At 36.4% G+C, this 72089-nt stretch overlaps 1 protein-coding gene across 1 annotated transcript; it reads left to right on the top strand.

Moving 5' to 3' along the window:
• Nucleotides 1–7739: 7739 nt before the first annotated feature.
• Nucleotides 7740–47964, top strand: LOC131158734 (uncharacterized). The gene is made up of 9 exons (XM_058113592.1): nt 7740–7883; nt 9066–9244; nt 9364–9412; nt 37447–37681; nt 44735–44929; nt 45318–45583; nt 45674–45874; nt 46823–47052; nt 47215–47964. Exons 1-7 carry the CDS (start codon nt 7740–7742, stop codon nt 45836–45838), a joined length of 1233 nt encoding a protein of 410 aa, XP_057969575.1. The 3' UTR covers nt 45839–45874; nt 46823–47052; nt 47215–47964.
• Nucleotides 47965–72089: the final 24125 nt, after the last annotated feature.

The following is a 72089-nucleotide window of genomic DNA, read 5'->3' on the forward strand; positions in this document are numbered from 1 at the left end:
AAAAGATTAAAATCAAAAGAAGGTACACAAAGAACATTGTGAAGAATTATGTGGGAAGAAAGTTGAATGGTGCCAATGTGTGTAACAATAGCTGCTTCTCCATTAGGCATTTTCACCGTAGTATGTGAGATCTCAGTATAAGAAGTTAACAACTGAATGGAACACACTATATGATCACTTGCACCAGTATCAATAACCCATGTATGAAGATCATATGCTTTTCTGTTAACAGCTTTAGCAGAAAAGACAGAATGCTTGTAGTTACCTGCAACAACATTTGATGGACAAGCCACAACATTAGAAGCATGGAGTTCTTGATCTTTAGGCAATTGTGGAGTAGAACAAGAACCAATTAATGTCAAAAGTTGTTGATATTGGTCATGAGTGAAAGCTGGAGCTTGAGAAACAGACTTTGATGAAGCAGAATCAGTAAATCCAGCAGAATTATTCCTTTGAATGAGGTCAATATTAGATGAAACTTGATGAGCAGTGGCATATTTATTGTTCTTGAACTTGAAACCTAGTGGAAAACCATACAGCTTATAGCATTTGTCTATGGTGTGGCCTAATTTTCCACAGTGAGTGCATAAAGGCCTTTCTTTGCCTTTAAAATTGGTTCCGGAATTCTTGGTTGCTAGAGTAGTGGATTCAACTCTAACAACATTATGCACAGACCTCTGCATTTCTTCTTGAATGAACAAAGAATGTACCTTATCGACAGAAGGCAAAGGATCCATCAATAAAATTTGAGTTCTTACTTGAGAGAAAACATCATTCACTCCCATGAGAAATTTCATAGCGGACTCCTTAGCTTGAAGATTCTGTAATTTTTGATTAATCCCACACACGCATTGACCACAAGTACACTGAGGAAATGGATTCAAATTCTGCAATTGATCCCACAAAATCTTGAGCTGAGTGAAATAATTAGTGAGTGACAGCTCTCCCTGATGAATCTCAGCAATTTGCTTCTGAATATTGAAGATCTTGGTCCCATTTCCTTGACTGAAAGTGTCTCGAAGATCAGTCCAGATTTCTAAAGCAGTATCTCTATAGATAATGCTACCTTGAAGCTTTGGTGATACAAAATTAATGATCCATGTACCTACCATATTATCAGCACGAACCCATGCTTGAATAGCATTTGGAGAATACACCAACGGTGAAGATATAGTTAAAGATCCATCAATAAATCCTAACTTGTTTTTGGCAATTAGAGATTTCCTCATTGATCTTGCCCAGGTAGGGTAATTTTCTCCTCCAATCAATGGTTGAGAAGTGAGAATTGCTCCTGGATTTTCGCCAGGATGCAAGAACAGAGGATCACTAAGATTATATGAATCTTGTAAAGAAGATGAAGCCTCTGTGTTGGAAGTATTAGCTGTTGTTTCCACCATTGAAGAAGCTTGTAGAACACAGTAACTGATGAAAAGAAAACTCGAAGAAACAATGGAGAACGAGATGCTCTGATACCATATAAGTAAATAAGTAAATAAGTAAATAAATAGAATTTAGGAACATTTCTCATACGTGCATGTAGGTATTATAATTTTAATATATTAGTGCAGTTGTTGTTAGTATTATTATTAAGCATACTAATACAATATTTAAATTATTATAATTTATATGTTGTAGCTATTAAAACAACGTTTTTTTAAATGTGGAGGGTTCAAATTATCTACCTAATTTATTAGAATGGATTATATTTTATTATCAAACTTATTGAATCTTAGAGATTGATATTGTTATTAATATATATATTAACCATATATGAATAAAAATAGCTATATTTAATAAATATAAATTTCAACACTATGAAATTACTATGGGCATCATTTCCAAAATGTTTTAACCCATTGTGACACGATTTTAACCTAAAAGTTTACTTTATTGCAAAAAATAAATTTTCTACCTAATATAGGTAGTCTTTAATTACAGATACATACATTTGGTCATAATACTCATTATTGATATATTATTTCGTTCATAAATATTTCAATCAAATGTGCAAAATTAATTTTTACGTCAAATTTTACATTTGAAATCCTCATTCGATATTAGTATGGTGTATATCTGTATTTTTTTTTTTTTATCAGTAAAGAAAGTATATATTAACAGGGCATCAAGAGGATGCCAATCCAAAGCACAAGAAATCCACCACCCTGAAGGGTGTTTACAAAAATAAAAAAATTACGTTAAACTCATTTGTTAGAAGTCCACTATGCCAACTTGTAACCACAGTAAACCACTGTTCTTTGCTGAACTGAAGTTTTGAGTTTGAATTTTTGAAAACTCTTCTGTTCCTCTCTTTCCAACACACCAAAAGATAGCAAGAGGAATGGAAGACAAATCCTTCCTCTTTTCCTTTGTTGTCCGAATCCTTCTCCAGGCCTAGAACTCCCCTCCAACAGATCTAGTGGTTACCCACAGTCGTCCAATAAGAGTCAAAGCCGCATTCCAAAGATTTCTAGTCCAGGGGCAATGGAGAAGGATATGATCTACTGATTTTGCATCTACCATGCAAAGGGCGCATCTGTTGGCAATGGAGAACCCCCTTCTTGCAAGTTGTCTAGGGTCAAGATCTTACTATGAGCTACTTCCTAGGTAAAAAAGGCAACCTTATTAGGGGCAGCTGTCTTCCAAAATCTGTATTTTGTTTTCCTAAATTAATTTTAAATTTAAATTACTCTGTCATAAATAAATTTACATCATCTACAATGTATATGTTTGTAACATCTTTCAAATTCTATGTACTACATACAATTTATGTAAATACCACCATTTCCATCTAAATTTATCAATATTTGACAATGATGTTGAACAAATGATGCAAAATAATGTGCTAAGTTTTGATTTTATTGTTGAAACTAATTATCAAATTTCATAAGCATGCCTACCGGGAAGTGCGGGCTGGTTTTTCTAGTTATGAATTTAATTTGGAGTACTAGGGTCTATCCCTTTGTCAAGGACGTGAGGTCTTGCATTAACTTGGCATCAAAGCTACTCCATTGCTGCATTGCTCTACCAGCTGTCATTCCACCAACCCTCCATCATTGTTAGTGTTTGTAGTGCCACTACACGACCATGCCATCACAAGCAATCAGTACACGACACCATAGCCCTCATTCAACAATCCCATTGTCCTACAATCCACCACCACTGACAGGATCCTTGAGTTCTTCCCCGTGCTATCATTGATGAGCCAGTGCCAACCTTGTTGCTATCTTTTGCTGTAGACCCCAACATCGTTGCAGACAACCCAATCCTGTGCTGTGCCACCCAATTGTTCCACCACCATGAAGCCCCTGTTGGGAATAAACGAACAAATTCCCGAAACGTGTGAGAAACAAAATAGAGAAAAAATAACGCCAAAGAAAAATCAATCACACGTACAAGACAATATTTACGTGGTTCGGCAATTTTGCCTATGTCCACGGAGTTGCAGGGATTTCAATATTATCAGGAAGAAAACACAGAGAGTGCGGCGATACAATGCTCTCCCTTTCGCTCTCTCGCAGGTACAACCGCGCGAACACTAATCACCCGAAAGCAATCCTTTTTATATGTTGCGCCTAGGGTTCCGTTCCGAATGGGCTCCAAAATCCATGGACTAAGCCTTAAGATAGAAATCTCTAATTAAATAGAGGTCGGGTCGTCATCCAAATTAAAACACAACTAGGCTCCACAAAAAGCCCAACAACCCCAACACTGTAGTCACCATTCCCAAGCATAACTCTGCCACCACTATGCTGCCAATACCCTCAGCTCCAATGCTGCACCAGTGTAGGATCATCACTCACTTGCCATTGCTAGCCACTAATCTCATCCTAGTCTCGTCATCATTCACCTTCAATTGATGTTGCCACCCTGTGAAGATAGGGTTGAGACACTATTGTTTCAGTGTTCTCCTTTTTGTTCAAAGAAGTAGCCATGCATGCCTTCTCAAGGTTCAGCTTGAGCCATCCCTTCAACCTGATCCAATTCAAAACTGCCCAAACCCACCAAACCCAATCCTGTTGAATTGATTTGATTCAGCCTAGTTCGATTGGATTTTCACTGCTTTTTTCATTCTTGTTTGTCTCTATGTCCTTGATGAGGAGTCTAAGCGGATTAGGCAACAGTTTGATGAGGAAGTCATCAGCCTCAATAATATATTGATAGAGTTAATAACCTCTTTAAATACATTGCTAGGAAAGGAGGGAATTAAGAATGCAAATGGTACCATTAGCTCGATCATAATTCATAACTACTACTGCGCGATTTGTTTTGACAGTTACTGAGCTAATCAATCAATCTGATATTGTCTAGCGAGCCTGCAGTTGAAACTTGGGCTGCAACTAGTTGTAATGTTGTATTTACATCAGGATTTGAGGGCATGAGGGAGTAAGGGAGCCTGAAGAATCCATGAAGGAACTTGAGGAGATGGAAACAATAAGGATTAAGACATCTTCTGGATGGTACATTTGTTTAGTTAAACTAAAGACACAAGTGAGGTTGCATATGTGGAATTTACCATTCCTGATAGACTTGTTTTCAGTGAGTGCCCAGTTGCATTCGTATTTGTTTTTTAAGCTGGCTGATTATAGTATTCATCTCCTAATTTCTTGATTCTTCTGTTCTATTCTGCACAAGTTTTGAATTTAAGGTCAATTTTTTAGCAATTGAGGGAGAGCGATAAAATGTGAGCTTCAAGGATTAAAATTCATTACATTTAGGATTTAGAGATTTTTGGACAATCTTGTAGTTTATTGTTATTTTTCAAGATTTTTCCTATTTTTCTGACATTTTATGTTGGGCTTTTGTGGAGCCTAGTTATGTTTTGATTTGGATGACGACCCGACCTCTATTTAATTAGAGATTTCTATCCTAAGGCTTAGTCCATGGAGCGCACGGCCCAAGCCGCAGCGCTCATGGACTAAGCGGTACAAGCCGTACTCGTGGGGGTTTGGGGGCAACGCCCCCGGGGAAAATTTTTGGAGCCCATTCGGAACGGAACCCTAGGCGCAACATATAAAAGGGTGCTTTCGGGTGATTAGGTTTTCTGTGGTTGTATCCGCGAGAGAGAGCGAGAGCGAGTGAATTGTATCGCCACACTCTCTGTGCTTTCTTCTTGATAATATTGAAATCCCTGCAACTCCGTGGACGTAGGCAAAATTGCCGAACCACGTAAATATTGTCTTGTGCGTGTGATTGAATTTTTCTTTGGCGTTATTCTTTCTCTATTTGTTTCTCACAGGTTTCGGGAATTTGTTCGTATATTCCTAACATTTTATAGTTGGTTTTTATTAGGTAATGATCTAGTAGAATCTAGGGTTTCATTATTAAGAAAGATGTATCCTAGTAATGTCTTAAGTTTCCTAATTTTAGTTGCTTGATTCTCAAGCATGTTAGGCCTATAAGTAGGTGATTGAAAGAGGCTTTATTTAGATTTGATGATTATGGATTGAATTTGGAGCATTAGGATTTTTATCCCCTTGTGCAGGGACATGAAGTCCTGCCTTAAAAGGCTGAACTAATAATTAAAATAAACACACTGGGGTTTAGGATTCAGCAATCTTTTGACCCTATTCTATAAAATTGGCCTCCAAATTGGGTCTAAATGATCCATCCAATAGTCGGCTTATTAACTTTCTGCATCAATTCCCTTCTACTGAAAAGAAATTTAACTTTATTTACTTGGGTTTATAACTGAGTCCATTACTCTGAAATGAATCATCTTGCTTCTTAAGAAAGGAACCAGAAGTGCACCTATTTGATTAGTGGAAGAGCTTGAGATGGCATCAATTTATACCTGTTCTTATTGATGGAAAAAGCATATGAATTTTCTTAAGCATCATGCTTAGCCCTCCTCTCAAATAACCATGGCCCCAAAAGAATAGGTTGAAGTACTAAACAATATCCCACGTTACCATCTTCATCCAGGTCACTTTGGAGTTGTGCCTTAGCTCCAATTTGCTGGCATCACCATCTTCTTTTTATGACTTGCCATTATTTTATTAGGAAATTGTATGGGTCTATGCTGAAAACCCTAGCACTAGAAACATTTAATTGCCATCAGGACCTTAGAAGTCGATCCGTAGTGCCCCATAGTCGCCCACATGCTGTTAGTCTAAAATCCGTTACTCAGCTGCTCAACTGACTTTAGATGCACAATTCTACTAGTAGACTTCTCAAACTAAAGGGCCAATGTAGCTTTAGGAGGATAACATTGTATATCCTTCTCTATTCTATTAGCAACTTGAACTGCATGTCCAACTATAGTGGTGTGAAATACAGCAAGCTTGGATGCAATGACTGGTATCAATATTTTTCCTTACAAAGCAATCTTGACATCTTCTTTCCATTCCATATTTGCCTGGATAGCCAAATGATAGAATTTACTAGTGTAATCGGCTAGTATCTTGTCTTCTTGCTTCAAATCAAAATGGTGCGAATGAACATGCTCTTGGTAGTTGGGAGGTTCAAACTGTTCCCGCTATTGTTTTTGTCCTACATTGGTAGAATACTTCCACATTAGTATAAAATGTTGTTTTTAATTTTTTATATTATTTGTCCCACGTTGGAGAGAAGTGTTTTTTAGACTTGAGGTTGAAGCTATATAAAGAGCTCAACTCTTCATTTGTAGAACACACCTCAAAGTTGTACTTTGTCAAGAAGTAGTGGATTGATCATCGGCGCCCGAGGACGTAGGTAATTCTATACCGAACCTCGTAAATTTCTTGTCTTGTTCTTTTTATTGCTTTATTATTAGTTTCTGCATTGCTTTAAATTCTTATATATATTCAATAGCAATAGTTGTAGTATTAGTGTTTGGCACAAGTGGAGTGCCCGGCACAACACCTGCATGGCTCACTTTGTCTTATCCCATGTTCAGATTTCATTGTATCTGCTTCTTCGAAACATCTGTTGTTTGATAGTCCAAATTTGAGCAATTCCCTTCAATTTGGAGTCATCTGATTATAGTTTTCAGGTTTCATTCATGTAATAAAATTAAGAATTGTTCTCCGAAGAACATGCACAATCATCAAATTCATTTGGAGGACCATCACCTCAAATTCGGAAATTTCCAATTTGATCCCCTATTTTCAAATGATCATTTTGGTCTTTATGTAACTAAAAAATGTGGGAACAACAGCTTTCCTGTGTAGTGGGAGAATGAATTGCCCTCTCACACAAGGCTACAACTTCAATTATTAGCCTATTCAAAGTATTAGTAATGGCTCTGAAGCATTTTTCATGGTTTGTACCTTATTGAACAACAATTCCACCTTTTGTTGACAACTCAATGTTCATTCCCAAGTTGTTGAATTTTTTTAGGAGAGGGAAAGGAGAAAGAAATTTATGGCTCGTTTGGCTTGGCGGAATAGTTATTCCTTGGAATAAGATGAAATATAGTTTAAATTTTGAGAATTGAGGGAATTGTTATTCCTCGTATGTTCCTAGTTATTTCATTCTATTCTCCATGATGAAATTTGAGAACAGTTATTCCTTATCTATTCCTTATTATGGACTCATAAAATGTTTGATATTGTTATTTACTTTATAGTAACAACATAATTTCTTGTATAACTAATTGTAACTAACCTACTAAAATTAGCCTATTCCTAGGAAAAGGCATTCCGCAAACCAAACGTAACCTTGGAGTTAAGGAAAAATGCACTTGGCTAAAGGTGGATTTTCTTTTTGGCAGAATTATAATTAGTATATAAAGTATATGAAGGCTGGATGTTTAGTGTACAATGAAGGGAAGAAACAGAATAAACAAGGAACCTGGGAGGGCTCCAACTTCAATTGCCAAAGTCATGGGTGCTTGCAGTGATTTCCAGCAAACTCGAGCAACAATTTTTGGTGAAATGTTAGACCAAAGGTTAGGCAGTGTGATGGTGGTCTTAGTGTCGTCAGAGTACCACAGTGGGGGAATGAAATATTTGTGATAGTGGATGTTTGACTTTGATTAAGGCGTCAGAGCGTGATGGTGCTTGGGTTGTTTTTTGGGGATAGAACCTTAGTTGGTTGCTTCTGATTGTGGTGGTGGTGGTGTCTGTGTAGTGGGTTACTAGAAGTGATGTAACAAAAATTGGCAGCAGCAGTGAACTGTTGCAGATACATTTTTTTTCCTTGAAATCTGCAAATTGTAATATCTTTGACCATCAGAGAGAGAGAGAGGGAGAGGAGGATCAGAGATGGAGGAGAGAAGTTGGTTTGATGTTTTCTTTTGAAGTATCGTTGCTGTAGGGGTAAGGACTGGGAATTGAATGTGAATAGGGGACACAAAAATGTGTGACGGAGGAAAATGGGTGATTAGAAATGGAAGAATGGAAATCATGATTGGGTTTTGATACCAAATGATGTAGCAATGGGGGTGAGGACAGATAAAAAGGGGGGCGGGCACATGCAACTTTTCAATTTCAAATTCACCATATTGTTTTACATGGGGTTTCAAACACTCACGTCTCTGACTTATTGCAAAGAAAAATACAATAAAATTACAAATGAGCCCTTACAGACACATTTATTTACAAAACAATACAACATGCACAGAAGCTTTGCTAACAATTAAACTAAACACATTTGGGTTTACATCCTTTGACCCCATTCTTTGAAATCAGCCCTAATTGGGTTAAAATGTTCCATCAAATGGATGGTTCCCTGATACTACATTTTAAGAGTGTAAGCAGAAAAAGATGCTGCCTCATCTTAGCTACTGTAAGTCCCTGACTGTGTCAATCCAACAGTGAGCTAGATTTTTCTGATGAAGCAACCGTTGCTTTTATTTATTTATTTATTTTTTGAACAAATGCTACTGTTACTTCGAAACTTGCAATAAAAGGGTCTGTGCTTCCAATATCTGCTATTTTAACTGACGTAAGATGAATAACTAAATATGAAACAACTCATCCACTGTTGCTGCTTGGAAAACATTCAGTCTAAAAGAAGTCTAGGTTTCTGATCCTATGTAATGACTACAATGTTTCTGGACCTAGAATAACTACATTTTAAATAATATTGTAATTTAAAGTTTTGTATGTCAATCATGTGCCTTAAGTTTCTTCTTTGTTTGACAGCCTAGGAAAGACATATCAACTGTTGAGGATCCCTTTGATGCTCCCACTTACAATATACCAGAGAAGCCTGTGACCTTTGCACAGGGGGCTTCATACAGTGTTATCATTCTTGCTGGGCTTGGCATAGCTGCGGCCGCAGGATATGCTGTTTTCAAAGAGCTTATCTTTGAACCAAAAGAGTAAGAATTTCAGTTCTTTGGCTAAACTTGTTAATTATATTTTACAGAGAGCATTGGGATCAAAGGTCTTCCATTGTTTTTCCAAGTTCACAAGTTTTGAAATCTATGGTCTTATACAGGTACAAGATTTTTGGGAAGGCTCTGGAGAGGGTTCAAAATGACAGTCAGGTTTGTCCAAACAATTCTATCTTGGAGCTATTATTTCTTTTCAGATAACTTTGTCACTAATCATTCTGCTAAGTGTGCATATGATTCATGGAGTTGGTTAAGTGTTTCTTTTTCTTTAATTCTTTAAAGTTCTTCCTTCTAAGGCCTCTTTAAGAAAGTTACATTAATGTCTCCCCCCCACACCCCACCTCCCCAGCCCACGAAAAAATGTATTCCAGGATGCACTAGTTTTAGGATACACTGCTGCAGGAACCATTTAATTGAAAAAAAAATGGCATAAAAGCTGCTTTATGCAAATCGGCATGTGCCTCTAAGTGTGAACCTTAAGACACACAATCCCCTGTCTGAATCAAGTCAGAAGCTCAAATCATATAAATGTATATATCTGTTTCTTATAATTCATGTGATTGTTCAACCATCATATAAAAAGTGGGAAAGAAAACAAAAATATAAAAAGGGTGGAAATTCTCCAACTTCCTTCAATCCCTAGAAGTAGTTGCCATGGACTCAAAGTAAGCAGTTAATTTGAAATGAATGCTTGATGCAAAACTCCAAATTTTGCAAATTATAGTGAATCAGTGAATTTAATGCTTGTGAAAAGAAAAAGCGAAAACCAAATTTCCATTTCTTGTTTTATGGGTAGATCTTATTTCTGGTTAATATATATGGTACGTGATTGAACACAACTGCCATTAACAGGGAACACATACATATTTTTGAGAATGAGCTCTGGTTGAAGTGTTGAACTCCAGGCAGTTCTTTGAGGTTGCTTAGCAGCTAGCCTAAGGGTTTAAGCCTCCCATTCTATGCCTTCAAAGCACCACTGTTGCTTTCAATCTCCAACTAATTGGAGTCCATGCAATTTTATTGATCACTTTAATCTTTGTGTTGTTGATGGCTGTCCAATTGTGTATAGTACCTTCCCTGCCAGATAAGTTCATAAATGTTGTGCCAGGCACCCCACTTGTGCCAAACACCAATACTACAACTATTGCTATTGAATATATAAGAAATTAAAGCAATGCGGAAGCTAATAATAAAATAGTAAAAAGAACATGACAAGAAATTTAACGAGGTTCGGTATAGAATTACCTACGTCCTTGCGCGCCAACGATCAATCCACTACTTCTTGACAAAGTACAACTTTGAGGTGTGTTTTACAAATGAAGAGTTGAGCTCTTTATATAGTTTCAACCTCAAGTCCAAAAAACACTTCTCTCCAATGTGGGACAAATAATATAAAAAATTCAAAACAACTTTTTATACTAATATGGAACTATTCTACCAATGTGGGACAAAAAACAACAAATCTCCACCTTGACGATAAATTCAACAAATTTTTCAGTCACCAACATTTTCTAAAGTTCCACATCATCGGCGCCTTCGAAAAATATTCAGACTTGCAGGATATTGATCAAGTCCAAACAATGTTTGAACTTGATTGTTGTCACAACATTGGTCAACATATCTGCGGGATTTTAGCAATATTCTGAAGAAGTATCTTGCCTCCATCAATAATATCCTACATAAAATGAAACCGAACGTCGATGTGCTTCATTCGTGCATGGTAGACTCGGTTCTTTGCCAAATGAATAGCACTCTGGCTATCACAGAACACAACAATGTGCTTCTGAACAACTCCCAAGTTTTCAAGTAAACCCTGCAACCAAATAACTTCCTTAACAGCCTCTGAAGCTGCCATGTACTCTGGTTCTGTTGTAGACAAGACAATGGTAACCTATAAGGTAGACCTCCAATTCACTGGACCATTAGCAAATGTAAAAACATATCGAATAGTTGATCGACGTTTATTCAAATCACCTGCAAAATCAGAATCCACATATCCAACAACACGTTGAACAATAATATTATTTTTCTCAAATACTATACCAACATCAATCGTATTCATAATATATCTCAAAATCCATTTCACAGCTTGACAATGTCCTTTACCCGGATCATGCATATACCTGCTCACCATACTAACAACTTGTGAAATATCAGGTCTAGTACAAACCATTGCATACATCAGACTACCAACTGCACTTCCATAAGGAACCTGTGACATATACTTACGTTCCTCATCTGATTTAGGAGATAAAGCCGTACTAAGTTTGAAATGAGGAGCAAGAGGAGTGCTTACTGGTTTTAACTGTTCAGATATGCCAAAACTCTGTACTACCTTCTTCAAATACTGTTTCTGAGACAAACTAACTCTTCCTCTCATTCTGTCTCTGCGAATTTCCATGCCAAGTATCTTCTTTGCTTCACCAAGATCTTTCATCTCAAACTCTTGATTTAACTGACTTTTCAACTTGTTGATTTCTTCCCTATTCTTTGAAGCAATCAACATATCATCAACATACAAGAGTAAATATATAAAAGATCCATTTTGTAGTCGGCAAAAATAAACACAATGATCATGTTTATTTCTGATGTACTTCTGACCCATCATAAACTTATGAAATCGTTTGTACCATTGTCTTGGAGACTGTTTTAAACCATACAACGATTTACCCAGTTTACATACCCAATTTTCTTTTCGAGCAACCTGAAATCCATCTGGCTGAGTCATATAGATTTCCTCTTCCAAATCACCATGTAAAAATGCAGTTTTTACATCGAGCTGAACTAGTTCAAGATCAAGTTGGGCTACCAAAGCCAACAAAATTCGAATGGAAGAATGTTTAACAACTAGAGAAAATACCTCATTATAATCAATGCCTTCCTTCTGTGCATAGCCCTTAGCTACCAATCTAGCTTTGAAGCGAGCATTATTTGCATCTGGAAATCCTTCTTTCTTTACATAAACCCATTTGCAACAAATTGCTTTCTTACCCTTGGGTAGCTAGGCTAGCTCCCAAGTCTGATTCTGATGAAGAGACTGCATTTCTTCATCCATCGCTCTTTTCCACTTGTCTGATTCAGAGTTCCTCATTACTTCTTTGAAAGTGTAAGGAACATTATCATCCACAACTGGAAGTGCATAGGCTACTATATCAGTATACCGAGCATGTTTTTGTATTTCTCGTCTTGGCCTCTGAGAAACAATTGATTCTTGTTGCTGTGAAGTTTCTCGAATTGAACTCTCCTCTTCTTGTACACTATTCCCCACCGTAACTGGAGAGTTACCTTGTGTAGTCTCATTTCTCATTGGGTTTCCCAAAATTGTCTCAACCTCCACCTGTTGTTAAGTACCACTGGTCTTCTCTTCAACTCGTAACTCATTGCGTATTATTTTCTTCATCATCGCAACTTCATCAAAAGTCACATCCCTAATTAAAATCATTTTTTTCGTCTCTAGACACCAAAGACGGTATCCTTTGACTCTTGCACTTATCCCCAAGAATATTGTTTTCTTGGCTCTTAGATCCAACTTAGATTCTTTAACATGATAATAAGCCATAGTACCAAATACATGTAAAGAATCATAATCACTAGTAGGCTTTCCAGACCATACCTCATAGGGTGTTTTTCCTCCTATTGCAGACGATTGATGAGATGACACCCATATCTAACAGCCTCAGCCCAAAATCTTTTGTCTAACCCAGCATTAGACAACATACATCGAACTTTCTCCAGCAAAGTTCGATTCATGCACTCTGCCACCCCATTTTGCTGTGGTGTATCTTGAACTGTGAAGTGTCGAGTAATACCTTCATCCTGACATACCTTCATAAATGGGTCACTCGTGTATTCACCACCATTATCTGATCTAAGCCGTTTAATCTTTATGCCAGTTTGAGTTTCAACTAATTTTTTCCACTTTAGGTAAATATCACACACTTCATTTTTACGCTTCATAGAATACACCCAAACTCTTTTGGAAAAATCATCAACAAAAGTGACAAAATAATGCATACCACCCAACGAAGCCATTTTTGTGGGCCCCCATACATCTGTATGGATGTAGTCTAAAATACCTTTAGTCTGGTGGATTGCAGTGCCAAATTTCACTCTAGTCTGTTTTACCAAAATGCAATGCTCGCAAAATTCAAGTTTGCACACCTTTGCACCCTTTAACAAGCCTCGCTTAGCTAATTGTTGCAAAGATTTTTCTCTTGCATGTGCTAATCACATATGCCATAACCTGGTTGTATCTGAACTTGTATCTTTCTCAGAAACAACAGCTGTTGAGCCAATAACTGTACTACCTTGTAAATAATATAAGTTGTTTTTCCTTATTCTTTTCATCACCACCAGCGCACGTGATTTAATCTTTAAGGTTCCATCTTTCAAAGTGATGGTGAACCCTTCAAATTCTAAGACACCCAATGAAATCAGATTCTTCTTTAGGCTTGGAACATACCTAACATCAGTCAAGGTCTTAATAGTTCTATCTTGACATTTCAACTGTATTGTTCTTATTCTAGTTGTTTTACAAGTATTATCATTTCCCATAAAAACAACCCCACCATCTAATTCTTCAAAATTAGAAAACCATTCCCTATTGGGACACATGTGATAGGATCAACCAAAATCCAAAATCCACTCACCAAAATAATGTGACGAAGATGTTCCAACAAGAGAAAAATCCGACTCACTTCCATCATCATTTGGCTATATTGGCATTAGAATGTGCTTTGCCCTTATTATTCTGCTGTAATTTAGGGCAATCTTTCTTTCAATGCCCTCTCTCACGAGAAAAGGCGCATTCATCTTTAGTAGGTCTCCCACGAGATTTACTCTTCTCATAAGATTTACTCTTCCTTCTAGGCATACGACTTTGAGAACGTCCCTTTATTGTTAGTGCTTCTGCTGTTTCCTTTTGGACTCCTGATCCTTCTTTTTGCATTCAGTACTAATCAATGCAGTACAAACAGCATCATAAGTAACTTTATCTTTCCCATACAATAAAATGGTGGTCAAATGTTCATACTCATCAGGGAGAGAATTCAGTAACAATATGATTTTATCCTCATCTTTCACCTTTTCATCCAAATTAAACAAATCAACCAAAATTTTATTGAAAGCATTTATGTGGTCATTAATCGAAATACCTGGTTGATATTGGAAGCGAAACAATTTCATTTTCAAATAGAGCCGATTTTCCAGACTCTTGGTCATAAATGTATCTTCCAATGTCTTCCTTAATTTCTTTGCAGATGTCTCCCTCATAACACAATATTTCTGATTTTTTCTTGTTGATACAAGATGTCCATCACCTCACATTGCCACATACCAAAATTATTGGTACCATCAAATTTCTCCACCTCAAACTGAGCATTAGCTATCGTTTTCGATGATGATGTTGAAGCTGAAGGGGCAACGAGTTCGTGTGGACAGAGTCTCTTCTACTACTGCACTAGTTTCTTCCATCTTCTATATATTCAATAGCAACCAACAAAGCAAAAGGCCTAAGATGAATAGTACGTACCAATCGTGTCTACTATGTTTTATCCTATGAAATTCCACTTTGACTAGGCCGACCTCCAGGGAGCGACTGAGCCGCAATGGTCTCTGAGCACTCGCTTAGATAAGGTCTTTCTTTGGCATCAAATGTGGAATCAAGGATCCTAACAGGGGAACACCTCCGTATCAACACTATTCAACCTAGCTCTGATATCCGTATCAACACTATTGAACCTAGCTTTGATACCAATTGTTGTGCCAGACACCCCACTTGTGCCAAACACCAATAGTACAACTATTTCTATTGAATATATAAGAATTTAAAGCAATGCAGAAACTAATAGTAAACTAGTAAAAAGAACAAGACAAGAAATTTAATGAGGTTCGGTATAGAATTACCTACATCCTCGGACGCCGACGATCAGTCCACTACTTCTTGACAAAGTACAACTTTGAGGTGTGTTTTACAAATGAAGAGTTGAGCTCTTTATATAGCTTCAACTTCAAGTCCAAAAAACACTTCTCTTCAATATGGGACAAATAATATAAAAAATTCAAAACAACCTTTTATGCTAATGTGGAACTATTCTACCAATGTGGAACAAAAAACAACAATAAATGCCATGGGCGGAGCCGCATAGCCTTCAGTGTGGGCAAATGCCCCCACTGAATCTCAAAAAAATCCTTGAAGTTTCACGTGGGGTGGGAAATTTGTCCACACTAAAAGATCAAGAGTCCACCCCAAACCCCATGCTCTTGCCATTTTACCAGTCACTCAGGCTGCCCTACTGTGCGGTCCAAATAGGCAGATGGCAATCATCCTGCACGTTGCTGTGCCTCACCACACTCACCAACTTTGCCTGATTGCAAGCCTGGTTTCACTTTTGTTTGTATATGGGCTAGAACACAATACTTCTAAACAGGATAGAACTTTCACAAAAAAAAAAAAATTGAAACTTGAAAAGTAAAATGCATAGGGTCCAAAATATAGTATTTGGGGCCAACACAGGTTGAGCTTGTGGATAGCCAATCATGGGTGGATGGTGGCAGGAATGATACTGAGGAATGGGAAATTTTGAATAATTTTATAAAAAAAACACTCTTCTCTCTGTTCTCATATCATTTTAAAATAATACTTCTCTTACAATATAGTACAATGCTAATGACTAAATTAAGAACTTCTAAAACATTACAACATTTTTCTTATTACATTAATGCGATAGCTTTTCGTGTCATATGATATTATTTTAATGTATATATTAGATAAAAATAATAAAAAAATAAAATATGATGTAGATAAATCCTGTTACAGTGTTTTTTTTTAGCAAAGAAACATGGTGCATCAAAATGCAAGCTTCTCATAGATTGATAATAATAATAATAATAATAATAATAATAATAATAATAATAAAGACATTAGTGATCTTGTGGTTAATTGCTACCTTTAGTCATGTCCATAGGTGTTGAGATTAGAGATAACAAAAGGAGTAGGATTAAGGAACTTGAGGGGAGTAAGGGCAATTTTGAATTGGGGAGGAGCATCAAATCCTTGCGGACATGAGAATCGGTTTGAATCAGTGTTAGTTTTTGTGTGATTTAAAGACCTATGAAGTAAGTTTTGGTTTCACTATATGGGGACTCTCTTTACAAGCTTGGTTTCAAGATATAAGAGTCAACTTATTTGTAGCTTTCCCTTAATTGATCCACTAGAATCAATTCTACTACAAATTTGATGGGCCCATTATATAATTAAATAAACCATAATGGTCCAAGCCCTTTTCTAAGTTCCCAGTATATATATTGATTTATAAAAAGTATTTTTATGTTATTTCATTACTTGTGTATTTAACTTGATGTTATAATAATATGTGATAACAAATGAATGTAAAATATTTAAATTATAATTGAAATTTTAAAGTTCAAATTGTTGCCCCCAGTAAGAGAAGGCCCTGGCTCCTAAATGCTGTTTTAATATGGTAGTTCACATGGTTTACATTTGCTCTGCTTCAGGTTAGGGTGAGAATTGGTTCTTCTGTTACTAGATATGGCTAGGAAAGTCGAAATTGTGCTGCCCGACAACGGATTCCCAATAGGATATGGACAGATGAAGATGGCATTGTGCATGTTGAGGTAGCCATCTATTAGGATTCTTACAAATTTTGCTGCATTTTTTGAGAAGGCTCTAGTCATAAAATGTACCTGGTCTTTCACCATGGGCAACACAATTTTTATTGCAAATAATCAAAATTTTGTGTGTTCTTTAAGAAGGTTCTACTGCTAAAGTAACTATTCCCTGACACTATACAGTTTCACTTCTTTTTTAATTGATGTGTAAAATCTTATGATGCAGAAGTTAGTTCCCAAATTATTATTGCAATTGTTGAATAATGCCCCTCTTCCTTCCCAACAGTAAATAAATGAATGACTGAATACAAAAGGGGGCTTGTTTAGCCATGGAAAATAGTTTTCATTTTCTATTTTCAATGTTTTTAAAAGAATTACAAAAATACCATTCATAGTTTTTAACGTTTATATGGAGAAGTTTATGTTTGCAGAAGCTATTGAATGTTTTCTACATTACTTTGTTCATATGTACATCCCAATATATAATACGATTACCTATTCTAAACGAGGAAACAATTCCCTTTCTGAATAATATCAAATCCCCCATATTTACCCACTTTCCTAATTTGTATATTATTTACAATGATACTTGGGATTGAGATTTTAACACTCCCTCTCAAGTTGGATCATAAATATTAATCATCTCCAACTTGCTAATAAGATCATCAAAGCTCTGTCGTCCCAACCCTTTAGTGAGAATATCTGCAGTTTGTTCCTTGGTTGGTACATAAGTCATACATATAATTCCTTCTTCAATTTTCTCTTTGATGAAATGTCTGTTTACTTCCACATGTTTAGTCCTGTCGTGTTGAACTGGATTGAGAGAGATGCTGATAGTTGCCTTATTGTCACCGTAGAGTTTGATAGGAAAGTTCACTAGGACTTGTAATTCCTCCAAGAGTTTTCGTAACCACAATCCTTCACATATCCCTTGAGCGACTGCCCTGAATTCAGCTTCAGCACTACTACGAGCCACCACATTCTGTTTTTTGCTTCTCCAAGTTACTAGGTTTCCCCAGACGAATGTACAATAACCTGTGGTGGACCTTCTATCTTCCACTAATCCTGCCCAATCTACATCTGTAAAGATCTTTACTTCCTTGCTTTCACATTTCTTAAAGAAGAGTCCTCTTCCTAGGGATCCCTTGAGATATCTAAGGATCTTGTATACAACATCTAAGTGGACTTCTTTTGGTGAATGCATGTGTTGACTTACTGCACTGACTGCAAATGCAATATCTGGTCTAGTATGTGATAGGTAGATTAGCTTGCCAACCAATCTTCGATACCTCTCCTTTTCTACTGGTTTTCCACAGTCTTCAACCCTCTTTACTGTCTCCATTGGGGTTTCGCGGGGTTTGCATCCCAGCATGCCAGTTTCAACTAGGAGGTCAGTAACATACTTTCGCTGAGAAACACTAATTCCCTTTTTCGTTCTCGCCACTTCCATGCCGAAAAAATGCTGCATTTGTCCCTAGTCTTTAACTTCAAATTCAGCAGCCAAAACTTTCTTCAATCTCTCCATTTGTACAGTATCATCCCCAGTAAGGATTATATCATCAACATACACTATTAGAATTGTTCTCTTACCTCCTTCAGACTGTTGGAAGAACTGTGTATGATCTGATTGCCCTTGCCGATAACCTTGGTTCTTTAGTACTTTTTCGAATTTGTCGAACCATGCTCTAGGAGATTGTTTGAGGCCATATAAGGATTTCTTGAGTTTACACACTTTGTTTTCTTCACCTGTTTCACTGAATCCTGGTGGTATAGTCATGTATACTTCCTATTTTAATTCTCCATTTAAGAAAGCATTTTTAATATCAAGTTGTTGTAGTGGCCAATCTAAATTAGCTGCCAGGGACAAGAGAACTCGAACTGTATTTAGGTTTGCCACTGGTGCAAATGTTTCAGTATAGTCAATGCCGTAAGTTTGTGTAAAACCTTTTGCAACTAGTCTGGCTTTATATCTTTCAACTGTTCCATCATATTTATATTTCACTGTGACGACCCATTTACAACCCACTGGCTTCTTCCCTTTCGGTAGATTTGTCAACTTCCAAGCTCCATTTTTTTCTAGGGCTCGCATTTCTTCCATGACTGCCTCTCTTCATTTTGGTATTTCTAGAGCTTCCAGAATGTTCTTTGGCATTTTCATCCTGTCAAGGTTAGAGACAAATGCACGATATCCTTTAGACAAACTTTTATAAGACTTGTATTTAGACCAAGGGTATTGAGTACATGACTTGGTTTGTTTTCTGATTGTAATAGCTAAATTGATATCATCAGGTGCAGGATTATCAGAGGAAGAATCAATTACCAGATCGGGATTGGGAATGGGCTCATGGTTATTCGGAGCCACCACCGGTTCCAACGTTCTTGGTGCCTTAGGTCAGGTATGAGATTCTCCCTATCCTTTGTTTTCAGCTTTCTTAAGTAAACGAGTATGTCTGCGTTGTTTTGCTCTCCTGTATCTCCCCCTGAGGGTAAGTGTTCTGTTGTGTTTGGAAAGTCAGGAAGTAATGCAATGGAAGGCTCCATAGATGGGTTAGGGAATGGAGTAACCGGAGGGAATGACGCAGATTCAATAGTAAAGAGGTCAAAGAACTGATCTTCACTCCATTTCTCCCCTTGAAGAGAGGGCTTTGGGAAATAAGGAGTGGTTTCAAAAAAAGTGATATCAAGACTAACAAACAGTTGTTTTGAGACCGGATCATAGCATTTGTAGCCTCTCTGGGTAGGCGAATAACCAAGGAAGACACATTTAATGGCACGAGGATCTAATTTATCGCGATGGTGTGCATGAACATGAACAAAAGCAGTACAACCAAAGATTTTCAGCAGGAGACTGGAGGGGAGTCGAGAGGTAGGAAAGTGTTCCTGGAATTTCTGAAGAGGGGTGACAAATGAAAGTGCTCGACTCGGCATTCAATTAATGAGATGTGTGGCTGTTAAGATGGCATCGCCCCAAAAATAATGTTTCATATTGGTAGTAAACATTAATGCCCGGGTTACTTCAAGTATATGTCTATTTTTTCGTTCAGCAACCCCATTTTGTTGAGGGGTATCCACACAAGAACTTTGATGAACAATCCCATTTTCTTGAAGATAAGTTCCCAAGATAGTATTAAAATATTCCGTACCATTATCAGTACGTAAAATTTGAATATGAGTCTGGAACTGTGTATGAATCATGGAATGGAAACTGATGAAAATGGAGCAGACTTCAGTTTTGTCTTTCAATAAGTAAACCCAACAAAGACGAGTATGGTCATCAATAAAGGTAACAAACCATTTTATATTGGTGCGATTGAGGGAACGTGAGGGACCCCATAAATCACTGTGAAACATAGTAAATGGGCGAGATGGTTTGTATATGGATGATGGAAAAGAAGTACGACGATGTTTGGCAAGTTCACACACTTCACATTGAAACTCAGAAGCCATTTTATTTGAACAAATAGAAGGAAACAAACGTTTTAAATATTGAAAATTGGGATGACCCATCCTTGAATGCCATAACAAAAGTTCACTATTTCTAGAAGTAGATGCAGAATCACAAATTGCAGTATTACATAGTTCACTCAAACTTGCCTCCTTAAAGTAGTAGAGTCCCTCATACGCTTTAGCAGTGCCAATCGTCTTCCTTGATGATAGGTCCTGAAAAACACAATAAGAGGAGACAAATTTAGAAGAACAATTTGAGTCTTTTGTTAACTGACTGATGGATAACAAGTTGCAAGATAACTTGGTGACATGTAGGACAGATTGTAAAGTTATAGAATTAGATATGCGAATACTTCCTTTTCCAGCAACTAGTGAGAGAGAGCCATCTGCAATTTTTACCCTCAAATTCCCGGCATATGGTGAGTAGGATAAAAAACATTGGTAAGACCCAGTCATATGATCGGATGCACCCGAATCAATTATCCATGGAGATTTGTAACAAGATGTAGTATTTAAAGCTGACAGATAATTACCTCGGTGAGCCAGGGAACCAGAGGAAGACTGACCCGATGTTTGAATTGACGAAATCATCTTATATAGCTGATCCAACTGTTCAGGACTGAATGCACTACTGGGAGAGGTATTGGTGTTTTCTCCTTGAAATCTTTCAGTTGATCTGTCAGTGCTGGCCTGGTACCCACGATTTTTTTGGTATTGTCTCGGCTTCCAATCTGCCGGTTTTCCATGAATCTCCCAGCAGGTATTTTTTCGGCAATGTTCGCACCACAATTTACCTTTTTGTGGTCGTTGACTAGGTCCCCCCGGGCCTTTTGATACAAGAGTCGAAACATCCGGCCTAGCATGCCCATCTAATTTTTTTTCTGATATGGGTACGAGGAGGTCCAGCCCTGCAGGTTCATTTTGAGGCCTCAGCATCACACGCCTCTTGTTCTCCTCCCTCCTAACCTCTGCAAAGACCTCTCGAGTTGAAGGAAGAGGTCGCCGGCCAAGGATCCGTCCCCTCACGTCGTCGAGCTCTCGGTTCAGGCCAGCAAGGAACTCGAAGACCCGTTTTCGAGCCTCCTTCGGTATCGTGTACTGTCGCCGGAGCACTCCCACTCCTCATCGATGCTCAGATCAAGCTCCTGCCAGAGATGAGTCATCTCCAAGAAATACTTGGTAACGCCTCTCTCACCTTGCCTCATCTGTCACAATCGGGTCTTGATTTTGAAGATCTGTGAGCAACTTTCGACGTCGGAGTATGTCTCACGTACGGCTTCCCATACTGTCTTTGCCGTTGGCAAGAACAAGTAGACTTTTTTGATTGATGGCTGCATTGAGTCGACGAGCCAAGCTGTGACCATGGAGTTTTCGGACCTCCATCTTTGCAAGGCTACGACGTCGGTAGGGTCTGGTTTCTTCCGCTCACCGGTAAGATAACCTAGCTTCCCTTTTCCCTCAATCACCAATTTCATGGATTGAGCCCACTCACGAAAATTTTTTCTGTTTAATTTCTCCAATGAGAGTGGAAAGGCTGTGTTATCCAGCCCATTCGAACCCCCAACGGATGTGGCCTCTGAGTCACCGTTGGTATGTGCAGAAGAGGTAGAGCCTCTGCTGTTGACGGTGCTGTTGGCCATCGTTTAGCTAAGGTTGAGAAACCCTAGCTCTGATACCATGTAAGCAGAAGCTATTGAATGTTTTCTACATTACTTTGTTCATATGTACATCCCAATATATAATACGATTACCTATTCTAAACAAGAAAACAATTCCTTTACTGAATAATATCAAATCCCCCATATTTACCCACTTTCCTAATTTGTATATTATTTACAATTATACTTGGGATTGGGATTTTAACAGTTTATAATGCAAATATTAGAAAACTATAAAAGATAACAAAGCCACATTTTTATAATTCTTTGAAAAATTGAAACTGAAAAATGAAATCTGTTTTCCACATCTCTAAACAGGCCCAGCCTGAATTATTTACAGCATCTGATTATTGCAGAATCTTGATGTTGATTTGTTTGCTAGAAGTTGCAAACTTTCTGAGTTAAAAATAAAGACATGCAGATGTTTTGATATTTGCACGAAGATTCCATTTCATTTTGATGCCTGACCAACTGAATATAGGTTAATTTTTATATTCGTGGACCGCACGGAGCTGGCAAAGTTTATGCTGAGATGTTTAAAGACAAGGTGGAGAGACAGTGAAAATTTACATATTTGATTGTTGAGATCAAATCTCCTTCCCCAACACAACTGATGCTAGAATCTTATGTTCCTGCCTGAATTACATGAAGGGTAAGGTCATCAAAGTTCAGGTGCATGCCTTCTTTGCCAAAATATTTGAGTCCCAAGTTTTGACTGTCAAGCAATTGGAATTATGTTATTGGTGAGTCTGTTAGAATTACAGCAATGTTGATTATTCTGCCAATGTACTGAAAAAATTTGGCAATTTTTCTAGCATCCCTGCCCCGATTTAATTGGAAAACTTGAGCTCTAAAACTTTTCCCAATTTGGGAACCAAGGAAACAAAACCCTCAATGAACCAACCCATCAACCCAAACAACTTAGAGAATGAGCTTCAACAGTTTTTCCTCGTGTCAAAAAATTTCACAAAGCTTCCCATTGGGAATTCTTAGAAACAGTCTAAAAATAGTAGCATTTGCTTGCCATTTCGATTGCAACATGTGAACAAAGAAGCATGATGTAAAGCCATGGGCTCCCAGAAATGAAATTCTACGCTCTAAATGTTCAAACTCAACCTCCAAAACTCCAAAGCCTAAAAAATATATGACGACATTCAAACAATATGCAGACAAAACAGAGTTATATATTACTGGAAACAGCACCCCACAAGATTTTGGACACAGATCCACTGGAAGCTTTCAGGATGTGCTATCTATAATCTTGAGCAGGATCGAACATCCTCTGTGGCAGAACCCATCTGTGAAGATGGTATTAGGATCCTCCCAAATATATACTGACAAGAACACTACTGAATCAGAAGAATGATCTCTCAAATATGAGTTTTGCTTATTCATCACCCACCCTTCGAGGAATCCCAAGTCTAGTCCTTATGTTAGCACCCACTACCATAACGTCTTCCACCTACAGGAGGAGTGAATGCAGTTCCAATGGGCAATCATGCTGCCTCACAATATAACATTATGTAAGGTACTGAAAAGATTAAACAACGGGTTGATCCTTGTAACATGCAAATGCACAGACACATATACATGCATGTGTAGCCTTCATTTTGAGTCTTGTTTTTGTTGAAATTTGATCTTTCATAGGTTTCATGTCTGCAATTGGGAATATTTAAAGTCAAAACATCTTTACAAAGGCAAATTAGTATTTTACTATGATATGCGTTACTTTTTATTGTTAACTTTCACATTTTTAATTGCAAGATTAAGCCCTTCAAATGGTGCTACTATACCTGATGCTTACTCCAAAACAATCTAAGAATTCTTGCTCATGTGTAGGCTGCATAAAAATAATAAGAATAATTCTCAACCAAAATCTGGGTCCATACAGAGAAAGAGAAAAATCAACCCAAACCCTCATTATAATGCTGAGAATTTCCAAACATTTGTATCAAGACACAGCAACAACACTCCAGCTTCAAAATTGAAGTTTATCTTTTGTTTTTAGCTGTATAAAAAATTTAAATACGGAAGCATCTACACCTCCCAGAAACAAGCACCTTCAAGTGCTAAATAGAATGTGCAAGTCTTACTCAACAAAGAAATACACACACACACACGGGGGTTGGGCTACATAAATAATTTTCATCATTTAGGCATGGGGTCAACTTTTTTCTAAAAAATAAATTGAAAAAAGCAAAACATGTGGGTTTTAAAGCACTATAATTAGACACATTGCTGTATGGAATAAAACATTACATTACCAAAATACATACACACAAATGTGTAACACCCAATGCACAAAGCTCCCATGCCATCGGGTTCTGAAAAGGGCATGATGTACACATTGAATCTCATGTAAATAAATTTTCTTAAATCAAGGGAAGATAATATTGTCTGAAAATGCAAGAGATACTAAACATAATTGTTTTTTTTTAAACCTTCAACCTCGACCCAAAGGTACAACTACTTTTCTATTTAAATCTATGACTAAAAAATATACATAAAACTTCACCTTTGTAGTTTTGTAACCACACATTACATTCAAATTACAAATGCTTCCACACATATGCCACTTCTCTATTTAAACTTCGCTATGCGTTCTGTTACAAAGCATTTTTATTGAGCAGATAATGAGTCAATGTTTCAATAATCTAACTAGAAAGTTTAAGAGGGTAATATAGCATTACTCACGACTAGATATCCCACTAGCAACATCAAATTTATCATAATATATTAGAATCCATTAGTCCATAAACTCATAAACTCTAATTCAAACTGCAATATAGAAATCAAAAGGGAATTATATATAAAACTTCTAATAAGAACAAATTTTGATATTCAAGAAAGGATACTATTAGATGCTTCCTCATCACCTCATTCCAAGTTATTTAGTACTTTTGCGACCCCCTCTACTACCATTAAAATAGCAAATTCACTCCTTCTATATGGAGCACTACATGGTCTGCATTTCAAATGGCCAATCCATCTAAGTAGCCCTTGTCTTATCTTATCTTCTACTGATGCTATGCTTACCTTATTGAGAATATGTTTGTTCCTTAATTTATCTTTTAAAGTTATAGCACTCGTACACCTTAGAATTTGCATTTCTTAAACTTTTACTTTTTGGATATATTATTTCTTAGTTGCCCAACATTCTAATCCATAAAACATAACTGGTCTTATAACCATCTAATAAGACCCCTTTTTAATTTTAGGAGTACTCTTTGATCATGTAACACGCCTGAAACACTCTTCCATTTTACCCTAACCTGTTTTAACTCTATGCATTACATGCTCTTTTATCTCTCCTTCCAATTGTATGTGTCAAAATCTTCTACTGCTATTTCTTCTTAATTATCAATTTTAATCTTATATCAAATATTCCCCCTTACATGGATGAAGTTACATTTATTATATTCTGTCTTATTTCTACTCATTCTAAGGCATCTAGACTCTGGAGGTTTTTTTCATAGTTCTAACTTATATGCTACTCAACTCCTACTTTCATCAATTAGAACAATATCATCTACAAAAAAACATACACCGTGGGATCTCATTTTGAATATTCCTACTGAATTCATCCATCAATAAATTGAAAAGATTCATACTCAACATAGAACGTTGATTCCTTTTCTGTAAAATATGTGCCAGCGTAGTATTTTCTGTAAGAGTTGATTCCCCACGCCAACTGGGCCGTGCTTGCTAGTGCCCACCACCAGTGGCTTCCACCGCCGGCTCGGTTCTCCATATGATGATTTCTCCTTGATTTTCAGATTTGCCACCCACGCCCCTTCTTCGTTGGTTTCTTTCTGATATGGGCCTACCTTCTTGTTGGGCTTCATGAGTCAATATTTTCCATAGTGAACCACTGGGCCCAACCAAATAAAATTAAATTATTAAACTACTTCTAAAATTTTATATATATATATATATATAATGATAATTCTTAAGTCACAATACTCTCTCTCTCTCTCTCTCTCTCTCTCTCCCTCTCCCGCGCACACACATTTTAAATTTTTATTTTTTGTTTAAGATGGTGAGACTTCGGTGAGCTTGCAGTCTCAGCAGAAAGATACAGAAACACAAAATTCTTTCGACAATTGAGAAGCATGATTTTCTCTCTCCTTCTTTTCTCTGGTAACTATATTCAATTTCTATCTGTTTTCAACTGAATGTAACTTTTAATTTTGACCATTTACCTGCTACATGACCACTTATTTGGCGGCCTTCATGCATAGGAGTGTTCGATAGGAGGTAACGATTTTTTTAGTTTGGCACTGTTGGAATATTTAAACCCCATTTGGAACTCGAAAAGAAAAATACAAGGAAGAAAATAAAAATATTGAGGAATTCATATTTTCATGTTTGGTTAGTGAGAAAGAAAATAAAAAAATATGTCAAATCTATGAACAAAATTTTGATTTTATACATTATTAATATTTAATTTCTCCTAATTTTTTAGTCATGTTAAAATAAATTTTAATTTTTTATAGTATTTAATTTGAAAAAGAAATATAAGGGAAAATGAATTTCTTCCTTTCCTTTCTCTATGCAAAATCCTATATTTGGAGAGACCTAAGATTTGGAGTTGTATTGGATATGGATAAAATGTAATATAAAATTGTATTGAAATTTATTCAAATCCAAGATTCAAAAAGACAAATCTATAGTAGCAAAACTACAAATTTGATCTCTATCTACTTGGTTTATCCGATAGAGATTTTCACCCTTGCCCCCACCAGGATTGCAATTTTGAAGGAAGTACATCTAGTGGGATTAGAATAGAGAAATTATTAAGTGCACTGGGTGTACCAGAACCAACACAAATTTACCATGTATACAAAAATAATAATTATAAATGCCTAATTCAATAAAAACATGTGCACATGGTGAAATCATGTTGACTCTAATATATATATCTAGTATACCTACTATTTTCTCGGGTTGAGTCCAAGCAATGGTGGTTTCCAAGTTTCAAGTGCATTGTTGTTCCCCATCAAGACCAAATATATAAACTCTCTCTTAGAGGCTCTCAAACCCAACAGCCACAACCTACATTCTGAAAATAGAATGAAATTTCTGTATTTCTTGAATAATTTCGTACAAACCAATATATAGCATTTATAATACAATCGAAAAAAACTAAATATGGAAACAATCTCCTAAAAGAATCTCTCTCAACAATATACAATCCTCTACATATATACTTCCCTAAAATACTTCAAGATACTCAGGATTTCTACACTCTCCCTCAAGTTGGATCATAGATATTGATCATATCCAACTTGCAGATGAAATCATCAAAGCTCTGTCGGGCTAACCCTTTGGTAAAAATGTCTGCAATTTGTTCCTTGGTAGGTATATAAGTCATACAGATGGTTCCTTCTTCAACCTTCTGTTTGATAAAATGTTGGTCCACTTCTACATGCTTAGTCTTGTCATGTTAAATTGGATTGAGAGAGATACTGATAGCTGCTTTGTTGTCAAAATAGAGTTTGATAGGGAATTTTACGGGATCTGTAATTCTTCCAAGAGTTTGTGTAACCACAATCCTTCACACATCCCTTGTGCAATTGCCCTGAATTCAGCTTCAACACTAATTCGAGCCACTACATTCAGTTTTTTGCTCTTCCAAGTTACCAAATTTCCCCATACAAAGGTGCAATATCTGGTGGTAAACCTTCTATCTTCCGCTGATCCTGCCCAATCCACATTTGTGAAAATTTCTACTTCTTTGCTTTCACATTTCTGGAAGAAGAGTCCTTTGCCCGGAGAGCCCTTGAGGTACCTGAGGATCTTGTACACAGCATCTAGGTGAGTCTTTTTCGGTGAATGCATGTGTTGGCTTGCCACACTTATCGAAAATGCAATGTCGGGTCTAGTATGTGATGGGTAGGTTAGTTTACCAACCAATCTTTGATACCTCTCCTTTTCAATTGGTGTTCCGTAGTCTTCGACCCTCTTTACTGCTTCAATCGGGGTTTCACTATATTTGCATCCAAGCATGCCAATTTTGGTTAGGAGATCAAGGATATACTTTCACTGAGAGACATTGATCCCCTTTTTTGATCTAACAACTTCCATTCCCAAGAAGTATTGCATTTGTGCCAAGTCTTTAACTTCAAACTTAGCAGTTAGGACTTTCGTCAATCTTTCCATCTCCACTATATCATCTCCAGTTAGGATTATATCATCAACATACACTATCAGAATTGTTTTCTTACCACTTTCAGATTGTTGGAAGAACATAGTGTGATCTGATTGCCCTTGTCGGTATCTTTGGTTTTTTATTACCTTCGCAAAGCTGTTGAACCATGCTTTGGGAGATTGCTTAAGTCCATACAAGGACTTCTTGAGTTTACATACTCTATTTTCTTCACCTTTCTTACTGAAACCTGGTGGTATCGTCATATAGACTTCTTCTTCTAACTCATCATTTAGAAATGCATTCTTAATGTCAAGTTGCTGTAGTGGCCAATCTAAGTTAGCTACCAAGGACAGAGGACCCGAATTGTATTCAATTTTGCCACTAGATCAAGAATATGCATATTTTTACGTTCAGCAGCCCCATTTTGTTCAGGGGTATCCACACAGGAACTTTGATGAACAATTCCATTTTCTTGAAGATAATGTCCCAAGATATTATTGAAATATTTCGTACTATTATCAATACGTAAAATTTGAATGTGAGTTTGGAATTGTGTTTGAATCATGGAGTGGAAACTGACAAAAATAGAGCAAACTTCAATTTTATCTTTCAACAAGTAAACCCAACAAATACGAGCATGATCATCAATAAAAGTAATAAATTATTTCATATGAGTGCGATTAAAAGAGTGTGAGGGCCCCCATAAATTAATGTGAATCATACTAAACAGGCTGGATGGTTTGTATGTGGACTTTGGAAAGGAATTACATTGGTTTTTTGCAAGTTCACAAACCTCACACCGAAAATTAGAAGACTTTTTATTTGAACAAATGGAAGGAAATAAACGTCTTAAATATTGATAATTTGAATGACATCCTAGAATGCCATAACAAAATTTCACTATCCCTTGAAACAGATGCAGAATCACAAATAGCAATTTTACATTGTTCACTTGTATTTGCCTTCTCAAAGTAGTAGAGTCCCTCACACGCCTTAGCATTGCCAATCGTCTTCCCCAATGATAAGTCCTAGGAAACACAATGAGTGGAAACGAATTTAGCAGAGCAATTGGAATCTTTTGTCAACTGGTTAATGGATAACAAATTGCAAGATAGTTTAGGGACATATAGGACAGATTTTAGAATTATAGAATTAGAGATTCAATTACTTCCTTTGCTGGCAAAAAATGAGGTGATCCATCTACAATTTTAACTTTCAAATTTCCAGCACATGGTGAATAGGATGAGAACGGATGATAAGCATTAGTCATGTTATTAGAGGCACCAGAATCAATTATCCATGGTAATTTGTAATGTGATATAGTATTTAAGGTCGTCAAAAAATTACCTCGGTGGGCTAAAGAACTAGAGGGAATACTTGTAGACGACTGACTTGATGCTAAAATGGTAGAGAACATTTTATAGAGTTGCTCCAACTGCTCTGGACTGAATGCGCCACTTGGAGTGGCATTGTTATTTTTCTCGCCTTGTGATTTCTCAGCTGGAAAATCAATAGCAGCTTGATAGCCATGATTTTTTTTTGTCTCGGCTTCCAATCTGCAGGTTTCCCATGTATTTCCCAGCAAGTATCTTTTGAATGGTCCGGCTTGCGGCAGTGCTCACACTAGTGTCTCTCTTTATGTGTCTTTGGGCTTGTATCCGCAGGGGTTCTTGAGATTAGGGTAGATATCTCAGGCCCCTTATTTCTAGTTAGTACCTTCACCATAGCATTGCGACGACCTGAATATTTATAACCTGCTATAATCATAAATACTTTCTGATACCACAAACATATATATAAATGCAACTCGGCCTAACCAGGGAATCCCAGATGCACCTGCCAGTACTGCAAAGAAACCGAGCCTCCCTTCATTTCCGAGTTCCTTGGAATCCCTCTCTCCAAACACATCCAAGAAGCAGGGGTCCTCCAGCCTTGCCATCAGCTCTTGGCTCTCCTGTGAAAACGCAAGGTCTTGCTGCGGTTGTTCCGGGAATTGATCCGGAAAAAGGATTTGAGATTGGGCTTGGGACTGATCCATGCTTGGATTGAACTCCAGTTGAGCAACGGTGGTGGTGTCATAATTAAGCAAGTTGGGGTTCATATTCACCAATTTTGGCAGTGGCACCATCTTCATCATTTCATAGGATGATGAATAGGGCGGAAGTTTTGTGCAGGATGGTTCTTCCTCAGCCGAAGAACTAAACTTTGGCGCCTAATGCCCAAGTAAAAAAAAAAAATCATTTCACTTCCCACTAATTTCTGCGTAGTAGTGGCATCAAAAAAATGTTAAATTTACCTCAATTGGAACAACATGGAAGACAGGAACTTCCCTAGTGATGATGGGCATGGGTTGGGGTCTGGGAGGAGCAGTCTGCAGAATCCTGGCCAGCCTCTTTTGCCGGCTGCTCTAGAAATTCTTGACATCATTGTCGGTTCTTCCTAGCAAGTAAGTCACGATTCTCACCCATTTGTTCCCGAATTGCGCCTGCAGTTCTATCACCACCCTCTCCTCCTCCATAGAAAACTTCACCCCACTTCAGAAAACAAAGATAGAAACAGAGACACCCACATCAAGTTCATGTAGTACGAAATCGACCAAACAGGGTGAACCCAAAATGATTTTTCTTTTTTTCACTGGTGGAGATGGAAATGGAGGAATTCAATTATAAATTGCTTACTGTTTCAAGTTTGGTTGGAGCTTGTTGACCCATCGGAGGTGGCAGGACTTGCCGGAGCGGTACAAGAGGCCTTTGGATCAAATGGAGCTCCAATCTCGGGGGCCATACTTCTTCATGTGGTTTACGAGGATTTCATCTTCCTCCGCCTTCCACGGTCCTTTCCTTATCTCTCCCGCTGCCATTCCTCCGTCTCTGTCTCTGTCTTCGGCCATTGCCCCCACATTCCACGAGAAAGAATTCCGATCACCGAAATCAGTGGACTATCCTAGGTTTCGATTTGCAACTTCGTTTTGTATTTTTTTTGGGCTATGAAATTTGTTCGTTCGTCGGGTGTAGTGACAGTTAAGGCGGTTACTCCACTCTCCACTACACACCCCCACATTTCCCATTTTTTCTCATTTTTGAAATGGGTAATGAAGTTACGTCCATACCCCTCGTTTGGCGGTTGAATTCCTCGGACATAGATGTCCTGATTGGGTAATTCACAATCCACAATCCGCACATGTCCGATTAGTGCGACCAAAACAAGTAACAAAGAAAATTATGGTGCGTTTAGTATTAAGAATTCGAATTTAAAGTTTGAACAAATTTTAATACAATTTTATATCATATTTTATCTAAATTTAATCAAAATTCAAATCGAAAATCTCTATCAATTTAAGTAATATATATACTCATACAAAATTTTTTTAAAAAATTGAGGCTAATGTAAATTTGTTTATTGGTTCCAAACTCGACTTAAAAAAGATATAAAATTTGACCAAATAAATAAAAAAAAATTCATAATTGTTCCAAATATACTCGTAAATCCACCTGTCCTAAATTTGTTTAACTAAAAAAATCAAGCTTCTATATCAAAATGTCAAACATGGCAAACTACTGTAGAAAGTACAAAACAACAAACTATCTAATATAACCAAACTTGAGAAATTCAAAACCTTTATAATCTTAAGAAGCCAACATTATCTTCTGAAATGAGGAATAGCTTCCCAAGAGGGGGGGGGGGGTGAATTGGATTCTTTTTATAATTTAGTGATTTTTAAACTTTCTGATTTTAATAACCCTGAAATCAAGATATATATGAACAATAACCACACTTAAGAAATCTTAAATTTAAAATTACAATTTAATCAATGAGATCAATCAATAAAAAATATTTAAGCTTTTGTTCATTTCCCTGTAGTCTCTTAGTATTCACTTTACTTGATTAAGATTTCCGCAGATTAATCAACGTACTCCCTTTTTGGGTTTCCGCAAACAATTAATCAAAACGTACTTTTTATTAATCAAGTACCTCTGTTTCTTTCTCAATTTAGAACCTGCAACCTGCACTTATAAATCTTATAACAATAGCAAGTAAAGAATGTAAAATAAAGTAGAGAGAAAGAGACAAGAATTTTTACAAGGTTCGGCTTCAATACAGCCTACGTCCTTGCCTTTGGCAAAACACCAAAGGATTCCACTATATCAGTTCCTTTACCTGGTGGAACAATACCTATTTACAACCACTCCTTCTGTTAAGCTAGAGCCCGCCTCTCCAAACAATAACCTCTTGTTTGGTCCAACGATTCAACAACTTTGAATCGTTTAAGAATGATGATAAAGAAATTTGTGTACAAAAGAGAACTCTCACAATAGAGTAAATTAGTACAATGATTAGCTCACTTATACTTCAAGGTAATTCAAATATAAGAAATTTGAAGCTCAGAATTTAGTATGAATTACCAAATAATTTTTCAAAAAAAGATGAAAGATTTTGATTTTTGAAAGCTTTGCTTCAAAATATAAATCAATATCAGATCAGAATTTTTAAGCACAAGAGAGTTTTAGATCCTTTGAGAAATTTGAATACTTGAAGATCACTTGATCTAAAAACCTTTAAAAAGCTGCTTGATCTAAAAACTTTGAAGATTGCTGGATCTGAGAACTTTGAAGATTGCTGGATCTGAAAGCTTTTGAGAATTGCTTAATTTCAAAAACCTTTCAATATTGCCTCTTTAATCATCATTTTAAACCTTTGAAGCTTTTGACTATTTATAGATGTTTTTAGAAGCCAACCATTACTCCCAAAGATTCCTAAAATTTATTTCCAAATATTTTGAAATAAATATGTTCAAAAACGTGATTTAAAAAATCTTCCCGTTGAGAGAATTAATGCCAATGTTTGAGTGGCAGTCGCCTGCCACGACTTGGTAGTTGCCTGTCACAAGGCAACTCTCAACACAGAATGCAGGCAGTCACCTGCCAGAACTAAGGCAGTCGCCTAGCTTGTTCACACAGGCGCCTGGCTGGTTAGGCAGTCGTCTGTCTAGCTACTGACTTTTTGAAAAAATCATTTTCTTAATGTGGCAGTCGCCTGCCTCATCATGGCAGTCATTTGGCCCTTCATAAAAAATATTCTCTTCTTAAGCCCTTTTTATTTAAAAATATTCTTTAGAAAAAAATATTTTTGATTTTCTATGAGCTTCAAAACACTTTATATTTGAGTTTAACGTTGAAGTACTTACAATTAGAATATCCTTAATATAACTCTTTTAGTCTTCAAACTTGTTCTTCCATCAGCTTTGTGGTTGCAATCTTTCCTTTGAGCTTTTCACAGTATAACTTTGTTCTTCATGCTCTTTCTAGTCCATATGCTTTATTTTGTATTCTTCAAGAATTCTTTGTAATTCATAATCTTCCTTTTGTACTTGAGCTTTACTGTTTTCCTGGAAAACTTTTGCTTGAAGCATATTAAACATATCATTTGATTTGTTATCATCAAAATAAGAATTGTAAGCCTTATTAGGCCAACAATCTCCCCCTTTTTGATGATGACAAATCGAGAGCAAAAATAATAAGCTTTTAATTTTTATGGCTCCCCCTATCAATATGCATGATATATTTAAAGGTATAATTTATGCATATAAGTACAAAGAAACATCCATCCATAAAAAAAAACTTCCTCTTAAACATTTCTATTAAAAGTCACAAATCATAATAAAGGTTTACAAACCACCATCATATTTTTGCACTCACAACTTTCTCTTAAATATTTTCTCCCCCTTTGGACATCAATCAAAAAGGAGAAAGAGAGACAAAAACAGAGAAATGCTGCAAGTCAAAGTACTAGTTTTAGAATACCAAAGATAGCCTAGCCGATAAAACTTGAATACATAAAAAACACATAAAAGTGATAGGTAAAAGCACATCAGTCAGAGGCTTCCATATTTTCACTTTCATCATCTTCTTCTTCTTGTTCTTCTGATTCATTATTTCCTTCCTCTTTGTCACTGTCATTTTCTCCTTCTTCTTGTTCTTCTGATTCATTATTTCCTTCCTCTTGCTCACTGTCATTTTCTCCTTCTTCTTATTCTCCAGATTCATCCTCACTAGATGTAGCAGAGCTGATACTCATAGGAGATTTCCTTTAGAGGAGCTAGCTAACTGTTGCTCAATCTTTTCAACCCGTTTATCAATTTGTGAACAGTGAGTTTCTATGGATGTAACCTTTTCTTGCAAAGTACCAAGACCAAATCTCATACCATCACTAAATGTCATATAATGGTTAAAAAATGGAACAAAACCATGATGGAGCATCTGGATCAGGCTGAACTGAAGGTGTGGAAATAAATGATGAAGAAGGTGGTGGTGCAGATGGGACATTCCTTTGTCCTTTATGGAACCACCCTTGAGGAGAATTTTTATAGCCCATCCGTTTTAGAACAGTGTCAGAAAAGATATCATAGTATGTCTTGCTAGTAAAGTTGAATGATGAAGTTAAAACATTAAAATGAGCGAAAACCATATTCAACATTCCCGCATATGGTAGGACAACACGGGGAGCATCAACTTTCATGATAATCCACTGTATGATCAAACTTGGAAGATTCATCTTCTTCCCTTTTAGAATGCACCACATTACAAAATATTCCAGAAATAAAATGTGATCGTGAGAACCAGATCGTGGTAAAATGTTGTTTGTAATGAGTTTTTGCAGTCGTCTGGCCCTTCATAAAAAAATCTTCTCTTCTTAAGCCCTTTTTATTTAAAAATATTCTTTAGAAAAAAATATTTTTGATTTTCTATGAGCTTCAAAACACTTTATATTTGAGTTTAACGTTGAAGTACTTACAATTAGAATATCCTTAATATAACTCTTTTAGTCTTCAAACTTGTTCTTCCATCAGCTTTGTGGTTGCAATCTTTCCTTTGAGCTTTTCACAGTATAACTTTGTTCTTCATGCTCTTTATAGTCCATAGACTTTACTTTGTATTCTTCAAGAATTATGTAATTCATAATCTTCCTTTTGCACTTGAGCTTTACTATTTTCCTGGAAAACTTTTGTTTGAAACATATTAAACATATCATTTGATTTGTTATCATCAAAATAAGAATTGTAAGCCTTATTAGGCCAACATCTTCTCCACAAATTTATTAGTTAACAGAATAAGAAGAATTTCAACACCTTCAAAGAAGAAAGAATTCCTAAAGTAATAAATTGTAGTCAACCAAGCCATCTTACATACAATTTTTCTTTGAACAGTCCATAGAATTCTTGTTGGTGGCTGTCCTTCCTTCACGTGTACCACCACGCCGCCGTGGTGGTCATGTGCTACATCTGGCTCCAGACATCACAGTCGCTGTTCCTGGTGGCGCTCGTTACCAACGCCTCTGTGCACACGCTAATGTACGCCTACTACTTATTGTGCTCTTTTGGGAGGCGGCCGCGGTGGAAAAGGGTGGTGACGGACCTTCAGATCACGCAGTTCGTGTTCAGCTTTGCGGTGTCGGGGGTGATGCTGTACTACCATGTTGCCGGAGGAGGTGGCTTCGGCTTCAGGGGTTGATGCTTCAATGCCCTCTTCAACGCTTCTCTTCTGGTTCTATTTCTTGATTTCCATACCAAGAATTACGGGAGGGTGGCGATGGACGGTCAGGATAAGAAACGGATGTGATGTGATTCAACCGATTCAGTTTGATGGGTTAATCTCTTCGTCTTCTGGATGTGATTTGTGCTTTGTTTGTGTTTTGGGAGGAAATTTAGAATCATTACTGTTTACGCTTAGAACCCAAATTTATTTTCTTTTCTTAGTCATGGTTGAGATTTGGGTGCATCACTTTCCATTAAGGAAATGATTTATTGAATGTGCATTCTACTTGCAACTTTTAATTCCGATCACCGAAATCAGTCGAGTATCCTAGGTTTCGATTTGCAACTTCGTTTTGTCTTTTTTTTCGGCTATGAAATTTGTTCGTTCGTGGGGTGTAGTGACAGTTAAGGTAGTTACTCCACTCTCCACTACACACCCCCGCATTTCCCACTTTTTCTCATTTTCGAAATGGGTAATGAAGTTACGTCCATGTCCCTCGTTCGGCGGTGGAATTCCGCGACATAGATGTCCTGACTGGGTAATTCACAATCCACAATCCGCACGTGTCCAATAGTGTGACCAAAACAAGTAACAGAGACAATTATGGTGCGTTTAGTATTAAGAATTCGAATTTAAAATTTGAGCAAATTTTAATACAATTTATATTATATTTTATCTAAATTTAATCAAAATTCAAACCGAAAATCTCTATCAATTTAAGTAATATATATACTCATACAAATTTTTTTAAAAAAATTGAGGCTAATGTAAATTTGTTTATTGGTTCCAAACTCGACTTAAAAAATATATAAAATTTGACCAAATAAATAAAAAAAAAAATTCATTATTGATCCAAATATACCTGTAAATCCACCTGTCCTAAATTTGTTTAACTAAAAAAATCAAGCTTCTATATCAAAATGTCAAACATGGCAAAGTACTGTAGAAAGTACAAAACATTCCGTGCGTGTGCACTCACAATTATGGCTATAGTTACTATGTTCAGAGGTGAAGAACTGAAGATGGGGTTAGAGGTCTACCACCTCAGGCTCTGAGTGTATTAGAGAGCTAGGCAATGCTGCTTTTGTTCATATATTCATGGACTATGAGGTTATATAAGGAGAAGGGTGTGGCTTGTGTAACATTGTCAATATATTTTCTGCTTAGAAGCCAAACTCGGGCATGGCATTAGCATTTGGCAACCCTTGCTCTCTCTCTCTTCTTTTTTTTTTTGGGCATTTTTGACCTAAGGTGTTGCAAGAATAAAAAAAAACCTTAATTTGTTAAAACCAGCATTTCTGGATGTGTTTCATTTTTGTACTGAAAATTGAATGGCTCTATTGCATCTTCTATGGTGTATGAAATTAGAAATCTATCCTATGCAATAATTAAGGCCAATGTAGAAATTTGCAGACATGATCTGACAGGATGTTTCCATATAGGAGTTCATGAAAAGCCATTATTCTGAACATAGGTATAGGTTTTGTTCATGGCTACCAAAAATAATCATGCAACTTGCGACGGTGAGTATGCCCATAAAATTAAGTAAGGAGGAATCAAAATGGAAGTTTGTTTCATGGGGCATCTGAGAGCTTCCTTGTGATTTTTTTGATCGATTGAACATCTTGCTATCAGGCATAACACCTCTTCTGTATTTTTTTTTAACCTTAGACTTGTTAGCTTGCCATGAATCTCAGGTCATTGGCTTTAATAGGGATTTTGTGAGTTTTATTATTTCCCTAATATCTGTTACTGGTCTCTGGTTGGCAGGTTCGTTTGGAAAAAAAAGCTGTGATACATAGTGGCATAGTGTGTTTAAATGCTAAAGTGGCAACTGTATTAGGAGGTGCAGTGCAAGCACTTTATGAAGAATGGCTGATGAACAAAAAATATTCAGGTTTGTCTCGCTCATCCTTGAAGCCATCAGGGGATGATGAGATTGTTGGTCCTCCACAATTTGAGAAGTTGCAAATTGGGGCATCCATGCATCAATCTGCCCAGCAAGGTAGATTTTCTTGTCAGTTTCTGAATCCTTTACTCTTCTAGATTCTTTATGTGGAACTTGTCAATATCACTTCAGTTCTTTCCATGGGCCTATGTAATTGTGCTTTCCAAATTTCATATTGATGCAAGTTCTCTTGATTTGGTGCAAAACCTGAAGTTGATGCTTTTCATGGAATGAGAAGCCTTTTAGTGAGTTGCACATCCCTGGGCAGCGTTTTCATATTATTCCAATCTTTCTTTTTTCTTTTTTTTTTTTTTTTGAAAAAGAGGGCAGCACCTCCTAAACTTTATTAGAAAACCCCTCACTTATGGCGGAGGAAAACCATGGTTACAATTTTGAGACTTTAGGACAATAAAAACAAAATTCCAAGACCCTAAAACTAACTTAACCAACCTAACCAAACACCAGCAACCAAAAAAATTAAGAAACTAAACCACTAAAAGTGACAAAACATTAGGAGCGCAAAGAAGGAAAACCCAACAAGTCCAAAATCATTCCCCTGACTTGTTGAGGAAGATCATTTTGGGAACTATATGATCGAGAAATACCAGATTCACCCTGTTTGGCAAAGAAATCTGCACTTTTATTCGCCTTCCTGTAAACATGTTCCACTTTGAACTGTATGCCTCTTAATGCTAGCAAAAGTTCTTCCCACAAATCCCATAAGTTCCAAACCGAGCACTTCCCAGAATTTATCCATTGAACCAACAAAGCAGAGTCACATGCAATCTCCACTTGATCAAGTCCGAGATCTTTGCACAGATTAATCCCTAAAATAATCGCCTTCAATTCAGCCATGTTATTTGTTCCATAACCCAATAATGAGAAAAAAGCTGTTTTAAACAAACCCTTTTCATCTCTTATCACACCTCCACCACCACAATTACCTGGGTTACCTCTACAGCTCCCATCCACATTCAGCTTAACCCAACCTATCCCAGGTTTACACCATCTGACTACACGAGGAAGACGAACCCCAACATTTTTTACTTGAATATCTAAAGCATGAAGGACTGCAATATCCGTGCAAGAAGCAAGTGCACATTTATTTAACTTGTCTGAAATGGATCTCAGCCAATATTTAATATCAAGCCACACAGTTCTCACCGAATCATGAATTGATTCCATCCTGGCTCTACATCAACGAGTCCAGAGTCTCCAAATGATGAGATTAGGTATAAGACCTACCAAAATGCCTAACTGTGAGGCCCGTCTTGCACAACTAAACCAGACATTAACTTTGCCTTTTCAAGTACTTGTTGTCATACAACTAACACCCAACGCCACTGCTGCTTTTTTCCATACCTCATGAGCAAAAGATCCGGTGCAAAACACATGGTCTAGAGATTCAATCTTGGCATTTGAACAACAATCACATCGAGAGGCCATCTGGACACCTACTTCTTTAATACGAGTATCAACCGGAAGACAAGCGAACCAAGACTTCCACATACAAATTGACACCCTTTTTGGCAACATAGGATGCCAAATCCATTTGGCAACTGAGAATTCCTCTTTATGCTCCCTTATAATTTCCCAAGCACTTGCCGTGGTGAATTTTCCATCTATTGAAGGTTCCCATATTACTGTATCAGGACTCTCCTTGCAAGAAATAGCAGAGTTCATTACTTCCTCAGCCTGATCTTCACCCAATAGATCCACTAATAAATCAACATTCCACCCATCTCTATCCCAACAATCTCGAGTTCGAAGCTTATGGTTACTGATTTCTTGAACCTTAGCACAAAGGAGTCTGGAGGCTAACCAACGATCAAACCAGAAAGAAGCCGACCCTTCTTCAATTCGAACACAGACATGCTCTAAAACTTCAGGAATCACACGAACAATTGATCTCCAAAATCTGGTTCCTTTCTCTAGTTTCATTTCTCTCAAGTGGTGTTTCTTATACAAATACTTGGCTTTAAAGAATTAAGTCCACAGATTATCCATAGTTAACAATCTCCACACAAACTTCATATGCAATGATTTTTTTACCTCCTCCAAATCCCTAACAGCCAAACCACCCTCACAAACAGGCTTACAAATATTAGACCAGGAACCCAATTCCTTTTCCTTTTATCATTTACTCCACTCCAAAAAAATTTTGATAACATAGAATTTATCTTTTTGAAGACATTAGTAGGAATGTCCAATACTGCCAATTGATTAACCGCCATTGATGATAATACATGCTTAATTAAAATTAGGCGGCTCCCTTGAGATAAAAGCTTAAATTTCCAACCCGCTATTTTTTTCCTCAATTTATCAATTAGGGGCTCTAAAATACGTGCCGTAAGCCGACCTGATACCAAAGGAACACCCAAATATGTAGCAAGAAAACCTCCTTCCGCAAAGCCAGTCGTCCTTAACAGAGATCTCTTTCGAGGAAAAGTAATTCTCTTTGACAAAAAAATACTTGACTTTTCTTCATTTATCAATTGACCAGACCAATCCTCATACTTCTTCAAAGTCTTAATAAGCATTCGAATGGAACTTCTCTTGCCATTAGCAAAAATAAGAATGTCATCCGCATAGAGAAGGTGAGATACCAAAGGCGCCCCATGAGGATGATAGTAAGCCCCTATCTTATTCTCCATAAAATTTTTCTTTAGAAGTCGAGAGAGAACTTCCTGTAAAATAATAAAAAGATAAGGAGATAAAGGATCTCCTTGGCGAAGCCCTCGAGAAGGTTTAAAGAAACCTTTCTAAGTGCCATTCATCATAATGGAGAACCAAGGAGAGGAAACACATTCCGCCATTAAACCACAGAATCTTCGAGAGAAACCAAAACTTTCCAGAACCAAGTTTAAAAAATCCCAATCGACTCTATCATATGCCTTAGCCATGTCCACTTTGATCATTACATTTCCACCATTAGACTTCTTATGCAGAGAATGAACCATTTCTTAAGCCAAAGAAGTATTTTCAAATATACTTCTACCAGGAAGGAAAGCTCCCTGTTCCGGAGAAATCAAAGTAGACAATAAACCTGTCATGCTTGCAACAATAATTTTTGAAAAAATTTTGTAGATAACACTACAAAGACTAATAGGCCTAAACTTGTCAAAACTCTGAGGATTCTGAACTTTTGGGATTAGAACAATGTAAGATGTAGAATAAAATCTAGGAAGAGGGGACCCAGCAAAAAAATCTCTAGCTGCATCGATCACGTCTTCTTTTACAATATCCCAGCAATCTTGGAAAAAAGCAGAGCCAAAACCATCCGGACCTGGGCTACTATTTCTCGGGATAGAAAGAATAGCATCCCTTATCTCCACCTCAGACGGTTCACAACACAGATCAATATTCTCCTCTTCAGAAACCATAGGAGAAATTATATCAACAAGGTTAGCTGTTCGATTGTGTCCTACACCTGTTAAGAATGTTCGAAAATACCTTACTGCACCCTCATGAACAGCTTCCATAGAATCCAACACTTCTCCATTTGGAAGTTTCAATGAATGAATCATAGTGTTCTTCCTCCTTTGGTTCACAAAAGCATGAAAGAACTTTGTATTGTTATCCCCCGCCTCCAACCATTTCTTTTTTGCTAGCTGAGAAATACGAATCTCCTCCCTCTTTTCCCATGCTTCCAGCTCGAGTTTAGTAAGGAAAAAATCTTCCTCCAATTCAAGCGAATACCCTTCCTGAAGTTGAGCCTCAAGAGCCTCCATACTTTCCTCCAATTTTTTAATGTTCTGTTGTACATGTCCAAAAACCTGTTTGTTCCAGTTTCGAATTGCAACTTTCGTATGTTTCAATTTACCAGCAAGTCTAACTAAACCCGAACCATGAGACTCCTCCCTCCAGGCTTCCTCCACGCAAGACTTAAAAGACTGGTGCGTGCTCCACATATTCTGATACCTGAAGGGAGAAGGACCATACCGATGCAGATTTCTATGAAATCGAATAATCAATGGGTTATGATCCGAAGTCCTCCTCTTTCCATACTCAAAATAAATATTTGGAAAAACTTGGAGAAGATTCGAATTATAGAGCACCCTATCCAGTTTTGCCCAACTCCGAGAATTACCACTGTGACCATTACACCAAGACATGTTGTTGCCAGTACCAACCAAATCCATAAGACCACAGTTGTCCAAGCAATTGTTAAATTCCTCCATAGCCGATAACGGTCTCATATGACCACCAATACGTTCCGAATCTGAACGGATAATATTAAAATCTCCCGCCACTAACCAAGGGAAATCATCCCTCTTTACAAACTCCAAATCATTCCAAAGTTCTCGGCGATTTGTTTGACGACATTTAGCATAAACAAAAGAAGCCAAGAAAATATGGTCCACAGAACTAAAAATACCCGAAATGGCTTGATCAGACATATGTTGTAACTCAAAGTGCACTTCCTTTTCCCAAAATATCCAAATTTTACCCCCCACTGAAGCATTCGCACAAAAATTCGGAAAATTTAAAAAATCAGCCCATTGCGACATTAGACTTTCATCAAAAAATGGCTCTGAAAGAACCAAAATAGAAGGCGAAAAATTCCTCATTAACTTATGTAAATGATTTTTCGACGTGCCTAAACCCTGCACATTCCACTCTATAATTGTATTAATCATAAATCAAGTTTCTTTGGACGGGTAATAACCCGTTGAGACTTCTTCTCACTTTGCCCATTAATATCCTTCAACTTAACAATCGGAACATGTAAATCATCATCCGAACAAAAGCCCTTTTCCAAAGGGAGTTTTTCTAAGTTATTTGTCTCCACCTCCCTATCCGATTCACAATTATGTGGGACACACCTGGCCATGAAGGTACACTCTTGTTCCAAAATTTCTGTAACCATATTATTAGACATCATCAACTGATCACGCAATACTATGCCATCTTCCACTATCAAAATATCAGCGTCAGGAGCACCCAAGACTGGTTCAACACTCTCCTCCCTCTGCACAATCTCATACTGATTTATATTTCGCTGCAAAGTCTCCACTTCAGGCCTCGGATCTTCAGGAACAAACTCCCCCTCTTCCATCTCACGTTGCATTACTGTCTCAACCACTAGCAAAATTTGTGATGTCGTTGCACCCTCTTGAGCCTGAGCCCCCTCTACAGTTTCTTCGATAATGCATGGACCTATCAATTCTCTCTGAACTTCCTTCCCTTTATCCAATTTCTTCACACGCCAAACTTCTTGTCGATTTACTTGTCTACCATATTCCGTATCCTTACCTCCATCCCCATTTTTTTGTTTCCTTTCACCCCCTCGACATACCACCTTTGAATGCCCCTGTCTATGACATTTCTCACAATAAAATCCTTGCTTTTCGTATCTCACTTCCTGCCAAATTTTCTGACTTGCAGAAACAACAATCGGGAAAACATCCACTTGATCTGCCAATAAATCCACCTCCACGCACATTCTCGCACCTGTAGCCCTAGTTCGATTAAGTGTAGCATTGTCAGTTCCCAAGTATCGACCAAACCTCGTGGCTAGAATTTGTAAGCAATCAGGTCTGTACATGTGTATTGGAAGACCAGGGAGAAATAACCATTGAGGGGCCAAGGATGGTTCCTGCTTTAGGTTGAAGTCCTTTGTCCATCGAAAAATACGAAACGGAAATCCAGCCAAAATCTTTCCTTCACGAGACCATCCATGAAGAAAATCTCGTTGATTCTTCATCTGAACCAGTACGTGAAAATCATCCATGAAACTAACAGAAGGGATCTTCGAAAGGCCCCACGACTTTATGATATTCAAACGGATAACATCAATGGATGGTCTAGATCGCAAAAATTTCAAAACCAGCGCAAACCTAAAATCTTCCGCCACTTTGTTCATCTCAGCCTCCGAGAATATAAAACCAATATCTCCATCAACATCAACTGGATATCTCATGGCAAGTTTGAAAGAGGAAGACAACGGTTTAACAGTATGAGAACTTGAAACTACATGGGCATACGACAAAGTTCCTGAACCACCTTTTGAAAGAGACCCCACTGGTGGAGGATCCCCCAAAGGGCCGGCAGGCGCCGCCATCGAATCCTAGATTGTAGACGTCTTCCTTCAACGAAAATTGAAGAGAGACATACCTGATTAAGGATGTTTCAGAGTACCGGTAGAAGAATGGCTTGCCGAATTCAAAGTCCAGGAAACCCGGCAGGTGACGAAGTGGGCGACCGTGGTTGCAGCTGGTGACTCTTCTCTCTGGCGAAATGCTCACAAACAGGAGGAGGCTGAGGATGTGGAGCGAGAGAGAGGCAGTCTACAAATCCCGGAAACGGCACATATCGCCCTCTGAATCTCCTCTGCGAAAACCCCGAACAGCTCAATCTCTCCAGAGAAAATTCAGCAAAATGACTGAAACTATCTGCATGAGATAAAAATAGAGTATTTGCAACATAAGTAAATTATCAATCTACTTGCAGCACATTATAGTAATTTGAGTCATTTGACCTCTAATAGTTGAATGTTTGGGGTAATGGTTTTGCTAATGTTGTTGTACTGCCCACACGGGAAAAGCAATTCCCCTCTGTTTTGTTCACAGTATTAATGTATCATGGAAATTTCTGATGGGCCAGCATTTGATGCAAAGATTTAGCCGAAATCAACTCAGCAAGGCTATAATTCCAACATTATTGAGTTGGTAACATTTGGACTGATCCCCCTTGCTTCACCATCTGCCATGATGTTTTGTTGCATAATATGCCTCAAGCCTTTGTGGTCATGTTAGTCATAGTTGTGCACATGTGATTTTATAATACATATATACTATTACAAAACAATTAAATGTCTTCACTAAAAAAGCATACATATCTGTGAAAATTTGAGGTGAGATTCTTGCCTTTCATGAATTGATTTTGACTTTTTCAGAGCTTGTTTTGTTTGCAATGTCTCCGAGGCCATGCTATGATGTTTTATAAAATTCATTACTATGTATTTCTATAGATGTACTATGATGAAATAGGTTAATTATTTTCAATATTTTTTGGTAGAAGATAAGCAACTTTATTTTCATTATTGTGCTCACGTTTCAACAACTATTGTATATGCACGATTCAAGAACATGGGGTGATGATTTGCAGATCAGTCAGAGTCAACCCACAAGAACACCAGCCTTAGAATTGAGGACACTGGTGGAAAATCAGAAATTAGGCAAAAGGGAAGACAAGGGAATCTTGATTTTAAAGCGGAAATTTTGAATAATGATATGAAAGTAACTACCCTTACTGGAAAAACTGAAGATATGCCAAGTAGCTCTGGAGCAAGACCAAAAGAAGGTGCAGTTTTATTCTTTTCCTGTCTAAACTTTATTTCTGTGCATATATATTTTGGTAAGCTCATGGTGCATTGAAATGCATAACAAAATGATAAAAGTCAATTTTGATTCTGTAGAACTCACCTTTTAAGCAGCATGGTAGATGGAGTGATGAATGAGGTGGCAAAATTATAGCCAAAATAAAAAAATAAGTCATTTCTTAAATTCTCTTCTGTGAAGTTATTTCTAGTGTTGAGAAAAGCATATAGACATATGTTTAAAGAAAAAAGAAACGAAAACAAATGGGTGCTTTATGGTTGCTATTGTATATTTAGTTCTTTATTTACATTTAGGAGTTTCTTTTTTATAGTTGTATTGTTATACTGATTTGAAAATGTTTGCTTTAACAGTGGTCGAATCTGTTCCTGTTCAAAATCAAGCAGCTTCTCAGAAACTACTCCAGAAGATGAGTATTTCAAACCGGGATGGTCAGAATTTTAAAAATAAAAAACATAGAGGGAAGGGGAAACAAGAAGAGTCACCAGTTTTCACTTTAGATGGATGGGAGAAGAGTAGAGCTGGGATAAGAACTCTTAAAGATGAGCCTCCAGATGTAAGCCGTGATGAGGATCTTGCATGGCAGCTTCAAAATCAATTTGATTTGGAAGACCTTGATGTTAGCATTCTCACATCCTCTACTACCATTACTTCTACATATATTAATGATTATGAAGTGCTTGATGTCATTGACTTCCTGCTTGTTCAGGTACATAGGGTTCCTTATGAGACTGAAGCAGAACGTTTAAAAAGGAGCATGTTTAAGTTTGAGAGGGATGATGATAGCATCCATGAAACAGGATATCGAGGGAGAGGAAGGGGTAGAGGAAGAGCAAGAGGGAGAGGAAGGAGGGGAAGAGGGAGATTTGATTAACCATGATTTATTCACTCATGTTTCTCATTATATTTGGTAATTACTTATTTCTCAATCACCTTCCTTTTTTTATTTTTATTTTAAAGAACATGTAGTTGCTTGGTGCATTTTGAAGCTCCCAATTTGCAATTTGTGAAATAAATTTTTTTTTTTCTGATTGCTTCCTTAAAGCTTGATTATACAATCTAGAAGTGAAAGTAGTTTGTGAGCGTGGGCATGATTTGGCCTTTGATATCATTTTTGCTGAAGGTGTAGAACCACCTTGATTGTATATTACCACATGTTGATGCTCTCTTTTGTAATTCTTATTTTTGTGTTTTAATTCAATTTCCTACTCTGTTGTTCCTTACTCCTGCCCAAACTACTTTGCTTTTTCTTTTTATTGTTACAGTTGAGTTGATAAATATTATCTTTTAGGTGGCACTCTGATGATAATTTATTAACTAATGCTATTTCGAATGAACTTTGTGAATGGTTTCTAACGAATACAATGTTTGCATATTAAAATAGCTTGCCTTGATGGTATTTTGTCATAAATTGATATATATATATATATATATATATATATATATTTATATATATATCCTATGCTTAACATTTTGAATTTAATACATCAAATAAGTTGTATATTGGTAGGCGTTAAAAGTTTAGGATTTAATCTCTCATGGCTCAAGCATGAAAAAAACAGTATTTTAAGGCTTTGCCCTTTGCAATGTAAATCATTTGAGGGAGAGCCTCGGCTCCTAGTTACCTGGAACATGGCACGTTTTGAGTTGTGGTATGGTATGACTTTAAAGTTTAGGGTTTAATCTCTCATGGCTCAAGCTTGACAACCAACAGTATATTAGAATTTTAAGGCTTTGTCCATTGCAACGTAAATCATTTTGAGGGAGAGCCTTGGCCCCTAGTTACCTGGAACATGGTGCGTTTTGAGTTGTGGTATGGGAATGGGTTAAGTTATGTTGAATCCATCCACCCTTGCAGTAGCTGGAAGCTGGAGCCTCACCTAGCAGCAGCAGAAGGAATCTGAATTTTCACCATCTCTCACTGTTGCAGGCTTCACAGCCTCCCTTTTCTCATCATCACAGGCTTCGCAGCAGCAGGAATTCCTCCTCACTTGCATGGTTCACAGCAACAGGAACCCCTCTTCTCTCACTGTCACAGGCTTTGCAGCAGCAGTTTTGTGGCAGTGATCATATGCCATCTCTCTGAAGGTACTACCATTCAATGATCAAGCACAGCTCGAGTTCAAACTTCAAAAAAAGTTTGTTGTTTCGAAATTTCAAAATATTTCCCTACGATTTTTTATTTGAAAATGGCCTACTAATCTGGTTCACTACTTTTGCTGATATATATCCCCACTCCCATTGATCCAGGACGCCATTGACCCTTGAATTGACACATGCTATTCGGATTATGATAATAATGCTGGACACTGGCTAGGTGTTGTGTGTTGCACCTGAACCTAGAGGCACAATTTCAAATTATGGAAATAACCTCCCTGGGGTAAGTATGGGTGACACATTTGTGACGACATTCATGTTCTGCTTGGGGTATGTTAGTGGTAATCATCTCCTTGGTGCTGACATAGATTAGTTGCTAAACTTGTAGAGCTACTTCATCTCAAGCCTACATGAATGGGAACCTAAACAGCCTCATGTGATTTCTTTTGCTTCACATTATATCTGTAGTCTGTATCTATGAGGGGTATTTTGAAATTAAGAACAAAAATTGGTCCCTCACTTTTATTTGAATTCCAACGTTTCTACCGGTAAGCTCATGTCACCGGAGCTATGGTCTTTTTCTAAATAAATTTTTTCATGAAATGATTTTAAGCGAAACTTTGACATTATAATGTATTGTTGGTTGTAAATCTAGGGCTTTTGGAGATAAAAGGCTAAACTCAATAAATGTGGGTGAGATGCTGTACAAGAAGTAGGAGGCTGTACAACAAGTAGGAGGAAAAAAAGAAAAAGCACGGCTTTCTCGTGCCAAATAAGGGGTGTCGAAGGGTTTGGTGTACAGAGCCTCACTTTACATTTAGAGTGTCTTATAGATGTCTTCTTGAATTGAATCTGACTCTTCTATTGCACATTTGGAACATATGAATGAAATTGAATTTTTCACTTGATTCATCATGCTGGTCGTTTAAATTTTTATTATGTTCTTACGAAACTTGTAGCTAGGCTAGGGTGCATCATCCTTGTCATTGAGATCATTTGTTGCAGACAAGCTGGTCAAAGGTGAATATGATGGTCCGTGTAAGAGAAGGTCAAGGAGCTGATTCGAAGGTACAGAGCATCCCAAATAATGCTCGATAAGCAACCACTGAATCCCCTACCGAGCACCTTCCTCGCCACTTTCAGAATGCTGAATTAGCAACCTCTGAATCTGCTACCAATCAACCCTCCTCACCATTCATCAATGACCTCAACATTGAGATAAAATTTTATAGATGAAAAATACTTAAACGGAAGAGTTCCTCCACTTATAATTTGTAGCTCACCAATCACAAACTGTTCATTAATGTTTGGCTTTACGAAAATATTGTGGAATCCACATAAATGAGACTCACACTTAATAACACTTTCCACTTATTTAAGTATTTGTCGTGACATTTAACAATTGGTGGATTTCAAATTGTGAGTGATTGAGCTACTTTATTAAGTTTTTAACTCAGTTTATTTACTTTGCTTTGTTTTTAATTTGTTTTTTTTTTTTTTTTGCCTTTACCGGTTTCACACCTAAGGATAATAATACTTAGCTCTAGACAAATATAAATGAATTAAACATGGCTTAATTTTTTTTTTTTGATTTAATTATTCTCATCTCTTTGTTTTTTAATATATGAATGATAATAATAGTTAATTGTTTACACGCAACGATTTTAATTTTTCGATCAATAAAATAAATATCACAAAGAACATTCATAGAAAAACTGTAGATGACAGATTTTACGTGGTTCGGCAAGATTGCCTACGTCCACAGACTGTGCACCTGGAGAAAAATTCACTATGAAACGATGACAGTACAAGATTTGATCAGACTCTCCCCGATCCCATATCCCTTGTACATCCCTTCATCTCCTCAAACCAGTGAAGAAAAAAATCTTCCTAAAGAGAAAGTCCCCTCTAGCTCTCCTTGCACAAAATGACAAGCAATACACTCTTTTTTTCATGACTTACAAACATATATATGACACTACACAACCGTTGGATTTAGAGACGATCCAACGGCTATGATAAAAGTCACAACAAATAAATAAATAAATAAATAAATAATATATATAACAATTTCCATTTTGGCTTTTAATCACAACCAAGCACAACATTCCATCCCTTCGCTTTGGGATGCTCTGTCAACAATCAACAAGAGACTACATTAACTAAGTCTAAACAACGCTTGAACTTAGCTAATATAACAAACTTCATGAGCATATCTGCAGCGTTTCCATCTGTGTGGATCTTCAATAATTGAAACTTACCACTTTCAACCCAACCTTTAACTGCATGGTACCGCACGTTAATATGCTTCATGCGAGAGTGGTAAACCTGATTCCTTGCCAAGTGGATCGCACTATGACTATCACAGAATATGTGTAACCTATCATGCATAACACCAAGTTCCTGAATCAGTCCAGTTAACCACAAAGCCTCCTTTCTTACCTCTGCCAAAACTATGTATTCAGCTTTTGGAGTAGACAAAGTTGTAGTAGGTTGCAACATAGCCTTCCAACTAATGGAACCACCAGCCATGGTAAAAATGAAACCAGAAGTAGAACTCCTCTTATCCAAATCACCTGCATAATCTGAGTCCACGTAACCCTGAACATTACAATCATCAGTACTTTCAAACAAGATACCATAATCAGAAGTGCCACGCAAATATCTGAAAATCCATTTCACCACATTCCAATGCATTCTACCTGGATTAGCCATATATTTGCTTACTAAACCAACTGCATATGACAAGTCTGGTCTACTACATACCATATAGAATACATCAGACTCCCTACTGCACTGGCATAAGACACACTAGCCATATCCAACTTATCCTCATCAGTAGAAGGACATAGTTTAGCAAACAATTGAAAATAAGTAGCTAGAGGTGTACTTACCGGTTTAGCCTTATCCATATTAAACCTTTCCAACATCTTCTCGATATACTTACCCTGTGACAACCACAACTTTTTCTGTTGTCTGTCCCTCTTGATTTCCATGCCATAGATCTTTTTAGCTGCACCAAGATCCTTCATCTCAAACTCATCTTGTAACCTAACTTTCAACACATTCAACTCATCAGTACTGTTAGAGGCAATCAACATGTCATCCAAATATAGCATAAGGATCACATATACACCACTATTAAGCAATCTGACATACCCAATCCTCAACATATAAGAATCAAACCTCTTATACCATTGCCTAGGGGATTGCTTTAAATCATAAAGAGACCTATTCAACTTACATACTAGGTGTTCTTTACCTTGTTCCACAAACTCCTCCGGTTACTCCATAAAGATATCTTCCTCCAACTCACCATGAAGGAAAGCTGTCTTTACATCCATCTGTTCCAGATCTAAATCATGTATGACAACCAATACTAACAAGGGTCTAATAGAAGCATGCTTAACAACAAGAGAAAAGATTTCATTATAATTTATACCTTCTTCATGTTTGTATCCTTTTGCTACTAACCTGGCCTTATATTTTATTCCTTCTGATTTTGAAGTAGGTTCTTTCCTTCTGAAAACCTACTTACAACCAATCAGCTTCCTGTCCTTCTGCTTCTGAACCAACACCCAAATGTTATTCTTATGAAGAGACTCCATCTCCTCAACCTTGGCTCCAAGCCAACTATCTTGTTTAGAACTCTGAACTGCTTCTTGAAAATCAGAAGAGCTCCACTACTAGTAATCAAAGAAAATGCAACAAAGTCCTCAAACCCATACCTGACTAGAGGTTTAACATTCCTCCTTTCTCTGCCGGTGGTTATCCCTGTAGGCTCATGTCTATCACCTGTCTGAGAAATTTCCTGAGGAACTATAGCCTATCTCACTGTATCCTATGCAACAAAATCAACAATAGTAGTTTGAGTATTACCCATACTTGAATTTTGAATACTGTCCAGCTCCACCTGAATAGGTATTCCCGCTGAATCAGGCTCCACCTTCTTATTAGCATTCTCCTTCAACATGGCTTCCTCATCGAAGACCACATCCTTGCTAATGACCACCTTCCATGCCATAGGGTCCCACAACCGTTATCCCTTCACTCCTTCTTGGAAACCAAGAAATACGCACGGTTTGGACTTAGAGTCCAACTTTGATATTTCCTGTTCCTGCATATGAACATATGATGGACAGCCAAATATTCTCAACATAGAGTAATTTATTGGCCTTCCTGTCCATACCTCCTCAAGAATCTTTGCGTCAATAGCTACAGAAGGAGACTTGTTTACCAGGTAGCATGTCATACTCACTGCTTCTGGCCAGAATAACTTAGGCATATTAACCTGAATCCTCATACGTCTTGCCCTCTCTAGTAATGTTCTATTTATCCTTTTAGCCACCCCATTCTGCTGTGGCCCATGTGGAACTGTATAGTGCCTAGTGATCCTCTCTTCCTTATAGAAGTCAATTAACTGGCTATTTTTGTACTCCAGTCCATTGTCAGATCTCAGAAACTTCACTTGTTTCCCTATTTGTTTCTCTACCTAAGGTTTCCATTCCCTGAACTTACTGAATACCTCACTATTGTGCTTCAGAAAATACACCCAGACTTTCCTGAAAAAGTCATCAATAAATGAGACAAAATAAATAGTACCACTGTGAGACTGTACCTGTACTGGACCCCATACATCTGAATGAATGTACTCCAACACCTCCTTGCTCGTATGCTTTTTTGTTCTAAAACTCACCTTGTGCTGTTTACCAAACAAATAATATTTACAGAACTTAAGCTTACAACAAGAATTACCTCCCAGTAAGTTTCGCCTGTGCAGCTCTTGCAAACCACACTCACTCATGTGACCCAGCCTCATATGTCATAGAGTAGTATCATCTGTATTTGTATCTGAAGAGGTACTAGCTGCAGCTCCACCTATCACTATGCTACTCACTAGAGTGTACAAATTGTTCCTTAGATGACCCTTCATTACTACCAGTGAACCTCTAGCCACTTTCAGCACACCATCCCTAGCTGAAAAAAAGAAACCATTACTATCCAAAGAGCCCAAGGAAATAGATTCTTTTACAGATTTGGAACATGCCTCACATCTCTAATGGTTCTAACCACACCATCAAACATCCTGATTCTGACCATTCCAATACCAAGAATACCACAGGAAGCATCATTACCCATCAACACCGTCCCTTTAAAGATTGGTTCATAGGAGTCAAACTAGTCCCTGTATGGACATATATGATATGAGCAAGCCGAATCCAAAGTCTAGGTATCAACTAAGTAACTGGAACCTGTAGTAACAGCCAGAAGATCCCCATAAAAAACTGATGAACTGCTCTCCACTACAGTAGTTTGCTCAGTCTTCTTCATTTTTTTTTTCCTTTAAATCTCTTTTCCTCCTTAGACAGTCCTTCTTCATATGCCCTTCTTTCCCACAATAAAAACAACCACTCCTCCAGTTCCCATTCTTACCCCTGGACTTGGATCAAGATTTCCTTCGATTCCAATTACCCTTGCTAGAACTCTTGTCCTGCTATTGGCTAGACTCACCCTTAGCCACCAACCTTTCTCCATGTCCTGGATAATCTGGTTTGTGAAAATTCTCACTCTTCAGAATGGCAGTAGTCACCTCATCAACTGTAAAAGTCTCTTTACCTAGCAGTAGTGTGGTTTTCAAAGTATCAAGTGAACTAGGAAGCGAATACAACATAATCAGTGCTTTATCTTCCTCCTCAATTTTTACCTCAATACTCAGCAATTGCGTGATTATTTTATTGAAATAATTGAGGTGGTCTCTGACATCTGTGCCCTTAGTCATCCTCAACTGATACAACTGTTTCTTCAAATACAGTCTATTAACTAATGACTTGAACATATAAATATTCTCCAATTTTTTCCAAAGCTCAGCTAGTGATGTTTCATTCAACACATTGTATTTAATTTCTGGAGCTAAACTCAAGTGAATGGTACTTACTGCTTTCATTTCCAACTCCTCCCATTGATCATCTCACATGGAATCTGGCTTCTTTTCTTTCCCATACAATGCTTTAATCAGTTTCTATTGGACCAACACATCCTTCATAGTGCTCTGCCACAAATTGAAATTATTTTTTCCATTAAAAGGCTTCACCTCGAACTTGGCCGTCAAAGTACTCGCCATTTAAAATTTTTTGTTTATCCCTTTTTTTTTTCTCTCTCCTCTGACGTCAGCACCTATTAGGATGACGTCAGCATGACGTCAGCGCTCCACAGGTGGATCCGCGCCTTGACCTGGCTATTGGGTCCGACCCGTTCCGCTGGGCCTAGATCCCTGATCCACTGCACGTGCGACCCGCACGTGTGCTAGCCGACCTAAATTCTGACCCGCGTTCTTGACCCAGCGGATTTCGTTTGGATCCGACCCACAACCCAATCTCTTGACCCGCGTGTCAACCCGTTGCGTTTCGTACCCGACTCGATTTTGAATCCGAGTCTATCACCCAGTTTTGGCACTGTTCATCATGTTCTTCATATGCGATAAATTTTGTTCCTTCTGATTTTTTTTTTCACACCTTCAATTGAAAAAATTTTGGAATAATTTTCCAGTACCTGATTTGAATCTGTGCACCTCAATCCAATTTTTCAATTGAAAAATTCTGGAATAATTTCCGGCACCTGATCTGAATCCGCGTACCTTAATCCGATCTGAATGAACTGCTCTGATTTTGAGCACTCCTGTGAAAAAACTATCCAAACAATTTATTTCGATATGATATGATCTATCAGATCTGCACCCAATCGAAACCGTGCTCTGATACCACTTTTTGACGCGCAACAATTTTAATCTTCTGATCAACAAAATAAATAGCACAAAGAACATTCATAGAAAAACTGTAGACGAGAGATTTTATGTGGTTTGGAAAGATTGCCTATATCCACAGAGCGTGCACTTAGAGAAAAATCCACTATGAAACAATGGCAGTACAAGATCTGATCAGATTCTCCCTGATCCCAGATCCCCTGTACACCCCTTCACCTCCTCAAACTAGTGAAGAAAAAATCTTCCTAGAGAGAAAGCCCCCTCTAGCTCTCCTTGCATAAAATGACAAGCAATACACTCTTTTTCCCATGGCTTACAAACATATATATGACACCACACAACCGTTGGATTAAGAGACGATCCAACGGCTATTATAAAAGCCACAATAAATAAATAAAAAAGCATATTTTTTAACATTAATAATAATAAGTATTTAAATACTTTTAGAAATATAAAATGTAAAAAAATTATTTAAATTGTTACTAGTACGTATTTATTTATTTTAATTAACTAAAAGGTGCCTAATTATGAGGGTGGGCCTTCCTTTGTGATTGGTTGGTCATGGGTTCAAGTTTAAGGAAACAACCTCTTTACATAAAAGCCTGGTAAGGTTGCATACACTATAACGACCCTCCCCTTACCCTTACGAAACAGGGGGCCTTATTGTCGGAGGACGCCCTTTAAAAAGTATCTAATTAAGGTGATTATGGCTACGATATAAAAAAACCGACCACATCAAACTGAATCGAACCAAAATTAGTCAGCTTTGTTATTTTGTAGGTGAATTGGGGTTCGGTTTAAGGATTGGGAGACCAAGACTTTTGGTTCGATCTCCTGTTTGAATGTTTAAAAGACTTGCATAACCAAGCCGAACTATATATATACTAAAATATTAATACTTAGTTATTTATTTAACTTATTTAGGCTTAACAAATAAAAAAAAATTTTGGATATTGATTTGTTATGAAATAGATTCATTAATTCAAGTATGAAGTATTCATTAATTCATTATTTCTAATGAATTATAAATGCAAATTGCAAATGACAAAATCATGTATATAGATCATTTAAGAATTTATTATTTTTTTAAAATATTTTTGTAGAGACCCGGAAAATAATAATAATAATAGTAAAAAAAAAAAGGAAAAATTTGGTTTGGTACAAGACCAAACCGTCGGTGGTTTTGTATGCTAAGGGAAAACCGTTGACAGTTTCCTCCGGGCCAGCATGCTTATAAATTGGTTTGTCCGTCCGTATGCAGGTGAAATGTGGTACTAAAGGTGAGTTGAGATCCTAAGGCATCCTACAAACTCTTCCAGAAATGAGAGGTGATCTCAATATGAAACTATAGAAACTGGGACGCCATGAAGTCGTACTATCTCGTGCACATAAAGTTCTGTCAGCTTATCCATGGAATAACTAACCCTGATCAAAAAGAAGTGCGCAATCTTCATCAGCCGATCCACTACAACCCAGATAGCGTTCTGCCCATGCACTGCCGAAGGCAATCCCAACACAAAGTCCATCGATATATGCTCTCATTTCCACTTTGGGATGTCAAGTTGCTGTAGTGGTTCTGCTAGCCTCTGATGCTTCGCCTTCACCTGCTGACACGTCAGACACTGCTCTACAAAATTGACGATCTCTCTTTTCATGTTAGACCACTAGAAAGAACTTCGCAGATCCCTGTACATCTTTGTGCTTCCTAGATGTACTGTATATAATGAGTGATGTGCCTCTTCCAAGACGGTTCGTTTAATCTCGTCATCATTCGGCACGCAGATCTTGGTGTGAAATTTCAAGACCCCGTCATCTGAGACATGGAAATCTGCATTTAACCCATCCTGTATCCCACTCACAATCTCTGCTAGCTCTACATATTTCATCTGAGCTGATCTAATCCTCTCCTATAAGGTTGGTTACACTACTAGACCAGCAATGAATGCCTGATGATTTTCTTCTACTAACTATACCCCCAACCTTTCTAGGTCCATCTTGATCTCATGCTCAATCCTAATTATCGAGATTGATGCAGACACTGACTTCCAACTCAACGCATCAGCTACCACATTGGCTTTCCCGAGATGGTAACTAATAGTACAGTCATAGTCTTTAATCAATTCCAACCACCTGCGTTGTCTCATATTCAACTCCTTCTGAGTGAAGAAGTATTTGAGACTCTTATGATCAGTAAAGATTTCGCACTTTTCACCATATAGGTAATGCAGCCAGATATTTAGTGCAAATACCACCACTGCCAGCTCTAAGTCGTGCGTAGGGTAGTTTTTCTCGTACTCCTTAAGTTGGCGAGAAGCATACACAATAATTTTCCCCTGTTGCATCAAAACACACCCGAGCCCTTTTTGGGATGCGTCACTATAGATTACATAACTACCATCCCCTGATGGAATGGTCAACACTAGGGTCGTGACTAAATGTTGCTTCAACTCTTGGAAGCTTTGTTCACACTCACTAGTCCAGTCAAACCTACTATTTTTTTTCGTAAGCTGTGTCAAAGGACCTAACAGCCTAGAAAAACTCTCGATAAATAGACGATAGTACCCTGCCAGACCCAAGAAACTTCTAATCTCATGTATGTTCTTCGATCTTGCCCAGTTTACTATTGCCTCTACTTTGCTTGGGTCTACTGATGTTCCTTCCGTAGACACTATATGTCCCAAAAATGCAACATATTCTAGTTAGAACTTGCATTTCTTGAATTTAGCAAACAATCTCTTCTCTCTGAGTACTTGAAGTACCAGCCTCAAATGAGTTTCATGCTCTGCAAAACTCCTCGAATAAATTAGGATGTCATCTGTCGACACTCCAATTTTAACGAGGCCATTTTTCAGAAAACCCAGTGTAATAAAAGTTGACATCGAATTTCAGAAATTGGAGGACCCTATTTAAAAAACATGGTATTTTGAAATCAAGTCCCGATAGATTTAATTGAGTCCTGGTTAGTTTCAATCGAGCATCGACTTTTTAATTGAGTCCCGATGAGTTTCAATCGAGTCTCGACATTTTAATTGAACCACGGTGAATTTAAATCGAGCCTCGGTATTTTGATTGAGTCCCACTAAATTTTAAGTGACTCCTAGTATTTTAGTTACACCAAGTCCAAGTCCTCCCAATTTTTGAGAATCAAGTGTTATTCAATTGAATTTCTCATTTTTAGAAAACAAATGGAGCAAAAAAAAAAACAATAAGAAATTTAAAAATGAAAAAGGAAAAATGCATGCGAGTATTAATTCCCTCCCAAACCCCACTGACCGAACCACACATGGGAGGGAATACTTTTTCTGTTGAGGGGAGAGAATATTTTCCCTTCCCGTGTGCTTTTGCGCGCCAACATATCATCCATCTGCAGAGCCTATAAAGGCTATTCACTGCTCACGCATGGCAGGAGGGGAGAGCCATCTCACAGCTCCCATCTCCTTCGCTCTCACACTCTCAATAAAAAGGGTTAAGTAAAAAAAAAATTGGTCATTTAAAACAAACTTAGTGAAAGAGAACTCTTCTTTTTGTCATTTAGTATTTTGGGCATTAAAACTATTTTAAAGATATAGCATTTAGGCACATAAGTAAGAAAAAAAATGTCACATAAAATCATATCTTGCCAAATAATAAGATATATGTAAATAAATATATATGTGTGTGTGTGTGTGTGTGTGTGTGTCTATATATATATATATATATATATATATATATATATATCATTTCTTGCCAAATAATAAGATATATGTAAATAAATGTATGTATGTATGTATGTATATATATATATATATATATATATATATTATTGGCCTAACATGGCTTTTCAATTTTGTTTTGATGATAACAATAAAAGGATGATTTAATATGTGTTGGTTAAGTGGTGCTGTTTTAGGAAAAATACAGTTCAAAAGAAAAGCAATGGAAAGCTCAATGACTCAAAAAGCCACATTCACTACAAAAAAACTAGTTTTTAGTGACGAAACTGTTAGTAACGAATTCAATCTCGTCACTAAAAGTTTGTATTAATGACGGTTTTAGCAACCATCACTAATACGATACTATTAGTGACGAATTTGAATCTGTCACTAATATCACTACAAAAAACTAGTTTTTAGTGATAAATTTTTAGTGACAGATTCAATTTCATTACTAAAAGAAAGTGGGTATTAGTGATGGATTTAGTAACCGTTATTAATACGACACTATTAGTAACGATTTTAGTAACCGTTATTAATATGACACTATTAGTGACAGATTTAGTAACCGTTACTAATACGACACTATTAGTGACGATTTTAGTAACCGTTACTAATATGACACTATTAGTGACGAAAAGAATTCGTCACTAATAATTTCGTCACTAAAAACTGAAAAAAAAATCGTGAAAAAACATTTTTCACGCATAAATTATCTCGGGAAAATATTAGTGACGATTTCTGCGGTATTAGAAACGAATTAAATCCGTCACTAAAAGATATTCATTAATGACAATTAAATAACCGTCACTACTATCATTTAAAAAAAAAAATTTGTTTTAGACTATTAGTGATGAATTTGTATATTCGTCACTATTGGCCTATTATTAGTGATGGATTTTGGAACCGTCACTAATATTTCCCTTATTTAAAAAAAAATAAATTTTGTTTCAGAGTATTAGTGACGAATATACAAATTGGTCACTATTGACCCATTATTAGTGGCAGATTTGAGAACCGTCACTAATATTTCCCTTTTTTTAAAAAAATAAAAAAAAACTTAGTTCAGAATATTAGTAATGAATATACAAATTTGTCACTATTGACCGATTATTAGTGATGGATTTGAGAACCATCGCTAATACTTCCCTTATTTTTTAAAAAAAAGTAAAATTTTTGTTTCAAAGTTTTAGTGACGAATATACAAATTCGACACTATTAACCCCTTACTAGTGACGGATTTGAGAATCATCACTAATACTTCCCTTATTTACAAAAAAATAAAAAAAAAATTTGTTTCAGACTATTAGTGACAAATTTGTATATTCGTCACTATTGCCCCCTTATGAATGACGGATTTGAGAATCGTCACTAATACTTCCCTTATATTGAAAAAAATAAAAAATTTGTTACAGAGTATTAGTGACGAATATACAAATTCGTCAATATTGGCCCCTTATTAGTGACGGATTTGAGAACTGTTACTAATACTTCCCTTATTTAAAAAAAATAAAAAATTATTAAACACTATTAGTGACGAATTTAAGATTCGTTATTAATAGTTTGACACTGAAAAACCGCACGCAGATTCCCCAATCTGATTGCTTTCCCTCCAAGCCTGAACATTTCCCTCCATCTCTCAATCTCCCCCTATCTCTTCGTCTCTCCAGTCTCTCTCTCTGTCTCTCCATCTCTCAATCTCTCTTCGTCTCTTCGGTCTCTCTCTCTCTCTCCATCTCTCAATCTCTCCCTCTCTCTTCTTCTCTCTGGTCTCTCTCTCTCTTTGTCTCTCCATCCCTTAATCTCTCTAGTCTCTCTCTATCAGTCTCTCCATCTCTTCGTCGCCGCCACCGACGCTCTAGGTCCATCGCCTTCACCGAGGAGATCAACCGCCTGATCCAGCCTTCAAGGTATGTTTCTGGGATTGCTCAAAATTTGTTTTTGTCTTTTTTTTTTATTAGTTTTTAAGTGCCCGCACTAACTATATTGATTTTATTGCTTAAATCAATATTAGCCCAATGTTTGGTACTAGAATGAAATAAAAAAAAAATTATATGATAAATATATACAATTATAAAGACAAATTTTATTTTATTTTATTCCATTCATGCATACCATAAGATATGATTAATTTAAGATCAGAGAGACTAAAAAATTTGCCAAAATGAGATGTAAGAAAGTTTGTTTTCTATTTTAAAAAATAAATAATATATTTATATATATATATATATATATATATATATATATTGCTTTTATTTCTAATGATACGGTAATTCTATTTAAATTTTAATTTTTCTAATATATTAGTCATTTATATTTTAATCCTATAACAGAAATAAAAGGTTTTTGTAATTGTTTTGAAAAAGAAAAAAAAATTCTCTTTTCAAGCTGAACACGTAATAAATGGCTAGAAAAGAAATATCTAATATAGAGGTATGATTTAGCTTAGAAGTAATGGTGAATAATTTTCATCAATATTGAAACTTTTATATTATTGGTCTTAAATTCGAAACGTGAGAGATGTGAAATGTAGTTGTATGGCCTGAATTCGATATGGTTAATTTCTATGGTTATAACTTAGAACTTACAATATATATTTATTGTGTTTCTGGGATGATTTTGCTATTTTTTCTTTTCATAGAAGTCAGTGTATCAAGAATTTTATTGAAGGAAAGGGAAAAAAAATAGAAGGAAATTATTATTTTTATTGTATTTGCTCACCATAATTAAGAATTTTATGTCAAATGAACATTCTATATGCCCACCATAATTAGGAAAAAAATGCTATTTAAATATAATTAAAAATTGTGAAATATCATTCAAATATAACTTAAAATTTAAGAAAAATCTAGCTTAATTATGAGTAAAACAAAATTTTTCTGTCCATTAATTTACTAAAAATTTTATTTTATTTCATACTTTTCTGAACAACCAAAAACAAAAATATTTCTTCATATTTTCCCTCTTGTCCTACAAATTTGCTATATAAGTTTTCATTTCATTTCACTCTTAGACTTCTTGTCATTGTTGTTGTTTTATGCTTAGGGAAACTAGGAGCATATGGTAGATCATCAACACTTCACTTGATAAATTAAGTTTTTGATGTTTATTGATTGTAAAGTGGATCCAAAAGCTTGGTACTTTATGGTTTGTTTGGGGAAGTCGCCTAGGGAGACTTGATTTGCTAATTTTGTCAATGATGAACTTTTCTGTATTTTTTTAAAAAATACGGGATATTTTCAACCCCTTGTGAGCAGCAAGATTTAAACGGCTAGAAGTATTTTACTTAGTGGAAGGGGCTATTTTATCATCTTGGTCGCATTACAGGTTATTGAGAGTCTCTAGACAGTCATATTCTTGAAGGCTACTTTATGGATGAATTGTTATGGTTAAACTCGCTGCATAAAACATAGAGATCACATGTTTTTAGTTTCCTATCAGAGGATGCAGAACATAAATTGAATGTCACTTGTCTCTAGTGTAAAAAACAAAAACAAAAAACATATTTTTACCTGCTGCATGTTGTCAAATTAAGAATGCTGCTACAATTTTTAAAGGATGAGGCAAAAATAACATGGGGAAGAGAAATTACTAGGTCATGCACCTACCATGTCTTGTTTTAGAGTATGAATCAAATCCTATTTGCAAAAGAGTTTGACGTGGCTGCAATGCTGCATATGAGTAGCTGGAGAGGTAAGGTCACTTCACTCAAGTCTCTACAAATTATAATACACATTTACCTTGTGTTTGGGAGCTTTTATTTCAGTCGATTTGTGTTTGTGGATTTGGACAAACTAATTTTGTCCAACTAGATACAAATACAAAATGAAAGTTCAAAATTTATGCTTTGAAACACAGTCTTAAAAAAGTTGTCAAATAATTGTAAAATTAAAATGACCCAATTATAGACATTGTAGCCTCCAACTTGAGAAGTTGTCCATGTGCGTGGGATAGGAAACCGTTGGAAAATTGAACTGTGTGCATCCATGAGTGTTAAATGTAGTCCTCCATTAATTTCACTAGCAATGCATTGTCTATAGTTCTTCTATCAAGTCTAAGCAATTATTACATGATCATTTCTTTAAAAAAAAAAATACTAACTATGCCTCTTAAATCACATGATCAATTATGCATTTTCAAAACTTTGGCATTATCCTCTTCTTTTTGGACATTTCATATATGATTCAAACTTACAAAAATTTAAATGCAGCTACTATTATTAAGTTCTTGTGTTAATAATTACGAGATTATTTATTTTTAAAATATTAATTATGTGTGTCTTAAATCTCGTGATCAATTTTTAGGTACCAGCTTATCAAAGTTTTGGCTCTATATAAGCTTAAAAATTTAAAATCCTACAAATTTGCTTCATTAGAAGCAAATTAAGGACAAAAATAGAAAAAATAATTTGTTTGTGAAAAAAATTAGCTTTTAGCTTTTCAATTTTTAATTTTGAAACTTCTAAAAAGCTAAAAGTTGATTTTTAGAAACTAAAAAAACTATACCAAAAGTTATACCTACCATTATCTTTTAAAAAGAACAAGACAAAAGAGAGGCATCAAACTCACCCTAAACAGCTTAAATGTTTACCTTATTATTTATGAATTAATATATTATACTCATATATATATATATATATATATATATATATATATATATATATAAATGAAGCGCTCACTTGAGCCATTCCTAATGATTTTATTTGGTTTAGTAAATGAGTTTTGAAATTAAATTTATGTTGAACTTTTTTAATAAGTAATGTTATTGTTAAGTATGCCCCTCTGAAAAAAAAATTGTTTTGAACTTAAATCGTAGGGTTTCCTCTTTACTGGCCAATGCCTCCACGAAGGAATCCTCGAGCAACCTCAAAGCGGCAGAGGGTTCAAGACCCGCCAAGGGGAGAGTCTTCTTCTAGGGGTCGAGCTGTACTGAGTGAGCACGAAATGATTTCGGATGAGACGAGAGCACCAAGGGTGACTCTAGAGGATGTGCAGTTGCCCCTGGCATGTTCTGATGTGCCACCCATTAGAGAGCAGTTCTCGAATGTTACCCCAGGGCTTAAAGAGGACATGCCCGCTCATCCGGTGTTGTTCATACGATTAGGCCGACCATGCCGTATGACTACGATAATCCACCTCTGGCAGACATTCCTGACCATTTGCTGCCCTGGGCTCTCAGGCCACACCCATACAAGGAACCACCACCCTCACCTCTTGTCCCTAAATTGCGTCATCTTCTGGAGGAAATGGCACGGGACCGAGATGTCACTAGAACAGTTGCCTTATCTTGTTGCTTGTGCAGTTCTGATTCCAATTCTGACTCTGATTATGATAGGCTAGATGTTTGAGATCTTTTTATGCGCTTTCTCTTTTACTTATGTACTGTGCTCATGCACCCTTTGCTTTTATTTTATTTCTTTTTTTTATTTGTTTTTTATTGTATTATGTTTTACCATGCTTTTGAATGGTTGTACGCATGCTTCAATGTGTCTATCTACATTGTAATGCCTTTGAAATTAATGAAAATACATGGAGCTTTTGATTTCTACCTGTATTTTGTGTTTTACAGTATCATTACATTTTTTCTAGCTATTTTTTGAATTTATGTGGATGTTACTTACACAGATAAGGTAGGCAGATAAGTGTTCATTTTTTTTTTATCCTTCTTGTGCATTCATTTGAGATTGTGCACGGTTAGAAAATCTTTGGAACAACAATGTATAAAATACAGTGAAAGGCCAAGAACTAAATGTCATATGAAGTAAAATGTCAAATTAATTACTGTCATTTCTTGTTCATTGAAGCTTAGACCCGTTCAAGAATGGTTACTATACATTCATGCCTCATTGTACATGGAGACAAAAAAATTATTGAAATTCAATTGATTATTAGTTATACTATGTTGACTAATAATCAATTGAACATGTTAATTATTTGTTTCACTTATGATTGCATCGGTGTTGACAATTCCTTCAAGGGAAGGGAGTTTTGAAATTTATAGTGATGCGTCCCAGAAAGGGCTCGAGTGTGTACTGATGCAATTGGGAAAGGTTATTGCATATGCTTCTCAGACACTCCAAGAGTGCGAGAAGAATTACCCTACACACGACTTGGAGTTAGCAGCAGTGGTTTTTGCATTGAAAATATGGTGGCACTACCTTTATGGTGAAAGGTGTGAGATTTTCACCGATCATAAAAGTCTTAAATACATTTTCACACAGAAGGAGCTGAATATGAAGAAGAGGAGGTGGTTATAGCCAATTAAGGACTATGACTACACCATCAGCTATCACCCAGGGAAAGCCAACGTAGTGGCTAATGCCTTGAGTTGGAAGTCAGTAAATGCGTTAGTTTCAGTAGACATTAGATTAGGATGGACGTGGATAGGGTTGGTGTGGAATTGGTAGCAGGGAATAACCAGGTGTTTATTTCAAGTCTGGTAGTTTAGCCGACCTTGTAGGGAAAGATTAAGATCACTTGGATGAAAGATGCTGAGTTGGTGGAAATTATGGAGAAAGTACGGCATAAGCAACAAATAGAGTTTAACATTTCAGATGAAGGAGTTCTAAGATTTCACGCCAAACTGTGTGCACTTAATGACGCAGAAATAAAAAGGGCAATTCTGGAGGAGGCACATCGCTTCCTTTATACCATACATCCAAGGAGCACAAAGATGTATAGGAATCTGCCAGAGTTCTTCTGGAGGAGCAGTGTCTGATATGTCAGCAAGGGAAAAAAGAGCATCAGAGACCAGTGGGATCATTGCAACCACTTCACATTCCTGAGTGGAAATGGGAGCATATCTCTATGGACTTCATAATAGGGTTACCGTCAGCATTGCACAGACAAAATGCCATCTGGGTAGTTGTGGATCATCTGTAAAAGACTACACATTTTGTTTCGATCAGAGTTAGTTACTCCATGAATAGGCTGGTAGAACTTTATGTGCAAAAGATTATTTGACTTCACGGTGCACCTATGTCCATTGTTTCAGATCAAGATCCATGGCTCACCTCTCAATTCAGGAAGAGTTTGCGGGAAGCTTTGAGATCTCAACTTACTTTCAATACTGTATTTCACCCACAGACTAATGGGCAGTTAGAGCGAACGATTCAGATATTAAAAGATATGTTGCGGGCTTGTGTACTGGATTTCGGAGGTAGTTGGATCCGATTTTTGCCACTGGTGGAATTTGCCTACAATAACAGCTATCAGGCTAGTATCGAGATGGAACCATATGATGCATTGTATGGTCGCAGGTGCCGATCTTTGTTATATTGAGACAAGGATGGTGAATGGCAGGTTTTGGGGCTAGAACTTATACAGCAGACTTTCGAAAATATCAAACTCATCAGGGATAGGATTAGGGTAGCTCAAAGTTGGCAGAAGAGTTATGTTGATACTTGTCGACGGGAGCTAGAGTTTGAGGTAGGGGATAAGATATTTCTGAGGATTGTTCCAATGAAGGGAGTTATGAGGTTTGGGAAGAAGGGTAAGTTGAGCCCTAGATACATCGGATCATTCGAGATTTTGGAAAGAATTGGTCTAGTTTCCTATAGAGTGGCGTTACCCCTAGCCTTGTCTAGGATTCATGACGCCTTTCATGTGTCGATGTTGAGAAAGTATGTTTCAGATCCTTCGCACATGATAAGCTATGAATTCTTGGAAGTCAAAGATACCTTATCATATGAGGAAGTGCCAATACAGACACTAGATCAAAAAGTGCAGGAACTACATACTAAGAAAATACCATTAGTAAAAGTGCTTTGGCAGAATCATGCAGTTGAGGAGGCTTCTTGGGAACTGGAAAAGGAAATACACCGGAAGTATCCACAGTTATTTGCTGAGGTCAGATGTTAAACAAGTAAGTAAACTGTCAGGTAAGGGTTTAGTTGTGAATAAAATGTGTTTTGTGCAGGTGGTCTAGGTAAGTATTAGTGGAGGTAAGTCTTTACGTTTTGAGTTTTGTGTTTCGAGTGCCTTAGGAAGATTTTGCTTCACTACCTGTACTCTCCCAAGGACTTCTATTGTAATCACGGTATTCCTTCGCCATACATGAGGGTAGTTAATAAATATGGGACGGAGCCGCTATGTGGGTGATTATTAACTGTTCAGTAGAGCTAGGTTAGCATTTAAGGAAGTTTGAGACAGATGGGATCAGTAATAGTTAGCAAATTTTGAGGATGAAATTTTTATAAGGGGGGAGGTTGCAGGGACCCAAATTCGAAAAAAAAATAAATAAATAAATAAAAGAAACGAGAAATAAAGGAAAAGAAAAGAAAAAGAAGCGAAGACAGTGTGGTAGGACCAAACCGTCAATGGTTTTCCTGGTTTTTATCAAAATCCACTTATTATTTTATGAAATGTGTCTGATTGGTTTATTTGATTATGATTTAATATTCAAAATGTGTGGCATGAGAATAATCCATTTTTGTTTCATTGCATATTGGAATTTGAGCATTGTGGTAAGAATATATGATGAAATTGTGAACTATACTAGTTTATAGATGAAAATGGATATGCAATATGACGGCGTGTGTCGGGTTTTGATATGATGGCTGTGTGCCGAATTTTGATATGATGGTTGTGTGCCGGGTTTTGATATAACAGCTGAGTGTCGGATTTTGATATGACGGTTGTGTGCCGAGTTTTGATATGTCAGGTTTTGCACTGAATTACGAAATGAGTTATATAACAATTTTTATTATTTAAATTGCATTATATGGTTTGAAAACCCTGAGGACCAGATATGATGAGGGCATGGTACTGTAGCCAATATGTGAGATAGTGCAACCACATTGTTCTGGATAGAAGTGTTGGTAATGAAAAGTCGATTTGGCCACGGAAGAGTTGTGTATCCCCCTGGAGTCTATACCAGGCTAGGTAGGCAAATCGGACTTGCAGACATGAGGTTTGACTTAGGCTAGTGGTAGGCCAGCCAGGGCTAGGTCCAATCTTCGAACCGCACAACCCTATCATGGGGGTCTATATATGATGATGTGTTTATCCAAAAGGGGGTTTCTTCTACGCATATGTGTGAATTTATGTAACCCATGTTAAATATGTATTGGACTAATTTATATTATGGAAATAAATGTATATTTTCAACTGTATAGGTGTGAGTACGATTCCCAAATGTTGTTATGTTTAAAGAAAGTGATGGATGTTTTCTGCATATACTAAAACTCATGTTGGTCACACCTTGATATTAATCTTTTCCTTCTTATTGAGAGGTGTCTCACCCCAATGATCATTTGACTTTTCAGGAGATACCAGGGACCGTGGTTAGCGAGCTAGGAAGTTGGATTTAGATTGTTTTGTTATAGTAAGTGGGTTATATGGATTGATATTTGTAACATCCTCAAAATTCTTACCATTTTTTTTATATATATATTTACATCCATACCTAAGCAGCGAAAACACAAATCATATAACCATTTATATATATACTATACAATACCAAAATCCAGTATATACAAGCCATAACCATACAAAATAAACCGCTCCAGCATTATCTACCTCAAAAATACAAAATCCTGTCATAACTCACCCTACAACTGGGGTAATCAAGTAAACTTCCTATCTGCGAGCCTAATCTGCTTGCCTAGCTGGCTCACCTGAAAAATGTTAAAGTAATGGGGTGAGTAGACGCTCAGTAAGTGGAAATATGCTATTACTAGTGTGTGGTGACCGAATCATAAAATTATAATAATAGTATTTAAAAACTGCATAATCTAGCAATTTTGTACAACACATGTATAATATCTTAAAACATTTGTATCATCTGAACTTTCTATCATTCATAGTGCTACATCATACTATATACAATAAAAGCTGTAAAACTGTATACATATACATAACTGTGTTCTTTTCCTGAGACTCTGTATGTCATGATTTAACCCCTCATGACAGGGTTGTGCGGCCCGTAGGCAGGACTTAACCTGGTCGGCACTCTAGGTAAGTCATCATACTCTACACTACCTTAGCCCAACCAAACTACATACTCTCCTAGGCACGGGACTGGCTGCTACCTCGTCAAATCGGTCCCCTCAACCCAACGAACTGGGGAGCTGCATACTCTCCGAGCACTGCTGACGGTACCCACACACTATCTGAGATATGTGGTTGCACTCTTTCTATATCTAGCAACGGTACCGTGATCTGTATTCTATATATGTACTGTACATTTTTTCTGTAATCTTTCCACAGGGATCTGATACTATATATATATATATATATATATATATATATATATATATATATATACATACTATACTCTTCATACTGTTTTCATTATATTTCCAAAATAACCATAATATTATATTGCTTAACTGTAAATACTGTAATATTTGTAGCATCTTGATGCTATAATTGTGTAATATGTCTGTACTTTCTTTCTATATAATCTGTCTGTACATCCTTTTTGTATAAACTAAGTGTTATGGCATTTAGGAAAACATAACTTTCTATATACACTGTATATACTGTTCTGAATAAATATTTGTATATTGATATATATATATATATATATATATATATATAACTGTCTATGTAATCATCTGAAATAAACTGTATATGTATACATATTCTATCTGTATAAAATCTGCAAATATCTATCTATAGCTACATAACTCTGAATACTGAAAAACTACATAAAACTCCATATCAATATCATGTACTCAGGCCACACATACTTTGAAAATTCACGTTTTGTATAATATTTAATATACATGCATATATATATATATATATATATATATATATATATAAAATTTCTGATAACATAAATAAATCTCCTAGCATAGCATATTTCTTTTACCTGATTTTTGCTAAAACCCTCCTACTATAACGGGTCCTACACCCGCAAGGTTCTCCCCTCAACACCCTAAAAACCATAAATTTCAGAACAAAACATTACTATTTCTACGTCTAATGCATTTCTTACAACTGTTAGAAACTCAAATTCCAAATAAAAGACCTAACCCTAGATTTGGGATGAATTCTAACTTTGTTCCACCAACAATCCGCTCCAGCAGACTTGAAGAGAACTCCGCCAGGAATGTCGTGGTGGCCTCAGATCGTCGATCCGGCGACTGACAAAGCCGAAATCAAAGAGAGAAGAGGGAGAGATCGTAGGAGAGAGAGAGAGAGAGAGAGAGAGAGAGAGAGAGAGAGAGAGAAAGAAAGAGAGAAGAGAACAGCGCTGAAATTCTGCATAAAACTGAGTTTAAGCACTATTTATGCTGCGGGATTCATTAACGAGCTATGTCACCTCGTCGATGAGTCCTTCAATAATTTTGTCGACGAACTTCCTCCCTCGTCAACGAATTTCAGTCTGTCCCAAAAACCCTTATCGGTATCTTCTCGTCGACGAGGCGTAATTTCATCGACGAGGTCCCCTTATGCACTCGTCGACGAACTCCTTATGTTCATCGAGGAGGCTCTATGGAAAAATCTTTCAAGTTATTCCATCCAAAATGCAATGTCGTCGACGAACGCAAAGCATTCGTCGACAAAGCCTACTGCTTCCTTCCGTTTCTGTTTCCATTTCCCTCTCTCTCCTTAATATTTAAATATCATTATTTTTCGAGTCGTTACAATGTTAGTCTTCTTTCGTTTCTGTTGGATTGTAATATGAACAGCTGGAGACACTTATGTATGAATCATATTATTTCTGCTGCTTTTATATAATGATTGTGGTATCAGGGATTGTAGAAATTTTCAAATAACACACTAGACCCCACTTTCAGCTTTGGGGGAGTTACAGTACAATTCATGAGGGACATTAAAATAATTTTTCTTTTAGAATATTGTAATTATATATATATATATATATATATATATATATATATACATTTCTAATTATCATAGTGTGATACTTTCTTTCTCTCTTACTCAAAGTCATCGAATCAAAAAATACAACTATATAAAGCCACCGAAAACTAATTATTATACTAGATCTACAATCTTAAATTATTATTTTTAATTTTTATAGGTCCTATTGAAACTGGAAAATTATAATATCTTCTCTATATTTAAACTACAGTTTAAGTCTTACTTTTGTCCATTTTTGCTATGTAAATCAACCATTTACATTTCATGATTATATGTTTTAATTAGTTCATTTATTCTTATTAATATATAATAATATTTTCATTTAATCTAATTTTTTTCTTTTTTGCTCATGCATTTGCACAATTAAATTTGCAACAAATTTAAAATAATGCAAAGACAATAAAAAAGACCCCTGCCCTCTATTTTATGGGGTGTTTTTCACCTTTTCCTAAGAAAGTGAAAATTTTCTTTCTTTACATGATTTTGCTTCTAGAAAAGAAATATTTTTTTTATAGTGAAATTAATTACAAGTTAGCTTTTATATTTTTAGGCATAATAGAATAAGTCAGTAAGGAAAAGGGATTGGGTTAGGTTGCTTAACCACATTTCATTTTGGATAATTAATTAAAATTTTGAATTTGGGTGATTTTATTTTATTTTTAATATTATAAAAAAAATTCAATGATTTGATTGATTGTGTAAAGTGTAGTGTAGTTAGCCTAACACAATATGGTTATCAAATTTCTTAATGGCACTAGTCAAAAGATATGAAAAATGAATTCACTTAATTGTACAAGTATTGACTTGTGATTTCATTTTTTTTCTTTAATATAGTTCGTAATCCAGGTTAGTTATACAAATCTTTGTATAATTGTTCGCAATCGATGTCTAGATTAATTATATTATTTTGTCCAAACAAAATCAAACTTTTATGTAACCTTACTCTTAAAAAGTTATTAAAAATAGGTGTGGCAAAAAGGGTTTACAGGTCGGGTTTGGATAGATTGTAAACGGGTATAGATTAAATGAGTTTGGGTTCGGATTGACCATTTTACTAATGGCTGACTAACATATAAATCCAAACTCACTCATTTAATAAACAGGTACCCGTTAAGAATCCGTTTAAAAATATAATTTATTTTTTAAAAATTTTTCAAAATATTTCATATAAAGTGACATTTAAAAAAAGAAAAGAAAAACAGCACTCTTTTATTTTGTTGATTAATATCTTAACAGAAAAACATAAAATGTAGAAAATAGTACATCACCCCCAGCAGGTACCCAATCCAAACCTGCATAACTCATTTATTAAACGGGTTGGATTCGGGTTAATACGTTTATAAATTGGTCACCCTCTACTAAATCCAAACCTGATTTAAATGGGCGAACCACGGGTCACCCATCGACTTTCGACCAATTTTATCACCCCTAATTAAAAAGCATCCATTGTTTGCAATGGGTTAATTTAGTTAAAATAATACATGCAATTTTATCAAATGAGAACAAAAATTCTCATCAAATCAAACCCCTTTACTGGAACCAAATCTGTCCCAAAGTTGACTTTAAAAATGCATTTAATTTGATTAAATAAGGAAAATTTTCTATAACGGTTCAAACCCCTAATCAAGTAAATAAACATAAAGGTGTAATGTGACAGCTGTCAAACAAAAAATGTAAAATCTAACTTTAACATATAAAGTATTATTTATCATCTCTTCATTCTACAAAAGAAATGACAATTAAAATCTATGGGAAGGAATGTAATTTAAATGGATGCAAAATGAGTGTATTCAGAATTGCTTGCAAATGTTTAAATAAAAATTTTATATATATATATTCCAAATACTTGCCTCTACAAATTTAAACTAGTAGTCATTTTTTGTTAAGTCATGTTTGTATAATTTTAAATTTAATTTTTTTTGCTATTACTATGAATTGTCGTATTTAAAAATTATAGATAGTTTGTAAAATAATTTATTGGTATTAATAATAAAATTGTGACCCAAAATAAAAGACAGCAAAATCTAATCAAACTTTAAGCCTTGCACGATGCAATTTATAAAGTGCTAACTATCTACTAAAATCAAGCATATATGCACTATCAGTGCCCAACATGTACATTGATGCAAGCACTACTTTATGAAGTCTAAATTTATAGGTAGAGACATAAGCTAAAGAATACAATAGGCTTATACTTATAAATATATCTCCTATTACATATGTTGTGATATGGATTGAATAATTATGATGCACAACGGAATAAATACAACACATAAATTAAATACAATCAGAACAAGAACAACAACAAAATTTACGTGGTTCGGCAAAACTTACATTTAAGAAAGTAATGACACACAAATTTCACTATGAGAATCACAAAGTACACAATACACTTCTCAAATGATCATTCTCACTATCAATACATGCCTAGAATGACATAAACAACATAACACTCATTGACGAGTCCTTACTGTCTCCTCATCAATGATCACAGGGCACTTGTCAACGAGCCTCTGTTGTATTGCCCTTGCTGTGTTGCCCCTTCAAGTTCTTCTTTCTTCCTTCTTTGTTTAAGAAAACCAAAGTATAAGAGTCACAAACAACAATCTCCACCTTGGCAATTATACGCCCCTTAGGAGAATCCCGAAAAAACATGTTTAACTGCTCCACCTTGAACTTAAAAATGCTTGATTGGATATGTCTCTCTTCTATCACTTGGAGACATGGAGTAAGTCCAAACAA

This window comes from Malania oleifera, chromosome 6, assembly GCF_029873635.1.
Source record: "Malania oleifera isolate guangnan ecotype guangnan chromosome 6, ASM2987363v1, whole genome shotgun sequence".
Lineage (NCBI taxonomy): Eukaryota > Viridiplantae > Streptophyta > Magnoliopsida > Santalales > Ximeniaceae > Malania > Malania oleifera.

Bases quoted from the DNA above. Each gene is read 5' to 3' on its own strand.
- LOC131158734 (XM_058113592.1), top strand. From the start codon at position 7,740: ATGAAGGGAAGAAACAGAATAAACAAGGAACCTGGGAGGGCTCCAACT. The intron at 7,884-9,065 runs GTGGTCTTAGTG...TTTGTTTGACAG, and splicing joins AAAGGTTAGGCAGTGTGATG to CCTAGGAAAGACATATCAAC. The intron at 37,682-44,734 runs GTAGATTTTCTT...GATGATTTGCAG, and splicing joins GCATCAATCTGCCCAGCAAG to ATCAGTCAGAGTCAACCCAC.